We start from the raw sequence: 63,897 nt of genomic DNA, 5'->3' as shown, positions 1-63,897 counted from the left end.
GGTTCTGCTCACACTGCCCTACCCTGTGCTTTGACCTCTTTCTCTCCCCTCTCTCCAGATGAAATCTCGCGTCTTGTGACGGCCGGCCGCCCAACAACCTGCCCGCTTGACCCTATCCCCTCCTCTCTTCTCCAGACCATTTCCGGAGACCTTCTCCCTTACCTCACCTCGCTCATCAACTCATCCCTGACCGCTGGCTACGTCCCTTCCGTCTTCAAGAGAGCGAGAGTTGCACCCCTTCTGAAAAAACCTACACTCGATCCCTCCGATGTCAACAACTACAGACCAGTATCCCTTCTTTCTTTTCTCTCCAAAACTCTTGAACGTGCCGTCCTTGGCCAGCTCTCCTGCTATCTCTCTCAGAATGACCTTCTTGATCCAAATCAGTCAGGTTTCAAGACTAGTCACTCAACTGAGACTGCTCTTCTCTGTATCACGGAGGCGCTCCGCACTGCTAAAGCTAACTCTCTTTCCTCTGCTCTCATCCTTCTAGACCTATCGGCTGCCTTCGATACTGTGAACCATCAGATCCTCCTCTCCACCCTCTCCGAGTTGGGCATCTCCGGCGCGGCCCACGCTTGGATTGCGTCCTACCTGACAGGTCGCTCCTACCAGGTGGCGTGGCGAGAATCTGTCTCCTCACCACGCGCTCTCACCACTGGTGTCCCCCAGGGCTCTGTTCTAGGCCCTCTCCTATTCTCGCTATACACCAAGTCACTTGGCTCTGTCATAACCTCACATGGTCTCTCCTATCATTGCTATGCAGACGACACACAACTAATCTTCTCCTTTCCCCCTTCTGATGACCAGGTGGCGAATCGCATCTCTGCATGTCTGGCAGACATATCAGTGTGGATGACGGATCACCACCTCAAGCTGAACCTCGGCAAGACGGAGTTGCTCTTCCTCCCGGGGAAGGACTGCCCGTTCCATGATCTCGCCATCACGGTTGACAACTCCATTGTGTCCTCCTCCCAGAGCGCTAAGAACCTTGGCGTGATCCTGGACAACACCCTGTCGTTCTCAACTAACATCAAGGCGGTGGCCCGTTCCTGTAGGTTCATGCTCTACAACATCCGCAGAGTACGACCCTGCCTCACACAGGAAGCGGCGCAGGTCCTAATCCAGGCACTTGTCATCTCCCGTCTGGATTACTGCAACTCGCTGTTGGCTGGGCTCCCTGCCTGTGCCATCAAACCCCTACAACTCATCCAGAACGCCGCAGCCCGTCTGGTGTTCAACCTTCCCAAGTTCTCTCACGTCACCCCGCTCCTCCGCTCTCTCCACTGGCTTCCAGTTGAAGCTCGCATCCGCTACAAGACCATGGTGCTTGCCTACGGAGCTGTGAGGGGAACGGCACCTCAGTACCTTCAGGCTCTGATCAGGCCCTACACCCAAACAAGGGCACTGCGTTCATCCACCTCTGGCCTGCTCGCCTCCCTACCACTGAGGAAGTACAGTTCCCGCTCAGCCCAATCAAAACTGTTCGCTGCTCTGGCACCCCAATGGTGGAACAAACTCCCTCACGACGCCAGGACAGCGGAGTCAATCACCACCTTCCGGAGACACCTGAAACCCCACCTCTTCAAGGAATACCTAGGATAGGATAAAGCAATCCTTCTGCCCCCCCCCCCCCCCTTAAAAGATGTAGATGCACTATTGTAAAGTGGCTGTTCCACTGGATGTCATTAGGTGAATGCACCAATTTGTAAGTCGCTCTGGATAAGAGCGTCTGCTAAATGACTTAAATGTAAATGTAAATGTAGGGGATGAGGGGACAATGGGAAAACATTGGAATAGTGGAAAGGAGGATGAGGAGATGGCGTTGGTTGTTATCTCGTATGTCATACAGGGGGCGTACTATTATTGTTAATAATGTTGTTGCCTCTGCACTATGGCATCGGTTGTCATGTTTAGACCTACCATCTGGACTTCTGGCTAAGATACCGGTGATTGTTGTAGATTTCTTTTGGAATAAATATCATTGGGTTCCACAAAGTGTTTTGTATTTGTCAAAAGATGAGAGAGATCAAGGTCTTGTACATCTTGCTAGTAGGGCTGATGCTTTCCGGTTTCAGTTTATTCAAAGGTTGCTTTATGGACTGGAAAATGTGGTTTGGAGAGGGGTGACAGGTCTTGTATTACAGAAGGTCGGGATTAGGTTTAAAGAAGGCTTCGCTTTTGTTTGATAGTAGCCAGATTTCTAGGGAGGGAATACCTCCGTTTTACAGAGGCCTTCTTAGGATTTGGAGCATAATGAAGGTGTCCAGAAGCACTCCAGCGGAGTCAGTGCATTGGCTGCTGGAGGAACCTCTGGTGTATGGGGCAAGACTGGTTTGTACAACTGCAGCTGTTCCACATTTCTCCAAAATTCTGGTGAAAGGGAAAATCATCACCCTAAAACTGTTAATGGTCATGGCTGGGCCCAGCTTAATGGATGGAGGACGGGTGGCTAAACATTTGGGGGTCAGGTCGGAAAGAATTGTCGGGAAGCTGCAGGAAGGCTCTGTCAGTAGAAGAGTGGTTTCTGCTTAATAATCACAAGAAGAAGGTACAAGATGAAAAGTACAATTTCCAAGAATAGGGATTACACCCAATATCCCAGAGTCAGAAAGAAAGGCATTATTACTGAATTTGAGAGGGTTGGAAGAGGTGGGTTTGGATGAGGTGAATAGGAAAGACTTATATAGGGGGTGTGTCAATGTTTTGAATAAAGATAAATTGAAGAATAGAAAAGACACTTCTTGGAGGGGAAAACTGGGTATTGGTGACAAGGTAAAGTCAGCATGGAGAGCACTGTACAAGCCACCGTTACAAAAGGGCACTGGTGACATGTAATGGATGGTTTTGCATGGCATCATTGCAGTTATTGCTTTTGTATCTGTTATTAACTCAGATGTTGGAGATGGATGTCCTTTTTGTAACAAAAGAGAAACAATTGTTCACTGTTTTACGGAGTGTGAGAGGATAAAGCCTCTCTTTGTTTACAGCTGTAGGTATAAGGGCACAGGGCGAGACCCAGATGCAGACACGGGATGCAGATGGTTCGAGTGTCTGATATTTATTATAATCCAAGGGACAGGCAAGAGAATGGTCGTGGACAGGCAAAAGATCATAAACAAGGTCAGAGTCCAGGAAGTACAGAGTGGCAGGCAGGCTTGAGGTCAGGGCAGGTAGTATGGTCAGCCAGGTGGGTTCAGAGTCAAGGTAGGCAAGGGTCAAAATCGGGAGGACTAGCAAAAGAGAGATAAGAAAAAGCAGGCGCACGGAAAAACACGCTGGTTGAGAAGACAAGACGAACTGGCAACAGACAAACAGGGAACACCGGAATAAATACCCAGGTACTAATGGGGAAAACAGGTGACACCTGGAGGTGGGTGGAGACAATCACAAAGACAGGTGAAACAGATCAGGGCGTGACAGTAGGGGAGATTTTAAATAACATTGTTTTTCATTGGGGGTGTCAATATAGTAATAAACAGAAAAGAAAATGTCAACTATTACATTTTATTTTGGGACTAAGATGTCAATTTATCTGAGTAGGAAACATAAAATAGGCACGGGATATGGGCAGGATGTAAGATCTGTTTTTAAAGGATTAGTCAAAGCCAGAATAATAGTGAATTTTGAGTTCTTCTCTGCTGTAAAAGATCTCCCATTGTTGAGGAGAAGTGGGTTTATGAAGGAGCGGTTTGTTTTGTGAAAGAGAGGAAACTATTTTTTGTTGATGAAATTAGTTGTATATATATATATATATATATATATATATATTTATATATATATATATATATTTATATATATTTATATATATATATATATTTATATATTTATGCTTTCTCTCTCTCGCTCTCGCTTGATCTCTCTCGCTCTCTCTCTCTCTGGGAGGCCTTGATCCTTCCAGTGTCTCAACAGCATCTACTTATCCAAGTCAGTATCCAACTACCTAAAACCATTAAACACTACCTCTAATCTCTTACCATTACTACCAAAACAATTATGTTAACTCCCAATTACATAGAGCCACATTTTATTATATGTGTAGTAACATAGTATTTGGCATTGTGTTATATGTTCGCTATTTTGTTATGACATTGCGACAGTGGTTATCATGCTGTAACAATGAAGTGAAGAGTAAATCACTCTCCCTGGAAAGTTGACCTGATTTAACAGTTCTGTCCTATGTGGGTCGAGTGAGAGCTGAATTCAAGACAACCTTCACCTGTACCTCCAACCGCATCCCAGGATACACTACACCTGGTTGTTGAAGGAGCGCACTTTATATGAGAGTGAGTTGACCTGTTGTTTCTACTGCTGGTCATCTGTATGGGACTGCTGTTCCTCCTGGATCTCTAGAGGGGACGCTATAGGACAACAGCAGATTGGAAATACTTAGGAGAACGTTGAATGAGGCCAGGTTCACATTCAGAACGAACAATAAAACAGGAACTAACATTTTGAAATTTAGTCCTGTCCAAAAAGAATGCTCATTACTCATTTCCATAATAATGTTTCCTCTGTTACGGCATAATGATAGTTGAGTAATTGGAAGTTATCCAGTGAATTATGTTTATCATTCACATGCAGTGGATGATGATGGGAAAATAATAAACCAACATATTTATATTTTCTATGTACTATTTTCTGGTTTTCAATAAAGTGGCTTGCCGAAAGTATTCACCCCCCTTGGCATTTTTTCTATTTTGTTGACTTACAACCTGGAATTAAAATTGATTTTTGGGGGGATTGTATCATTTGAGTTACACAACATGCCTACCACTTTGAAGATTAAGAATATGTTTTATTGTGAAACAAATAAGAAATAAGACAAAAAAAACTGAAAACTTGAGTGTGCATAACTTATTCACCCCCCCCCCCCCCAAAGTTAATACTTTGTAGAACCTCCTTTTGCAGCAATTACAGCTGCAAGTCTCTTGGGGTATGTCTCTATAAGCTTGGCACATCTAGCCACTGGGATATTTGCCCGTTCTTCAAGGCAAAACTGCTCCAGCTCCTTCAAGTTGGACGGGTTCCGCTCGTGTACAGCAGTCTTTAAGTCATACCACAGATGCTCAATTGGATTAGGCTTTGGGCTTTGACTAGGCCATTCCAAGACATTTAAATGTTTCCCCTTATACAACTTGAGCGTTGCTTGAGCAGTATGCTTAGGGTCATTGTCCTGCTGGAAGGTGAACCTCTGTCCCAGTCTTAAATCTCTGGAAGACTGAAACAGGTTTCCCTCAAGAATTTCCTTGTATTTAGCGCCCATCCATCATTCCTTCAATTCTGACCAGTTTCCCAGTCCCTGCCGATGAAAAAAGTGGGGATTGTGTTTTCGGCGTGATGAGAGGTGTTAGACATAGCATTTTCCTTGAGGGCCAAAAAGCTCAAATTTAGTCTCATCTGACCAGAGTACCTTCTTCCACATGCCTTTTCTTTAACCTTTTGTCAATAGGGGGTGCTGTTTGCACTTTGTAAAAAATTTGTTCCCCAATTAAACTGCCTCGTACTCAATTCTTGCTCGTACAATATGGATATTATTATTACTATTGGATAGAAAACACTCTAGTTTCTAAAACCGTTTGAATTATATCTGTGAGTAAAACAGAACTCGAGTTGGAGCAATTTTCCTATGAGGAAGTGAGAAATCTGAAATCTGCAAGCTGTTCTGAGGTCAGTTTATTAATTGGCCTGTCTTCTATTGGTTGAGATGCACTGCATACGCCTTCCCCTGGATGTCAGCAAATAGTGAGAATTGGAATGGAGTTGCTAGGCAGATCTGAGGCCTTATAAATAGGCTCGGAACGTGGTGTCCTCCCTTTCCACCATTCGCCATGACGCAAGACAGACCTCAGGATGGCGTTCTAGAAAGCTCCCGTTATAGCCCTTAGATATATCCGGCTCTGATTTTATTCGATATAGGTGTTAAACCTGTTAAGGCTATGGGGTGCTGTTGTCACTATTTATGGAAATCGTGTAATTTTTGAAACGGCTTCCTACAAAATTCTTGATCGTACAATATGCATATTATTATTATTATTGGATAGAAAACAGTCTATAGTTTCTATAGCCGTTGAAATGGTGTCTCTAAGTGGAACAGAACTCATTCTACAGCAATTTCCCTGACATGGAGTCAGATTTCACACATTTTGGCCCCTGTTCTGGAGTCAGTTTTAAGGCCACTGTTATTCCTATGAGTATACGGACACTGCTTACGTCTTCCCCTGGATGCCTTTACGTGATGACGCTTTGAATGGTATCGATTGCCCAATCACAGCCACTATAAATGAAAAAATCCTGTAGGTAGGAACTCTTTTCTAGGTGCGTCAGACGCGCGGAGGACACCGACCTACTGTTTTTCCAAGCATTAGTGTAGCCAGTTATATTTCTCCGGTCATATTTTTACTCGTTATAGGAGTTAAAAACATCATAAGGTACTTAATTTAGAGCGTTTTATAGCAATTTATATCCGTTTAGTGCGATTTTGGGACATTTATTTCTGAGCCACTGTGAATCTCTGGGCACCGTTCCAGTTCATGCCGAACGCAATGTGCATTTCTGCATGGCAAGAGGACAGCTTTCGACCAAAAGACGATTAGACCCAAGAAAGGATTCTTTGACCAAGATTCTGATGGAAGAACAGCTCAAAGTAGGAACAATTTATTATGATAAATCGTGTTTCTGTCGAAAAATGTTAGTGGCTTAGGACGCCATCTTTTTTGACGTAGCTTCGCTTGGCGCAAACTGTATTGAAAAGTAAGGATAATTTAAAAAATGTAATTCCGCGATTGTATTAAGAATTAAATTGTCTATCAATCGCTCCACCCTATATTTTTTAGTCACGTTTATGAGTATTTATGTATACGACTAGATCACTGTCTAATATGGCGCACGACATTTTCTGACCAGCTGGGCTACTTTTCTCATTGTCTAACCATGATTTTGGTGGCTAAATATGCACATTTTCGAACAAACTGTATATGTATGTTGTAATGTGATGTTACAGGAGTGTCATCTGAAGAATTCTGAGAAGGTTAGTGAAAAAATTAATATATTTTGGCGATGTTTACGTTATCGCTCTCTTTGGCTAGAATCAATGCTGGGGTAATGTTTGCACATGTGCTATGCTAATATAACGATGTATTGTGTTTTCGCTTTAAGACACTTAGAAAATCTGAAATATTGTCTGTATTCACAGGATCTGTGTCTTTCGATTAGTGTATTAGTGTGCCCAAGATTCTGATGGGAGCTCATCAAAAAGTAAGAACTATTTATGATGTTAATTCGTTGTTCTGTTGAAAAATGTAAAACTCATATTCCGCTATTCATTTCGGTGCGGTCTCGCTTTAATGCACGCTGTATGTCGTAGTAACATTAATTTTAAAAATCTAACACAGCGGTTGCATTAAGAACTAATGTATCTTTCATTTGCTGTCCAACCTGTATTTTTTAGTCAAGTTTATGATTAGTTACTGATTAGATTAGGTGCCTCTCCCAAGACTTCTCCCGACATATTGTTGGCAGCTTGGCTACTATTCTCATTGTATAACCACGATTTGTGCAGCTAAATATGCACATTTTCGAACAAACTCTATATGTATTGTGTAATATGATGTTATAGGACTGTCATCTGAAGAAGTTTGAGAAGGTTAGTGAAAAAATCCATATCTTTTGCTGGTTTATACGTTATCGCTATTGTTGGCTTGAATCAATGCTGTTGTGTGGTTGGCTATTGTAGAAAGCTAATATAATGCTATATTGTGTTTGCGCTGTAAAACACTTAAAAAATCTGAAATAATGGCTGGACTTACAAAATCTTTGTCTTTCATTTGCTGTACGCTGTGTATTTTTCATAAATGTTTTATGATGAGTATTTAGGTAATTCACGTTGGTCTCTGTAGTTATTCTAGTTGCTTTGGTGAGAGTTGTGATGGTGGCTGCAATGGTAAACTATGATTTATACCTGAAATTTGCACATTTTTCTAACAAAACATATGTTATACAATAAATATGTTATCAGACTGTCATCTGATGAGGTTGTTTCTTGGTTAGTGGCTATTTATATCTTTATTTGGTCGAATTTGTGATAGCTACTGATGCAGTAAGAAAATGGTGGAGTATGGAAGTAGTGTCTTTTGCTAACGTGGTTAGCTAATAGATTTACATATTGTGTCTTCCCTGTGAAACATTTTAAAAATCAGAAATGATGGCTGGATTCACAAGATGTGTATCTTTCATCTGGTGTCTTGGACTTGTGATTTAATGATATTTAGATGCTAGTATTTACTTGTGACGCTATGCTAGGCTATGCTAGTCATCTTTTTTACTGATGGGGGTGCTCCCGGATCCGGGATTGGGATGAAGTAGAAGTTTTAAGCAATGGATTTTTTTCTTACCACTCTTCTGTAAAGCCCAACTCTGTGGAGTGTACGGCTTAAAATGGTCCTATGGACAGATACTCCAATCTCCGCTGTGGAGCTTTGCAGCTCTTTCAGGGTTATCTTTGGTCTCTCTGTTGCCTCTCTGATTAATGTCATCCTTGCCTGGTCCATGAGTTTTGGTGGGCGGCACTCTCTTGACAGGTTTGTTGTGGTGCCATATTCTTTCCATTTTTAAAGAATGGATTTAATGGTGCTCCATGGGATGTTCAAAGTTTGGGATAAGCTTTTATAACCCAACCCTGATCTGTACTTCTCCACAACTTTGTCCCTGACCTGTTTGGAGAGCTCCTTGGTCTTCATGGTGCAGCTTGCTTTGTGGTGCCCCTTGTTTAGTGATGTTGCAGACTCTCAAGCCTTTCAGAACAGGTGAATCAAATCAAATTATATTTGTCACATACATATGGTTAGCAGATGTTAATGCGAGTGTAGCGAAATGCTTGTGCTTCTAGTTCCGAGCATGTAGTAATATCTAACAAGTAATCTAAACTAACAATTTCACAACAACTACCTTATACACACAAGTGTAAAGGAATGACTAAGAATATGTACATAAAAATATATGAATGAGCGATGGCCGAACGGCATAGGCAAGATGCAGTAGATGGTATAGAGTACAGTATATACATATGAGATGAATAATGTAGGATATGTAAACATTATATGAAGTGGCATTGTTTAAAGTGGCTAGTGATACATATTTCATACATTTTTACATTATTGAAGTGGCTGGAGTTGAGTCAGTATGTTGGCAGCAGCCACTCAATGTTAGTGATGGCTGTTTAACGGTCTGATGGCCTTGAAATATAAGCTGTTTTTCGGTCTCTCGGTCCCCGCTTTGATGCACCTGTACTGATTTCGCCTTCTGGATGATATCGGGGTGAACAGGCAGTGGCTCGGGTGGTTGGTGTCCTTGATGATCTTTTTGGCTTTCCTGTGACATCGGGTGGTGTAGGTGTCCTGAAGGGCAGGTAGTTTGCCCCCGGTGATGCATTGTGCAGACCACACTACCCTCTGGAGAGCCTTACGGTTGTGGGCGGAGCAGTTGCCATACCAGGCGGTGATACAGCCCGACAGGGTGCTCTCGATTGTGCATCTGTAAAAGTTTGTGAGTGTTTTTGGTGACGAGCCAAATTTCTTCAGCCTCCTGAGGACGCACTGCTGCGCATTCTTCAACCCCGCTATCTGTGTGGGTGGACCATTTCAGTTTGTCCGTCATGTGTACGCCGAGGAATTTAAAACTTTACACCTTCTCCACTGCTGTCCCGTCGATGTGGATAGGGGGCTGCTCCCTCTGCTGTTTCCTGAAGTCCAGGATCAGGATCATCTCCAGTTGCACAGGGCGGGGTCGAGACCCAGGGTCTCGAGCTTAATGACGAGTTTGGAGGGTACTATGGTGTTAAATGCTGAGCTGTAGTCGATGAACAGCATTCTCACATAGGTATTCCTCTTGTCTAGATGGGTTAGGGCAGTGTGCAGTGTGATTGAGATTGCGTCGTCTGTGGACCTGTTGGGGCGGTAAGCAAATTGGAGTGGGTCTAGGGTGTTAGGTAGGGTGGAGGTGATATGGTCCTTGACTAGTCTCTCAAAGCACTTCATGATGACGGAAGTGAGTGCTACGGGGCGATAGTCATTTAGCTCAGTTACCTTAGCTTTCTTGGGAACAGGAACGATGGTGGCCCTCTTGAATCATGTGGGAACAGCAGACTGGGATAAGGATTGATTGAATATGTCCATAAACACACCAGCCAGCTGGTCTGCGCATGCTCTGAGGACACGGCTGGGGATGCCGTCTGGGCCGGCAGCCTTGCAAAGGTTAACACGTTTAAATGTTTTACTCGCGTTAGCTGCAGTGAAGGAGAGCCCGTAGGTTTTGGTAGCGGGCTGTGTCAGTGGCACTATATTGTCCTCAAAGTGAGAAAAGAAGTTGTTTAGTTTGTCTGGGAGCAAGACATCCTGGTCCACGACGGGGCTGGTTTTCCTTTTGTAGTCCGTGATTGACTGAAGACCCTGCCACATACCTCTCGTGTCTGAGCCGTTGAATTGCGACTCTACTTTGTCTCTATACTGACACTTAGCTTGTTTGATTGCCTTGCGGAGGGAATAGCTACACTGTTTGTATTCGGTCATGTTTCCTGTCACCTTGCCCTGCTTAAAAGCAGTGGTTAGCGCTTTCAGTTTTGCGCGAATGCTGCCATCAATCCACGGTTTCTGGTTGGGGAATGTTTTAATAGACGCTGTGGGTACAACATCACCGATGCACTCGCTAATGAACTCGCTCACCGAATCAGCGTATTAATCTATGTTATTGTCCGACGCTATGCGGAACATATCCCAGTCCACGTGATCGAAGCAATCTTGAAGCGTGGAATTCGATTGGTCGGACCAGCGTTGAACAGACCTGAGCACGAGCGCTTCCTGTTTTAGTTTCTGTCTATAGGCTGGGAGAAACAAAATGGAGTCGTGATCAGATTTTCCGAAAGGAAGGTGGGGGATGGCTTTATATGCATCGCGGAAGTTAGAATAACAATGATCCAAGGTTTTGCCAGCCCAGGTCGCGCATTCGATATGCTGATAAAATTTAGGGAGCCTTGTTTTCAGACTAGCCTTGTTAAAATCCCCAGCTACAATAAATGCAGCCTCAGGATATGTGATTTCCAGTTTACATAGAGTCAAATGAAGTTATTTCAGGGCCGTCGATGTGTCTGCTTGGGGGGATATACACGACTGTGATTATGATCGAAGAGAATTCTCTTGGTAGATAATACGGTCGGCATTTGATTGTAAGGAATTCTAGGTCCGGTGAACAAAAGGACTTGAGTTCCTGTATGTTGTTATGATCACACCACGTCTCGTTAGTCATAAGGCATACACCCCCGCTGTCACGTTCCTGACCTGTTTTCTGTTGTTTCGTATGTGTTTGATGGTCAGGGCGTGAGTTTTGGGTGGGCAGTCTATGTTTTCTGTTTCTATGTTGGTTTTGGGTTGCCTGGTATGGCTCTTAATTAGAGGCAGGTGTTTTGCGTTTTCCTCTAATTGAGAGTCATATTAAGGTAGGTTGTTCTCACTGTTTGTTTGTGGGTGATTGTCGCTGTGTCTGTGTTTATTGCACCACACGGTACTGTCTCGTCTCGTCTCGTTCGTTCGGTCGTTCCTGTTCATGTGTTCTTCGTTTCATGTAAGTTCGTAGTTTAGGTCTGTCTAGTTCGTTTTGTTATTTTGTAAATTAGTCAAGTGTATTTCGTGTCTGTTCTTCGTCTTGCAATAAAGTCATTATGTATTCACAACCCGCTGCGCCTTGGTCTACTAACTCACCGAAAGACAGCCGTTACAGAATCACCCACCAAACCCAAATCAAGCAGCGGGTTAATGGACAGCAACGACAGCGCACGAAGCAGGATTTATGGTCTTGGGAGGAGATCATGGAAGGAAAGGGACCATGGGCTAAAGTGGAGGTGAATCACCGCCCATGGGAACAGCTGGAGGCAGATCGGAGAGCGGAGGAGACCGGAGAGAGGAACCGGCATTATGAGGGGACGCGTCTAGCACGGAAGCCCGAAAAGCCCGTGAGTACTACCCAAAAATTTCTTGGGCGGGGGCTAAGAGGTAGTGGGCCGAGGGCAGGTAGGAGACCTGCGCCCACTTCCCAGGCTAACCGTGGAGAGCGGGAGTACGGGCAGACACCGTGTTACGCAGTAGAGCGCACGGTGTCTCCTGTACATGTGCATAGCCCAGTGCGGGTTATTCCACCTCCCCGCACTGGTAGGGCTAGATTGGGCATTGAGCCAAATGTCATGAAGCCGGCCCTACATATCTGGCCACCAGTACGTCTCATTGGGCCGGCTTACATGGCACCAGCCTTACGCATGGTGTCCCCGGTTCGCCTACATAGCCCGGTGCAGGTTATTCCACCTCCCCGCACTGGTCGGGCAACGGGGAGCATTCAACCAGGTAAGGTTGGGCAGGCTTGGTGCTCAAGGGAGCCAGTACGCCTGCACGGTCCGGTATTTCCGGCGCTACCTCCTCGCCCCAGCCCAGTACCACCAGTTCCGGCACCACGCACTAAGCCACCTGTGCGTCTCCAGAGCCCTGTTCCTCCTCCACGCACTAGCCCTGTGGTGTGTGTCTCCAGCCCAGTGCCTCCAGTTCCGGTACCACGCACCAAGCATCCTGTGCGCCTCCAGAGTCCTGTGCGTCCTGTTGCTGCTCCCCGCACTAGCCTGAAGGTGCGTGTCCTTAGCCCGGTACCTCCAGTTCTGGCACCACGCACCAGGCCTACAGTGCGCCTCAGCCGGCCAGAGCCTGCCGTCTGCCCAGCGGCGCCTGAACTGCCCGTCTGCCCAACGCCGTATGAACTGCCCGTCTGCCAAACGCCGTCTGAGCTATCCGTCTGCCAAGCGCCGCCTGAACTGCCCGTCTGTCCTGAGCCTTCAAAGCCGTCCGTCTGTACTGAGCCTGCAAAGCCGCCCGTCTGTACTGAGCCTTCAAAGCCGCCCGTCTGTCCTGAGCCTTCAGAGCCGTCCGCCAGACAGGAGCCGCTAGAGCCGTCCGCCAGACAGGAGCCGCTAGAGCCGTCCGCCAGACAGGAGCCGCTAGAGCCGTCCGCCAGACAGGAGCCGCTAGAGCCGTCCGCCAGACAGGAGCCGCTAGAGCCGTCCGCCAGACAGGAGCCGCTAGAGCCGTCCGCCAGACAGGAGCCGCTATAGCCGTCCGCCAGACGGGAGCCGCTATAGCCGTCCGCCAGACAGGAGCCGCTAGAGCCGTCCGCCAGACAGGAGCAGCCGGAGCCGTCCGCCAGCCATGACCAGCCGGAGCCGTCCGCCAGCCATGACCAGCCGGAGCCGTCAGCCAGCCATGACCAGCCGGAGCCGTCAGCCAGCCATGACCAGCCAGAGCCGTCAGCCAGCCATGACCAGCCAGAGCCGTCAGCCAGCCATGACCAGCCAGAGGCGTCAGCCAGCCATGACCAGCCAGAGCCGTCAGCCAGCCATGACCAGCCAGAGCCGTCAGCCAGCCATGACCAGCCAGAGCCGTCAGCCAGCCATGACCAGCCAGAGCCGTCAGCCAGCCATGACCAGCCAGAGCCGTCAGCCAGCCATGACCAGCCAGAGCCGTCAGCCAGCCATGACCAGCCAGAGCCGTCAGCCAGCCATGACCAGCCATGACCAGCCGGAGCTGCCGTCCCTCAGTCCGGAGCTGCCGTCCCTCAGTCCGGAGCTGCCGTCCCTCAGTCCGGAGCTGCCGTCCCTCAGTCCGGAGCAGCCGTCCCTCAGTCCGGAGCTGCCGTCCCTCAGTCCGGAGCTGCCGTCCCTCAGTCCGAAGCTGCCGTCCCTCAGTCCGAAGCTGCCGTCCCTCAGTCCGAAGCTGCCGTCCCTCAGTCCGAAGCTGCCGTCCCTCAGTCCGGAGCTGCCCCTTAGTCCGGAGCTTCCCCTTAGTCCGGAGCTTCCCCTCATTCCGGTGCTGCCCCTTAGTCCGGTTCTGCCCCTTAGTCCAGTGGGGTTAATTTGGAGGGTGGTCATTGGGAGGAGGCTACAAAAGCGGGGATTGACTATGGTAGGATGGGGACCACGCCCAGAGCCTGAGCCGCCACCGTGGACAGATGCCCACCCAGACCCTCACCTAGACTTTTGGTGGTGCGCCCGGCGTTCGCACCTTGGGGTGGGGGTTATGTCACTTTCCTGATCTGTTTTCTCTTGTTTTTGTATGTGTTTAGTTGGTCAGGGCATGAGTTGGGGTGGGCATTCTATGTATTGTGTTTCTATGTTGGGTTTAATGTGTTGCCTGATATGGTTCTCAATTAGAGGCAGGTGTTTGACGTTTCCTCTGATTGAGAACCATATTAAGGTAGGCTGTTCTCACTGTTTGTTGGTGGGTGATTGTCTTCCGTGTCTGTATGTATGTTCGTACCACATGGGACTGTAGCGTTTGTTTGTAGTTTGTACCTGTTCGTGCGTTCTTCGTGTATTTGTAAGTTCTCATGTTTTAGGTCAGTCTACGTTGTTTATTTGTTTTGTAGTTTGTTTAAGAGTTTTCATGTTTTGTCGTTCTGTTAATAAATATTCATTATGTCTTCATCACCCGCTGCGCCTTGGTCCGCTCATTCTCCACAAGACGACCGTTACAATTATTATTATTCATATTTCTGTACATTGTTGTTGTTGTTGAGATGACCTTGTAAAATAACCTGTCTAGGATCAGCGTGGCGCTAGCGGCATTCCCCCCCCCCCCCCCACTGAAAAACCAGTGCCGCGAAATTCAAAAAAAATATTTTTTTAAAATATTTAACTTTCACACATTAAAGTCCAATACAGCTAATGAAAGACACAGATCTTGTGAATCCAGTCAACATGTCCGATTTTTAAAATGTTTTACAGGGAAGACACAATATGTAAAGATGTACATCTATTACCTAAAAACACATTAGCATAATCCACCATCTTTTATTTGTCCACCAACACCAGTAGCCATCACCAATTCGGCTAAACTAAGATATTTATAGCCCCTAACCAACAAAAAAACTCATTAGATGACAGTCTGATAACATATTTATGGTATGGGATAGGTTTTGTTAGAAAAAAGTGCATATTTCAGGTAGATGGCATAAGTTACAATTGCACCCACCGTCACAAATGGAATAGAAAAACTACTTAGAGCAACGTGTTTACCTACTTACTAATCATCAAACATTTCGTAAAAATACACAGCATACACGAATCGAAAGACACAGATCCTGTGAATACAGACAATATTTCAGATTTTCTAAGTGTCTTACAGCGAAAACACAATAAATCGTTATATTAGCTTAGCACATAGCAATTAGCAGCCCAGCATTGATTCTAGCCAAAGTGAGCGATAAAAGTCAACATCGCCAAAAGATATTAATTTTTTCACTAACCTTCTCAGAATTCTTCCGATGACACTCCTGTAACATCACATTACAACATGCATATACAGTTTGATCGAAAATGTTTATATTTAGCCACCAAAATCATGGTTAGACAATGTGAAATGTAGACAAGCTGGTAAAGAAAAAGTCCTTGCGCCACTTAGACAGTGATCTACTCTTATACATAAATACTCATAAACGTGACTAAAAAATATAGGGTGGACAGGGATTGATAGACAATTTAATTCTTAATACAATTGCGTTATTACATTTTTTAATTTATCCTTACTTTTCAATACAGTTTGCGCCAAGCGAAGCTACGTCAAAAAACATGGCGTCCTAAGCCACTAAAATGTTTCGACAGAAACACGATTTATCATAATAAAAATGTCCTACCTTGAGCTGTTCTTCCATCAGTATCTTGGGCAAAGGATCCTTTCTTGGGAGAAATCGTCTTTTGGTGGAAAGCTGTCCTCTTGCCATGTGGAAATGTCAACTGCGTTCGGGATGAACTGAAAAGCGTGCCCAACTTTTCACATCGTTGCAAAAATAAATGTCCCAAAATCGCACTAAACGGATATAAATTGCTATAAAACGCTTTAAATTAACTACCTTATGATGTTTTTAACTCCTATAACGAGTGAAAAGATGACCGGAGAAATATAACAGGCTAAACTAACGCTTGGAACAGGAGAGGGTCGGTGTCTTCCACGCGCGTTACGCAGCAAGAAAAGACTTGCTAGCTAAAGGTTTTTTTCATTTGTAGTGCCTGTGAACGCGCAATCGACCCCATTGGAATCGTCATCACGTAAAGGCATCCAGGGGAAGACGTAAGAAGTGTCCGTGTAGTCATAGCAATGACAGTGCCCTTTTAACTGACTTCAGAAGAGTGGCCAACATTTCTCAAATCTGACTCCATGTCAGGGAAATTGCTGTAGAATGGGCTCTGTTCCACTTAGAGACAAAATTTCAACTCCTATAGAAACTATAGACTGTTTTCTATCCAATAATAATAATAATATGCATATTGTACGATCAAGGATTTTGTGGGAAGCCGTTTCAAAAATTAGCCAAATTAGCATAAATAGTCTAAACAGCGCCCCCATCCCCAACAGGATAAACCCCCAAATGACTGGTAATAGATACATGTGTCTGTGTGGAGTTGTCATCTTTGGTCTTTGATTGTGGCAGAGTTAAGTGGCCAACTACTGTACAGTGGCACATTATATTAAAAGAAGGACCCACCATACCTCCAGATCCACTCCCAGACGTACCAGTAGAGTACACTGTACTGTCCCTCCCCTCACTAGGGAGCAGAGACAACCCTGCTGTCTTCAAGGAAAAGTCCTATGAAAATCTGCTGTTATAATCACAACATCTTCACACCATAACATCACTTGATTGTGGGACAGTTGTTACTCTACAATAACACAGACCCCAAAGCAAATAAGGTGGAGGGAAATAGTTGTATTCTTATTCAAAGAGGATGAATCATGCAGGGAGGTAGATGGTAGATGTTCATGCTCCCCTGTTCTCAGTGATTCTCCCTCAGTGATTCTCTCCTGTGATTCGCCCCCTGTGATTCTCTCCTGTGATTCTCTCCTGTGAATTTTGGGACAGGATGTAGTTTATAACCCAGCCCTAGCCTGTGGTTGACCAAGTAGAAATCCTTGCAATATAACAAGTATCATATTTCAGGCTCACTGTACAGACAAATTCTTCCCATTTCTCTGACCCATTGCTCATTAATTCCCTATTACAGAAAAAACACTGTAGACTTGTTGCACCCATGACAACTACTGTGATTATTATTATTTGACCATGCTGGTCATTTATGAACATTTGAACATCTTGGCCATGTTCTGTTCTAATCTCCACCCGGCACAGCCAGAAGAGGACTGGCCACCCCTCATAGCCTGGTTCCTCTTTAGGTTTCTTCCCAGGTTTTGGCCTTTCTAGGGAGTTTTTCCTAGCCACCGTGCTTCTACACCTGCATTGCTTGCTGTTTGGGATTTTAGGCTGGGTTTCTGTACAGCACTTTGAGATATCAGCTGATGTACGAAGGGCTATATAAATAAACTTGATTTGATTTGACAATTAATCATATCTATTGTGTCTGAGACCTGTGTTGTATTAATGTACATTTAAATCAAAACTCCAATCAAAACTCCAAAACTCAGCTGATGTAAGAAGGGCTATATAAATAGATTTGATTTGAATACAACTGGCACAAAGCCATTGGTTATTTATCATTTACAGGGTAACCTATACTGGATGCATCATACTACAGCATCTGTTTAGATATACTCCTTTATCTATAACCACATCATTTGCCTTCTATTGGAAGTCAAAGCATTATTCAAATAGTATCTGGTAGTTAGTGTGCCTATCCCTAACCATGACCCTGACTAACCCTAAACCCTAGCTTCATGTTCACACCCCAGCTCAACCCTAATCCTAAGCACTTGTCTGCCACCATATTCACCCATTAGGGATTCTATCAGGGAATAGCGTTGAGCAGGGCTGTGGACATTAATTTAAGGTAAGTGAAAATTAATTTAAGAGAAGTTAGGATTCACGCCCTATATTTCCTTGAGTATTAGATAATAAGACTGCTGATATGTAAATCAGGCCATTTAAAATATTGTGGGTGTGACCGGTGTAGATTGCCTCTGCATTGTGTTTGATTGACTTACATTTGACCAAAGGATCAGGGTTGGTGTTGATCTTTACTTCTCTGAAAAGGAAAGGAAAAACTTCCTTAAACAAATGCTGTGCTTCGCTTCTACACCAACTCCTCTCTTCCACCTGAGTACAGTAGACAGGGCAGGGCAATATAACAATAATCTCCTTTCACAAAGCAGTGCAATATAATGAAACAATGTACAGTATGAAATGTAAATGTAAAGTAGCATATGGACCTAGGCTATCCAACTTTCCCAATGACAGCCAGGCGTTATGTACAGTACAGTAGTGCCATGCACTTGTGAACATAGCTAGCCTTGGACAGTAAATATATGTTCCACATATCCTAAAGGCCCAGTGCAGTCAAAAACATGTTTTCCCTCTGTTTTATATATATATTGACACTATGAGTTTGGAATAATACTATGAAATTGTGAAAATGATGATAATGTCTGTTTAGTGTAAGAGCTGTTTGAAAGACTTTCTGAAATGTCAGCCTGTTTTGGTGGGATGGAGTTTTTTGCCTTCAATGGTGACATCAACATGCTGTCTTACTTAATAGACCAATAAGAAAGAGAGTTCCAAACCTACCTGCCAATAACAGCAAATCTTCTCTCTGCCAAACCTCTCTGCCAATAACAGCTAACCTCCCCACTCAGACCACACTCAGACAGTATTGGAACAGTTCTTGCTTGAGAAATGTCCTTTTGCTAAGAAGCTATCGCTGTTTCTTTTTGACCATTTTAATTGAAAACAATCACAATAAAGTAATGAATTGTTACTCAGAATTGTTTTGATATTGAGATAAAACGTCTGCTTCGGACCTTTAAAAAGCATAGCACATGACATACCTGATAAGGAAAGGAAAAACATCCATAAACAAATGCTGTGCTGCCCGTATACAGTACACTAATTCCTCTGGAAAGTATAAATGAACAAGGAAAGGGGACATTAATACACATGCTGCAGCTAGTCCAATGACACCATGTACAGTAAAAAGTACAGTAGCTAGCTAACATGTACAGTATTCATAGATTACAAGATTTAAAAAATGCCAAAATAATTGTAGGATGCCATAATAATAATATGTCAGGGACCATATAAATTCATTATTGGAGCTTTTACATATATACTGAGTGTACAAAATGTTAGCAACACCTGCTCCTTCCATGACTGTCACGTTCCTGACCTGTTTTCTGTTTTGTATGTGTTTAGTTGGTCAGGACGTGAGCTGGGTGGGAATTCTATGTTGTGTGTCTAGTTTGTCTGTTTTTATGTCAGCCTAGTGTGGGTTCTCAATCAGAGGCAGATGGTAGTCGTTATCTCTGATTGAGACTCATATATAGGAGGCTTGTTTTGTGTTGGGATTTTGTGGGTGTTTGTTACCTGTCTCTGTGTTTGTGTTCTGCACCAGATAGGTCTGTATCGGTTTTGCACATTTGTTATTTTGTATGTTGTTTGTAGTGTTTCACTTGTTCTTGTATTAAACATGTTTAACACTAGCCGCGCTGCACTTTGGTCCTCTCCTTCACCCCTGGAAGAAAACCTTTACAATGACATAGACTACTAGGTGAATCCAATTGAAAGCTATGAACCCTTAGTGATGTCACTTGTTAAATCCACTTCAATCAGTGTAGATGAAGGAAATGAGACAGGTTAAAGAAGGATTTTTAAGCCTTGAGACAATTAAGACATGGATTATGTATGCGTGTCATTCAGAGGGTGAATTGGCAAAACAAAAAGATTGAAGTGCCTTTGAACGGGGTATGGTTGTAGGTGCCAGGAGTGTGTCATGAACTGCAATGCTGTTTGCTTTTTCACCCTCAACAGTTTCCCGTGTGCATTTTATTGAAATGTTTTATTTCACCTTTATTTAACCAGGTAGGCCAGTTGAGAACAAGTTCTCATTTGCAACTGCGACCTGGCCAAGATAAAGCATAGCAATTCGACACATACAACACAGAGTTACACATGGAATAAACAAAACATACAGTCAGTAATACAGTAGAAAAATAAGTCTATATACAATGTGAGCAAATGAGGTGAGATAAGGAAGGTAAAGGCAAAAAAGGCCATGGCGGCGAGGTAAAAACAGTATAGCAAGTAAAACACTGGAATGGTAGATTTGCAGTGGAAGAATGTGCAAAGTAGAAATAAAAATGATGGGGTGCAAAGGAGCAAAATAAATCAATAAATACAGTAGGGGAAGAGCTAGTTGTTTGGGCTAAATTATAGATGGGCTATGTACAGGTGCATCAAGAATGGTCCACCAACCAAAGGACATCCAACCAACTTGACACAACTGTGGGAAACACTGGAGTCAACATGGGCCAGCATCTCTGTGGAACGTTTTCGACAACTTGTAGAGTCCATGCCCCAACTAATTGAGGCTGTTCTGAGGGCAAAATCAAATCATATGTATTTATGAAGCCCTTTTTACATCAGCAGATGTCACAAAGTGCTTATACAGAAACCCAGCCTAAAACTAAAAACAGCAAGCAATGCAGATGTAGAAGAACAGTGGCTAGGAAAAACTCCCTAGAAAGACAGACAGGAACCTAGGAAGAAAACAAGAGAGGAACCAGGCTCTGAAGGGTGGCCAGTCCTCTTCTGGCTGTGCCGGGTGGTTATTATAAGAGTACATTGCCATTAAGGCCAGATTGTTCTTCAAGATGTTCAAACGTTCATAAATGACCAACAAATTCAAATAATAATCAAAGTGGTTGTAGAGGGTGCAACAGGTCAGTACCTGAGGAGTAAATGTCAGTTGGCTTTTCATAGCTGAGCATTCAGAGGTCGAGGGGGATTAACTCAATATTAAGAAGAATTGATTATGATTTCCATGAGATAATTTCACTGTAACCTACCTCTTCCACAACAGTGTACAGTAGACAGGGTAGACAGGGAAGAGGTAAGGGGGCAGGGGATGTTTATGAGGGGGAACACAGAAGGAGAGTGAAGTGTGCGACAGTAAAAAGGGCACTTACACCACCAAAAGGAATGTACACTAATATCAGGCATGGGAACTGTTCAGATTTTGTGTAATTAAATGACATGAAATACAACACTTGTTACATGAGCAGGCAGAACATTCAGGCTCTGAATAGAGATTAGTACAAAATCCCACTGTTCAACTCAGCTCTCATGTTTTGATGTTATCATTGGGTGCCTGTTCTCTTTCTCAGGGCTTTATGTTGGTTAATATGACCTCTTACCCTCAACCTGAGAGCTTTGTAATACAGCATGTGGGTACTTATGTTGGTTTCATAGAATAGCTGAATGTCTTTCGCATGACCAGTTTGCTCCTCTATTCATGCTCCTTGGTTGGACAGTGAGATAATGACTGGCAGCATACCTTTTCCTCCACTGTTCATAAATCAAACCTGATCTGGCATAGACACACATAGGTGTGCTCAGGTGTTCCCTGATAGGGACCTGTCCCCACAGATTACACAATTCTACAGGTGTTGACCTGGGAGATGTGAAGGGAATGTGTTGTTGCCTTGTTACACAAACACTGCCAGGAATAACAGAGGGAGATTTCTCAATATTTGGGAAAATTGTGAAATGGGAATGTCAATGATATAGGTACTGTATGTTAAAGTTTTATGTTACAATATCACAGACACAATATATGATACTTGATTTACAGTGTGGACTGTTCTATTCTGTAATTGTTGACTACATTATAAACATTTAACACATTTTGTTGTCATGGTGTTTTTGTAAGAGACTAGCCCTTTCCAATCTAGTAAAGCTGTCATCAGAACATATATATATGTATAAAAAATGGTATCACCTTTATTTAACCAGGTAGGCCAGATGAGAACAAGTTCTCATTTACAACTGCGACCTGGTCAAGATAAAGCAAAGCAGTGCGACACAAACAAGATTAGGGAGGTAAGGCATTAAATAGGCCATAGTGGCAAAGTAATTACAATTTAGCAATTAAACACTGGAGTGATAGATGTGCAGAAGATGAATGTGCAAGTAGAGATACTGGGGTGCGAAGGAGTAAAACAATAAAATAAATAACAATATGGGGATGAGGTAGTTGCATGGGCTATTTACAGATGGACTATGTACAGTTACAGTGATCTGTGAGCTGCTCTCACAGCTGATGTTTAAAGTTAGTGAGGGAGATTTGAGTCTCCAGCTTCACCGATTTTGGCAGTTCGTTCCAGTCTTTTGCAGCAGAGAACTGGAAGGAAAGGCGGCCAAAGGAGATATAGGCTTTCAGGGTGAACCAGCGAAATATACCTGCTGGAGCGTGTGCCACGGGTGGGTGCTGCTATGGTGACCAGTGAGCTGAGATAAGGCGGGACTTTACCTAGCAAAGACTTGTAGATGACCTGGAGTCAGTGGGTCTGGGGACGAATATGAAGCGAGGGCCAGCCAACGAGAGCATACAGGTCGCAGTGGTGGGTAGTATATGGGGCTTTGGTGACAAAACGGATGGCACCGTGATAGACTACATCCAATTTACTGAGTAGAGTATTGGAGGCTATTTTATAAATAATTTCACCGAAGTCAAGGATTGGTAGGATAGTCAGTTTTACGAGGGTATGTTTGGCAGCATGATTGGACGCTTTGTTGTAAAATAGGAAGCCGATTCTAGATTCAATTTTGGATTGGAGATGCTTAATGTGGATCTGGAAGGAGAGTTTACAGTCTAGCCAGACAACTAGGTATTTGTAATTGTCCACATATTCTAAGTCAGAACCGTCCAGAGTAGTGATGCTGGACGGGCGGTCAGGTGCAGGCAGCGATCTGTTGTAGAGCATATATTTAGTTTTACTTGCATTTAAGAGCAGTTGGAAGCCATGGAAGGAGAGTTGTATGGCATTGAAGCTCGTCTGGAGGTTAGCTAACACAGTGTCCAAAGAAGGGCCAGAAGTACACAGAATGGTGTCATCTGCCTAGAGGTCGAGGTGAAAATATTTGCAATGATTCTTTACTACAATGCCATTGCCACAATAAGGCTACATACTGTATCAAAGTGTGAAGGAGTCAGACAGGAGGGATGAAGGGGGATAGGCAACTCAGAGATGACACACACTCTCTGTCACCATTTGTCAACCAGATTACCTTAATAGGTCATTCACACCATGCCACCAAGGAAAATGTTTGTAGGCTGAAAAAAACGAATAAATATGAGACCTCTTGTAGTTTGACAAGAACGAGTACTATATGATGGACACTGGCATATAAAGATATTAACGTGTTTCCTGAGGAGTTTGTGTAGGGGGCTGCACCCCAAAATACCAATATAAAAGAGTAGAAGCACTCATAGACCACCAAAACACAATGGGGGAGACAAGAGGAAGGGTCCCACATGTTCTTCTACTGGCTTTGATACAAGGTAACATGTCTTATTTTTCAATAATACAAGTAACTCAGGGAGGTAAGTTTCAGTTTCATTTACTGTGAATTTCCAGTCCAGAAGATGGAGAAATGAAAGTGTAAGATAGAGACATTGGGAAAAAAATGGAATTTAGTCATTACAACTTGTACTAAGGTGTATACAGTTTTAGACTAGATAGTTTGTGAAAACTTTATTTGATTGAATACCTGTTTATTGTATTTGTGTCACGTTCCTGACCTATTTATGTTAGTTTTTGTGTGTTAGTTGGTCAGGACGTGAGGTTGGGTGGGCATTCTATGTTATCTGTTTCTATGTTGGTTTCGGTTTGCCTGGTATGGCTCTTGATTAGAGGCAGGTGGTTTGCGTTTGCCTCTAATTAAGAGTCATATTTAGGTAGGGCATTCTCACTGTTTGTTTGTGGGTGATTGTCTCCTGTGTCAGTATGTTTGTTCGTACCACACTGGACTGTAGCGTTTGTTTGTTTCGTTTTCGTTTCGATGTCGTCTGTTTCCTGTACGTAAGTTTATGTTTAGTTATGTAAGTTTATGTTCAGGTCTCGTCAACGTCGTTTTGTTATTTTGTAGTTTTGAAAGTGTTTGTTTCGTTTCGTGTTTGCCATCATCGTTATTAAATAAAAGATGGCTTATTTCCCAAAGCCTGCGTTTTGGTCTTCAGATCCCTCTCTCCTCACCTCATCCGAGGATGAGGAGAGCGTCACCCGTTACAGAATCACCCACCAACAAGCTAAGACCAAGCGGCAAAGGGAAACTAAACGGAGTAAGGGACAGGAGAGAAAGGATTTCTGGACATGGGAACAGATAATGAATGGAGAAGGTCCCTGGGCTAAGGCAGGAGAAAATCGCCGTTCTCAGGAAGAGAGGGAGGCAGCTAAAGCCCAGGAACGGTGGTTTGAGGAGGCAGCAAGGAGACGTGGCTGGAAGCCCGAAAAGCCATGGGAACAGGTGGAGGCACTGAGGAGAGCAGAGGCTACCGGGGAGAGGAACCGGAGCTATGAGGGAACGCGTCTGGCACGGAAGCCCGAAAAGCCCGTAAGTAATTCCCAAAAATTTCTTGGGGGGGGGCTAGGAGATAGTGGGCCAAGGGCAGGTAGGAGACCTGCGCCCACTTCCCAGGCTTACCGTGGAGAGCGGGAGTACGGGCAGGCGCCGTGTTACGCAGTAGAGCGCACGGTGTCTCCTGTACGAGTGCATAGCCCAGTGCGGGTTATTCCACCTCCCCGCACTGGTAGGGCTAGATTGAGTATTGAGCCAGGTGTCATGAGGCCGGCTCAACGCGTCTGGTCTCCAGTGCGTCTCCTCGGGCCGGCATACATGGCACCGGCCTTACGCATGGTTTCTCCGGTTCGCCTACATAGGCCGGTGCGGGTTATTCCACCTCCCCGCACTGGTCGGGCAACCGGGAGCATTCAACCAGGTAAGGTTGGGCAAGCTCAATGCTCAAGAGTGCCAGTACGCCTCCACGGTCCGGTATTTCCGGCACCACCTCCCCGCCCCAGCCTAGTACCTACAGTGTCTACACTACGCACTAGGCTACCAGTGCGTATCCTGAGCCCTGTTCCTCCTCCACGCACTCTCCCTGTAGTGCGTGTATCTAGCCCGGTGCCTCCAGTTCCGGCCCCACGCACTAAGCTACCAGTGCGTCTCCAGAGCCCTGAACCCACTGTATCTTCTCCCCCTACTAATCCTGATGTGCTTGTCCTCAGCCCGGCGTCACCAGTGCCGGTACCACGCATCAGGGATAGAGTAGGCTTTGAGAATACAGTGTGCCCTGTCCCTGCTCCCCGCACTAGTAGGAAGGTGCTTATCATTAGCACGGTGCCTCCAGTTCCGGCACCACGCACCAGGTCTACAGTGCGCCGTATCCGGCCAGAGCCATCCGTCTCACCAGCGCCATCTGAGCCATCCGTCTCCCCAGCGCCATCTGAGCCATCCGTCTCCCCAGCGCCATCTGAGCCATCCGTCTCCCCAGCGCCATCTGAGCCATCCGTCTCCCCAGCGCCGTCTGAGCCATCCGTCTGCCAGGAGCCTGCAAAGCCGCCCGTCTGCCATGAGCCTGCAAAGCCGCCCGTCTGCCATGAGCCTACAGAGCCGTCAGCCAGACAGGAGCCGCTAGAGCCATCAGCCAGACAGGAGCCGCTAGAGCCGTCAGCCAGACAGGATCTGCCAGAGCCGCCAACCAGACAGGATCTGCCAGAGCCGCCAACCAGACAGGATCTGCCAGAGCCGCCAACCAGACAGGATCTGCCAGAGCCGCCAACCAGACAGGATCTGCCAGAGCCGTCAGAGAGCCATGAGCAGCCAGAGCCGTCAGAGAGCCATGAGCAGCCAGAGCCGTCAGAGCGCCATGAGCAGCCAGAGCCGTCAGAGCGCCATGAGCAGCCAGAGCCGTCAGAGCGCCATGAGCGTCAAGAGCCGTCAGCCTGCCATGAGCGTCGAGAGCCGTCAGCCTGCCATGAGCGTCGAGAGCCGTCAGCCTGCCATGAGCGTCGAGAGCCGTCAGCCTGCCATGAGCGTCGAGAGCCGTCAGCCTGCCATGAGCGTCGAGAGCCGTCAGCCTGCCATGAGCGTCGAGAGCCGTCAGCCAGCCATGAGCATCGAGATTCGTCAGTCAGCCATGAGCTGCCCTTCAGCCTGAAAAGGCTGGATACCCAGAACTGCCCATCAGTCCAGAGCTGTCTCTCTGTCCGGAGCTGCCTTTCAGTCCGGAGTTGCCCCTCTATCCTAATCTCCCTCTCTATCTTCATCTATCTCTATATTCTTATCTATCCATCTTTCTTGATTTATCTCTCTGTCCCGGTGTTGTCCCTATTAGATATGTTGTTAAGGGAATTTTGTGGGGGTCAAAAGAGGGTGGACATTCTTGGAGGGAGGAAGTTAGGATGGATTATGGTGGGGTGGGAACCGCGCCCGGAGCCTGAGCCACCACCGTGGTTAGATGCCCACCCAGACCCTCCCCTAGACTTTGTGCTGGTGCGTCCGGAGTTCGCACCTTGTGGGGGGGGTACTGTCACGTTCCTGACCTATTTATGTTAGTTTTTGTGTGTTAGTTGGTCAGGACGTGAGGTTGGGTGGGCATTCTATGTTATCTGTTTCTATGTTGGTTTCGGTTTGCCTGGTATGGCTCTTGATTAGAGGCAGGTGGTTTGCGTTTGCCTCTAATTAAGAGTCATATTTAGGTAGGGCATTCTCACTGTTTGTTTGTGGGTGATTGTCTCCTGTGTCAGTATGTTTGTTCGTACCACACTGGACTGTAGCGTTTGTTTGTTTCGTTTTCGTTTCGATGTCGTCTGTTTCCTGTACGTAAGTTTATGTTTAGTTATGTAAGTTTATGTTCAGGTCTCGTCAACGTCGTTTTGTTATTTTGTAGTTTTGAAAGTGTTTGTTTCGTTTCGTGTTTGCCATCATCGTTATTAAATAAAAGATGGCTTATTTCCCAAAGCCTGCGTTTTGGTCTTCAGATCCCTCTCTCCTCACCTCATCCGAGGATGAGGAGAGCGTCACCCGTTACAATTTGTATTATATCATTACCTAAGAAATTACAAAGTTGTATTTACCAGGTAGACTACCAAATGTCCCCAAAATATTGCATGTTAAAAACTAGTGACCTTCATATTTGACCATCATGATATCACTTCAAAATAACAAAAATCTGTGAATTCGAATAATGTATGCCTTATTCGGCAACTGATTAGCTGGAAGAGGAACAAAAGTGGGTACATCCTGTTCTGTTCCAGGACCAGGATTGTTGACCACTGAATGCTAAAGATCCATCTTTCCACTCTTCTCCAGGTGTGCTGAGCTCCAGCACTGAGAATGTGCTTCTCTCTGAGAACCCGGTCTGTGGGGGCAACACGGTGACCTTGACGCTGTCTCCGGCCACTCAACTGCAGAGCAGCAGCTCGGCTGTGGGGGACGCTCAGGTCCTGACCTGGTCGGGGGGCCAGCAGGCTGTGTTCCCGAGCCACAATGGCAGTGCCTCGGTGGACGTCAGCACGGGGACTCTGACCCTGACCTCCATCACAGTGGTCGACTCAGGGGTCTATGTGGTCCAGAGCACCAGCCCTCAGCTCACAGCCACCTCCACCCTCACTGTGATAGGTGAATCAGAGACATCAGCCCAGCTCACTATTAGATTAGTTAGATTAGACAAGTAATGTCCTGAAGGCCCTGTGGGTCTTAATTGCCAATATAAAAGCTGTTTTTTGTTGTTATGGAATAAATCAAAATGTTCCTTAAGGGCTTATAGTGCATTCATGATTCATTTGACAAGCAAAAATATAAATGAGACAATTAACAATTTATCCGATTTTTCTGAATTACAGTTCATATAAGGAAATAAATTAATTAGGCCCTGTTAGGTTCTTATTTTTCAGAGTAAATAACTCACGGACACTAGAGAAGCTTTAACTAAGTTTATTCTTCCCAAAGGTTCTGTACAGCTGAAAACAGACAACTAAAGAGTTCAGACTTCACAGTTTATAAGCATCCTACTTAAAACACTACACTTTCTCTCCAATCCTTACATTTTATGGCTCTACAGGAAGCTAATAAAGAGGGTAACAGGATTCCAAACATTTATTACTATATTAAGAGAATCTGTCCTCACCTCCGGACCTCAACCCCTCTTTCATCTAATACACAGATGTCCATCTGTCCCCCCTGTATCAACACATCACTCTCGTCTCCTCCATCAAACACATTCCTGTAGTATCTGGGATCTACATCTGTTTATATTAGTTACTATGCTGTTACTAAGCGGTGATGTGTTACGACAGTGTTGCGTTACTACACCTAATAGGAAATGCACATGCGCACTAGTGTGCCGTGAATCTGTAGAGCACGAGGAGGTTTTGACTAAAGGAAAACTAACTGTACTCCCGTCTCCTGCCTTGTTATTTCTCCACAACACAAATATTACAGTGGCGACGAGGTGGTTAAACTTCTTTAACGGACATTGCTTGAAGGGAAGAATGTTGCGTGAGTAATGAAACTCAAAATAATTACGTAATTCGTCAGTTATTTTTTTATTTCTTTCGCCAGTAAAAAAAGGCTAAGCACTGCTAGCAGGTACAGTGTTCAGGAGCTGCCAAGTAGCAAGACTATTGGAGTCCAGAATAGCGACACTGCCCTCTGGTGGTAAAATAAAAAGAACTGTCATTGAACCCATTGAAATTAGGCGATCTCAGTGGAGAAATATTATCAAGAAAGAAAAAAAAAAAAGGAAGAAGGAATGTAACACGGTGTGTACATTATTACAAATGAGTGCAGTGAACGAAGTAATTGCAGAAACTTCTGAAGTGAAGAATTAGATGAAAATTAAGGAATACAAGGAATAAGGAAACTGAACAATTAACTTTGAAAATGGCAACCATTAGTCGAGTACCGGAGTTTGAGGCTACAAAAGAGGATTTTGATTCCTATTTGGAGCGTTTTGAGCGTTGGCTGGCTGCAAATGAAATCAAAGATGAAAAGAAAGCAGACGTATTTCTCAGTGTTTTGGGTCCAACTGAGTATGGATTGCTGAAAGGTCTCATTGAACCAATAAAAGCAGTGGAGTTGACCTATGCAGAACTGACTGATACTCTTTCAAGGCATTTCAAGCCTAAGCCAATTCTCATTGCAGAACGTTTCAGATTTTACCAACGTCACCAGAGTCAAGGGGAAACCGTGGCAGACTACATCCTTGCTTTGAAAAGGCTGGCAAGTACATGTGAGTTTGCACAATTTCTTGATGATGCTCTTCGAGACAAGTTTGTATGTGGTCTCACAGGTGAAGCATATCAGAGAAGGCTTCTGTCAGAGAAGGACCTGACCTTTCGGAAAGCCTGTGATATCGCACTTGGACTCGAGCTTGCCTACAGGGATACTATTGAGCTATCGGGATATGCAGAACGTCAGAAAGGTGTTCATAAGGTCAGTGATGCACGTGGTGAAAAAGGCTCACAAAAGTCACACTTTTCTCAGTCCCGTCCTCAAGGTTACACAAGAACAAAGCAGCCCACATCTCAAAGGTCTAAGCCAAGTTGCTACAGATGTGGGGGAGATAATCATCAGCACAGTGAATGTCGATTCCAAAATGTAAAGTGCCACAATTGTGGAAAGGTTGGACATTTACAGAAAGTGTGTAAAGCCTCAAAACGCACAGCAAGAGCGCACAAAGTGTCAGACGCAGCACAAGAAGAGGAAGGTACAACTGAAACAGTATTGGAACTGTTCACAGTGTACACAGCTCAACAACAAAAAGATGGAATCTATCTCAACATGGAGTTAGCGGGAAAGCCAGTAAAAATGCAGCTGGACACCGGAGCGTCTGTATCTCTGGTTCCAGAGAGACTCTACAAAGAAAAACTGAAAGAGTGCCCTCTTCAGCCAGCGTCCATCCGCCTTTCTTCATACACTGGTGACACTATTCCTGTGTTAGGGCAGATCCAGGTACCAGTCCGGTATGAGGGGAAGGAGTGGACGCTACCGCTTGTCATTGTTAAAGGAGAAAAATCAGCCTTGCTAGGCAGAAACTGGCTACAAAAGATCAAGTTGAACTGGGGAGAAATCTTCAGTCTGAGAAAGGACAAACCAGTGAGTCAGGCTACACTCACTAACATGCTGGAGAAGCACAAAGAACTTTTCAATGATGGCTACGGCGAAATACAAGACTTCACAGCAAAAGTCAGAGTGCAAGAAGGAACCAAGCCTATCTTTCACAAACCACGTCCAGTTCCCTATGCTCTTAAGGAAGCAGTAGAGAAGGAACTGGACCGCCTACAGAAGAATAACATAATCACGAAAGTAGCGAGGAGCGACTGGGCCGCTCCGATTGTTGTAGTCCCAAAGAAAGACAAGACCGTCAGAATGTGCGGTGACTACAAGGTCACAGTAAATCGCTGCATACTACCAGAGGAATATCCACTACCAAACGCTGAAGATCTGTTTGCCACTCTAGCTGGTGGGAAGGTTTTCAGTAAGCTGGACCTGGCATTCGCTTATCAGCAACTGAAGCTGGATCCGGAGTCAGAACAGTATCTGACCATCAATACACACAAGGGGCTATTCAGATTCAATCGCTTGGCCTACGGAATCTCGACAGCTCCAGCGATATTCCAACACACAATGGATCAGATCTTGGACGGTATAGACAACGTTGTGTGCTTCATGGACGACATCCTCGTGTCAGCACCAACCATTGGAGAGCACCTTGTAGTGCTGGACAAAGTGATGTCAAGACTGGAGAAATACGGAGTGAGAATGAAACGCAGCAAGTGTGAGTTCCTCCAGGACTCAGTGGAGTATCTCGGATACAAGATTGATGCACAAGGCCTGCACCCAACCAACAGCAAGGTGGAAGCAATCGTAAACGCACCAGCACCCACAAATATCTCAGAGCTGAGGTCATTTTTGGGGCTCCTGAACTATTACGGAAAGTTTGTGGCAAACTTGTCCACATTGTTGCATCCGCTTCACCAACTGCTGCAGGCCGATACAAAGTGGAATTGGTCCCCACAATGCGAAGAAGCATTCAAGACTTGCAAACAGCGTCTGCTAAAGAGCAAGTGGCTTGCCCACTACAACACAGAGATGAAGCTGAGACTCGCGTGTGATGCATCTCCATACGGAGTAGGAGCCGTCATCTCACATGTTCTATCGTCAGGTGAAGAACACCCTATTGCATTTGCATCACGGACTCTGTCACCAAGTGAGAGAAATTATGCTCAAATTGAGAAGGAAGCCCTGAGCATAATATTCGGAGTGAAGAAGTTTCACAAATACCTGTACGGAAGGAAGTTCCAACTGCTGACAGATCACAAGCCTCTGTTGGCCATCCTTGGACCAAAATCAGCTATACCAACCCTTGCTGCACTTCGAATGCAACGTTGGGCTCTGATATTGTTAGCCTACGACTACGAGATTGAGTACAGACGATCCAGTGATCACGCAAATGCAGATGCACTATCAAGACTACCATGCAATAGTGACTCCGACAGTGAAGATGATAGAGCAGTCTTCCAGATCTCTCTCATTGACGAACTGCCCATATCTGCTTCAGACATAGCAGAGGAAACAAGGAAAGATCCAGTGCTTTCCAAAGTCTTGGACTTAACATTAGGAGGTTGGCCAAACTTCGTAAATGACGATAACCTTCGTCCATTCATCGACAAGAAAGACCAGTTGTCCACTGATCAAGGATGTGTTCTGTGGGGATCAAGGGTGGTGGTACCTCACAAATTCCAGAGGAGACTGCTATCTGACCTGCATGAGGGACATCCAGGGATCACTCGAATGAAAGCACTCGCTCGCAGTTATCTGTGGTGGCCTGGACTGGATCAGGACATTCAACAGCATGTAGGCCACTGCGCACCTTGTGAAGCTGTTCGCAACAAGCCTGCTGCTGCACCTCTTCATCCATGGTCCTGGGCTGCGACACCTTGGGAACGCATCCATGTGGATTACGCCGAGATTGACAAGCAACATTTCCTTGTTGTCGTCGATGTCCATTCCAAGTGGATGGAAGTGTTCCCTACTCAACTGACCACAGCTGAGAAGACCATCAATCTTCTCAGACACCTGTTCGCATCCTTTGGACTAGTCAAGGAGCTCGTATCGGACAATGGCCCCCCTTTCACGTCAAACGATTTTGAAATGTTTCTCAAGAACAATGGAGTAAGGCACATCCTGTCACCACCTTACCATCCGGCATCAAACGGAGCAGCGGAAAGAGCCGTGCAAACCTTTAAGAAGGCCTGGACTAGACTCGAGGTTCAGTCTGTGCCCACCCACCAAAGGCTTCCCCGGTTCCTGTTTACTTACTGTAACACACCACACACAGTAATGGAATGTACACCAGCTGAACTGTTTTTGAGACGCCAACCACGTACCCGCCTGACATTGTTGAAACCAGACTTGTCAAGCACTGTGGCAAAGCACCAGCTACAGCAGAAGAAAGCTCATGACAGACACTCAAAGACTGTCAGAGAATTCAAAGAGGGAGAGAGGGTGATGGTACGTGATTTCAGACACCCCAAGAGCCTGTGGAACTCAGGTGTAATCTTGCAATGCAAAGGACCTTTGACTTACCAAGTCCAAATTGGTCATCGCCAGGTCAACGTTCATGTGGATCATCTGCTACGGTCCAACGCCCCAGCAGAGACACGCCGAGAGAACAATAACGACCCCCAGGACTATTCTCCTGACTGTGGACGTACGGGAGAGACAGAGCCTGACCTTCAACCCGAACCTGGCCCACCACCGGAAGCCCAGGAGGAGCGGAGATATCCTATTCGACAGCGAAGGGCACCTCAAAAGCTTGACCTGTGAGTTGAGCTGGTTAAGGTAACAGACAGTAAAACAAACAAACACTTTAATATGTCCTAGATAAAAGGAAAGAAAAAGGACATTACCTGGGTTAGTTATTAGGACACAAACTCCATCTTCGGGGCAGAATAATCCCCTGGATTTGTGCTGGGCTCTGAAAAGTCTGCTTCAACCCAGAAGTTGAAAATGTTAAGAATGCATTGTTCAGATATTGCATTAGTAGTTCCCTAACATATTTACCTTGTTCTCTGGGAGTTAAACACTATGGGGGAGGAGTGTAGTATCTGGGATCTACATCTGTTTATATTAGTTACTATGCTGTTACTAAGCAGTGATGTATTACGACAGTGTACGTTACTACACCTAATAGGAAATGCACATGCGCACTAGTGTGCCGTGAATCTGTAGAGCACGAGGAGGTTTTGACTAAAGGAAAACTAACTGTACTCCCGTCTCCTGCCTTGTTATTTCTCCACAACACAAATATTACAATTCCAAAGCCTTCTGTCTTTCTTCTGAGAACCATTAACTTCTAACATAACTCAGTCTCTTTCATTTCCTATCATTCATTTAATATCTCAATGTTCAAAGTTTAGCTGATCCCAACAGCCCTAAATCTATGGATCTCACATGACTGGGCAGAGGCGCAGCCATGGGTGGGCCTGGGAGGGCATAGGCCCACCCACTTGGGAGCGAGGCCCACCCAATGGGGAGCCAGGCCCAGCCAATCAGAATGAGTTTTTCCCCACAAAAGGGCTTCTTAACAGAAATAAATACTTCTCAACATCCCGCCCCTCCTCCCCTCAGTCGATCCCGCAGGTGAAGAAGCCAGATGTGGAGGTGTGGTTACACGTGGTCTGCGGTTATGAGGCCGTTCGGACGTACTGACAAATTCTCTAAATTGACTTGAATAAAGAAAAAATGCACGCTCCCTCAAAACTTGAGACATCTGTGGCATTGGGTTGTGTTACAAAACTGCACATTTTAGAGTGGCCTTTATTTATCCCCAACACAAGGTGCACCTCTGCAATGATAATGCTGTTTAATAATTTTCTTGACATGCCACACCTGTCAGGTAAATGGATTATCTTGACAAAGGCTAAAATGCTCACTAACAGAGATGTAAACAGATGTGTGCACAAATTTTGAAAGAAATACGATTTTTGTATACATGGAACATTTCTGGGATCTTTTATTTCAACTCATGAAACATGGGACCAACACTTTACATGTTGCGTTTATATTTTTGTTCGGTGTAGAAATGAAACGTTGTTTCTAACGGTGTAGAACCGTCAACCTATGTTGAATACACCCTTGTTGGTCTACCTGTGCCAGGTGTTTTTGAGTGGCCTTTTGTATAGAAGCCTTCCTGTTTGTTTCAACCAGGAGATCTGAGAGGACGGCAGGTCTGGTGGTTTAAAGTTAATAGGAATTATTGTGAATGTAGTGCTTTTAGGCAATGGTGCCCATATTCTACCTAGAACTGCTCTCCTTCTCCCTGGGCACTCCCTCCGTGAGTGTACCAACACATTGTCTGTCAATAAAATGTATAAACCTGGTGATATTTGTTAGTGAGAAATCTGACATTGCTGTGTTAAAGTCTGTCTTGTAGGACAACTGTACAGAGCTCATGGAGCTGAAGATGCATTGAAATGATAAAGTCCTATTGAGATTGTACCTTTCTTGTGACGCTGAAACTGAAAATAAATTTGCATCCTAATATTGTTGTCTGATTCCCATGCTCCACTCCTTGATGCAAAGAACCTTTAGTTCAGTCCTGAGGACCCCATCTCACGTATAAAAGCTGCGTAGTATGGTTACAGGAATAGGTTACTGTTAAACCCTAAGTTACATGTTTTAACAGAACAATACCAACAATCACTAATGCTCCTTTTCATTTTGTGCTGACTGAAAACATGTCATAAATTATGATTCATTTGAGATGGCAGAGTTGATGCTAAAACAAGTTCCACTCATCACACTCTTCAAATCCTTGACCATAGATATACAGTGGCTTGCAAAACTATTCACCCCCCTTGGCATTTTTCCTATTTTGTTGCCTTACAACATGAAATTAAAATGGATTTTTGGGGGGTTTGTATCATTTGATTTACACAACATGCCTACCACTTTGAAGATGCAGAATATTTTTTATTGTGAAACAAATATACAGAAAACTTGAGCGTGCATAACTATTCACCCTCCCCCCAAAGTCAATACTTTGTAGAGCCACCTTTTGCAGCAATTACATCTTCAAGTCTCTTGGGGTATGTCTCTATAAGCTTGGCACATCTAGCCACTGGGATTTTTACCTAATCTTCATGGCAATACTGCTCCAGCTCCTTCAAGTTGGATGGGTTCCACTGGTGTACAGCAATCTTTAAGTCATACCACAGATTCTCAATTGGGTTGAGGTCTGGGCTTTGACTAGATCATTCCAAGACATTTAAATGTTTCCCCTTATACCACTCAAGTGTTGCTTTAGCAGTATGCTTAGGGTCATTGTCCTGCTGGAAGGTGAACCTCCGTCCCAGTCTGAAATCTCTGGAAGACTGCAACAGGTTTCCCTCAAGAATTTCCCTGTATTTAGCGCCCATCCATCATTCCTTAAATTCTGACCAGTTTCCCAGTACCTGCCGATGAAAAACATCCCCACAGCATGATGCTGCCATCACCATGCGAGGTGGTGGTGTTGCGCCAGACGTAACGTTTTCCTTGATGGCCAAAAAGCTAAATTTTAGTCCCATCTGACCAGATTACTTTCTTCCATATGTTTGGGGAGTCTCCCACATGCTTTTAGGCAAACACCAAACGTGTTTACTTATTTTTTTCTTTAAGCAATGGCTCTTACATAAAGGCCAGGTCTGTGGAGTGTACGGCTTAAAGTGGTCCTATGGACAGATACTCCAATCTCCGCTGTGGAGCTTTGCAGCTCCTTCAGGGTTATCTTTGGTCTCTTTGTTGCTCTCTGATTAATGCCCTCCTTGCCAGGTCCATGAGTTTGGGTGGGCGGCCCTCTCTTGGCAAGTTTGTTGTGGTGCCCTATTCTTTCAATTGTTTTGTAATGGAATACAATTTCTAATTTATAAGCTCCGTGGGATGTTCAAAGTTAGGGATAATTTTTTATAACCAACCCTGATCTGTACTTCTCCACAACTTTGTCCCCAAACTGTTTGGAGAGCTCCTTGGTCTTCATGGTGCAGCTTGTTTAGTGGTGTTGCAGACTCTGGGGCCTTTCAGAACAGGTGAATATATATACTGAGATCATGTGACAGATCATGTGACACTTAGATTGCACACAAGTGGACTTTATTTAATAACTAATTATGTGACTTCTGAAGGTAATTGGTTGCACCAGATCTTATTTAGGGGCTTCATAGCAAAGGAGGTGACTACATATTGTCACGACTTCAACCGAGGCAGGCTCTCCTTCCCGTTCGGGTGGCGCTCGGCGGTCGTCGTCACCGGCCTACTAGCTGCCACTGACTCTTTTTCCTCACCCTCCTTATGTGTTTATTTGTATCACCTGTGTTCAGTTAATTGTTCATTAGTGTGGCTTGATTAGTCAGCCAGCCCGTACGCTTCTTTGTGCGGGATTGTTTCATTGTGGCTTTTGGATTTCGGGAGTGGATGTTATTATTGTGGACTGGGTTTGTTTATCGTGTCGTTGGACCGTTGTGTGTGACACCCAGTACGTCCGTGTTGGACATTGTGTTTGCAAGTTGAGTATTAAAAGGAGCGCACAGGATTTCGCGCTGGAGTTCCGGACCTTGGCCGCGGGTTCAGGGTGGAACGACAGGGCCCTTATTGACCACTGCCGGTGTAGTCCCCGGGAGGACGTCCGCAGGGAGCTAGCGTGTCGGGACATCGCTCTGTCTTTGGATGAGCTTATCGACATGTCCATCCGACTGGACAATCTGCTGGCTGCCCGCAGGCGTTCGGAGAGGGTCCTGTGCGTTCCACCACCCAGCGCCCCGTCTCCCATCCCGATGGAGTTGGGAGGGGCCGCGCCTAGGGGTATCGGAGGAGGAGGCCTCCCCTGCACCAGCTGTGGTCGGAGACGGCCGATCGGTGCTGGGGGGGTCTGTCTGGGAGTCGAGATGTCAGGCGGAACGCTTCTCGATCACCCCAGGTGAGTCAGCACCAAACTCACTCAGAACCCCCTGTCGGTCACATGTTTGTCTCAATTTTTTTCCTTGATTTTTTCCCCTCTTCCCAGCATAGAGCACTAGTCGATTCAGGTGCAGCTGGGAACTTTATGGATCGCGGAATCGCCCGAGAGTTGGGCGTTCCGCTTGTGCCGATAGATTCTCCCTTTCCCGTGCACTCCCTAGATAGCCGGCCATTAGGGTCAGGGGTGGTCAGGGAGGCCACAGTTCCCCTGGACATGGTGACGCAGGGGAATCATAGGGAACGTATCAGTCTCTTTATTATTGATTCGCCTGCGTTTCCAGTGGTGCTGGGTATTCCCTGGTTGGCCCGGCACAATCCCAGTATTTTGTGGAGACAGGGGGTTCTCCAGGGGTGGTCAGAGAGTGTTCTGGAAGGTGTCTGGGAGTTTCCATTGGTGCCACGTCGGTGGAGAGTCCAGACCAGGGTTCCACGGTGCGCATTCCCCCCGAGTATGCCGATTTGGCAATCGCTTTCTGTAAAAAGAAAGCGACGAAATTACCACCACATCGACCGGGTAGGGATTGTGCGATAGATCTCCAGGTTAACGCTGCGCTTCCCAAGAGTCACGTGTACCCTTTGTCCCAAGAGGAGACGTTGGCTATGGAGACATATGTCGCGGAGTCTCTGGGACAGGGGTACATTCGGCCCTCCATCTCACCCGTCACCTCGAGTTTCTTTTTTGTGAAGAAGAGGGAGGGAGGTTTGCGTCCGTGTATTGATTATAGAGGTCTAAATGCCATCACAGTGGGGTTTAGTTACCCACTACCTCTCATCGCTTCGGCGGTGGAATCATTTCACGGAGCGCAGTTCTTTACAAAACTGGACCTCAGGAGCGAGTACAGTCTGGTGCGTATTCGGAAAGGAGACGAGTGGAAAACCGCATTTAGTACCACATCGGGCCACTATGAGTACTGCGTCATGCCGTATGGGTTAAAGAATGCTCCAGCTGTTTTCCAATCCTTTGTAGACGACATTCTCAGGGACCTGCACGTGCAGGGGGTAGTTGTGTATATCGATGACATTCTGATCTACTCAACTACTCAAGCCGCGCATGTATCTCTGGTGCGCAAAGTGCTTGGCAGACTGCTGGAGCATGACCTATACGTCAAGGCTGAGAAGTGTGTGTTCTCCAAACAAGCCGTCTCCTTCCTGGGTTATCGCATTTCCACCTCGGGGGTGGTGGTGGAGAGTGACCGCATAAAGGCCGTGCGTAATTGGCCGACTCCAACCACGGTGAAAGAGGTGCAGCGGTTTTTGGGTTTTGCCAACTACTACCGGAGATTTATCCGGGGTTTTGGTCAGGTAGCGGCTCCCATTACCTCACTGCTAAAGGGGGGCCCGGTGCGGTTGCGGTGGTCAGCGGCGGCGGACGGAGCTTTCAACAGGTTGAAGGCTCTGTTCACGGATGCTCCCGTGTTGGCGCATCCGGATCCCTCTTTAGCATTCATAGTGGAGGTGGACGCGTCCGAGGCTGGGGTGGGTGCCGTGCTATCACAGCGCTCGGGTACGCCACCAAAACTCCGCCCCTGCGCTTTCTTCTCTAGTAAGCTCAGTGCATCGGAGCGTAACTATGATGTGGGGGATCGGGAGTTGTTAGCGGTGGTCAGGGCTCTGAAGGTGTGGAGACACTGGCTTGAGGGGGCTAAGCACCCTTTTCTCATCTGGACCGACCACCAGAATCTGGAGTATATTCGGGCAGCTCGGAGACTGAACACGTGTCAGGCAAGGTGGGCCATGTTTTTCACCCGGTTTAGGTTCACGTTGTCCTACAGACCCGGTTCTCAAAACGTAAAGGCTGACGCACTGTCTCGCCTTTACGACACGGAGGATAGGACCACCGAGCCCACTCCCATCATCCCCGCCTCGAGGCTGATAGCGCCAGTGGTATGGGAGGTGGACTCGGACATCGAGCGGGCGTTACGGGCGGAACCCGCGCCTCCTCAGTGCCCGGCGGGCCGTAAGTATGTACCGCTTGGTGTTCGGGACCGACTGATTCGGTGGGCTCATGTCCTACCCTCCTCGGGTCACCCTGGGGTGACGAGGACAGTGGGGAGCCTTCGGGGAAGGTATTGGTGGCCTACCTTTGCTCGGGACGTTAGGGTTTATGTCTCCTCCTGTTCGGTATGCGCTCAGAATAAGGCTCCTAGGCACCTTCCTCGAGAGAAGTTGCAACCCCTCCCCGTTCCACAACGGCCATGGTCTCATCTGTCCGTGGACTTCCTGACCGATCTTCCCCCTTCTCAGGGAAACACTACGGTTCTGGTAATTGTGGATCGGTTTTCTAAGTCCTGCCGTCTCCTCCCGTTGCCCGGTATCCCTACTGCCCTACAGACTGCGGAGGCCTTATTCACTCACGTCTTCCGGCACTACGGGGTGCCGGAGGACATCGTTTCTGATCGGGCCCCCAGTTCACGTCCCGAGTATGGAGGGCGTTCATGGAGCGTCCGGGGGTCACGGTCAGCTTGACTTCCGGTTTTCACCCCGAGAGTAATGGGCAGGTGGAGAGAGTGAACCAGGAGGTGGGTAGGTTTCTGCGGCCCTATTGCCAGGACCGGCCAGGGGAGTGGGCGAGATACATTCCCTGGGCCGAGATGGCCCAGAACTCACTACGCCACTCCTCTACTAATGTGTCCCCCTTTCAGTGTGTGTTGGGGTACCAGCCGGTCCTGGCACCATGGCATCCGAGCCAGACCGAGGCTCCTGCGGTGGAGGAGTGGGTACAGCGCTCCAAAGAGACCTGGAGGGCCGTCCAGGAGTCCCTTCAACAAGCCACTAGGAGGCAGAAGAGGAGCGCTGACCGCCACCGCAGTGAGGCTCCCGTGTTTGTACCCGGGGGAAAGGGTCTGGCTCTCGACCCGAAACCTACCCCTCCGCTTGCCCTGCCGGAAGCTGAGGCCGCAGTGTGTAGGGCCCTTCAAAGTCCTGAGGAGAATAAACGAGGTGTGTTATCGATTAAAACTCCCTTCCTATTATCGTATTAACCCCTCGTTTCATGTGTCTCTCCTCAGGCCGGTGGTAGCTGGTCCCCTGCAGGACGGTGAGGTGCCGGAGGTCCCTCCCCCCCCTCTGGACATCGAGGGGTCCCCAGCCTACACGATACGGGCCATTCTGGACTCGAGACGCCGGGTGAGGGGCCTGCAGTACCTCGTGGACTGGGAGGGGTACGGTCCGGAGTTGAGGTGCTGGGTACCGGTGGAGGACATTTTGGATCCATCGATGTTAAGGGATTTCCATCGCCTCCATCCGGATCGCCCAGCGCCTCGTCCTCCGGGTCGACCTCGAGGCCGGTGTCGGCGCGCTGCGGGAGCCGCGCGTCAGAGGGGGGGTACTGTCACGACTTCAACCGAGGCAGGCTCTCCTTCCCGTTCGGGTGGCGCTCGGCGGTCGTCGTCACCGGCCTACTAGCTGCCACTGACTCTTTTTCCTCCCCCTCCTTATGTGTATATTTGTATCACCTGTGTTCAGTTAATTGTTAATTAGTGTGGCTTTATTAGTCAGCCAGCCCGTACGCTTCTTTGTGCGGGATTGTTTCATTGTGGCTTTTGGATTTCGGGAGTGGATGTTATTATTGTGGACTGGGTTTGTTTATCGTGTCGTTGGACCGTTGTGTGTGACACCCAGTACGTCCGTGTTGGACATTGTGTTTGCAAGTTGAGTATTAAAAGACTCAACATATTGAAGCTCTGCTGTTCCTGCGTCTGACTTCGCACCTCCCGACACTCAGAGCGTTGCACATATGCATGCACCACTTTTCCATGTAGAAATCTTTTGACTTTTTTGAAACAAGTTATTTTTCTAATGTCACTTCACCAATTTGGACTATTTTGTGTATGTCCATTACATGAAATCTAAATAAAAATCTATTTAAATTACAGGTTGTAATGCAACAAAATAGGAAAAACACCAAGGGGGGATGAAAACTTTTGCAAGGCACTGTAACTACTGTTAAGATAGCCTGGTTGTACAATGGCTTGCAGTGTAATACAACAATTCTGCCTGTCTGATATGGTGTAGAGATACTGGTTTCGTTTGAGTGTGCACCTGTGCGTGTCCTTGTCTCTGTTTGTACTTTTGTGTGTGTGTGTGTGTGTGTGTGTGTGTGTGTGTGTGTGTGTGTGTGTGTGTGTGTGTGTGTGTGTGTGTGTGTGTGTGTGTGTGTGTGTGTGTGTGTGTGTCTGTGTGTGTGTGTGTGTGTGTGTGTGTGTGTGTGTGTGTGTGTGTGTGTGTGTGTGTGTGTGTGTGTGTGTGTGTGTGTGTGTGTGTGTGTGTGCATAGAAGTGCTGACTTAATTGATGACCATGTCTGTGTTGGCATTTTGTCAGGGCCAGGTGACTGATGACTTGACTGTTGGCCTTTATCATCTACATCAAGCTGTGTGAATTGAGTATGGTTGTTTGAAGGTCAGCCATACTCACGGCATGTATCGGTATAATTCTGCAAGTCACCATTGTTATAGACACGTTTGTAATCAAAACTGGTTGTCTTTGTCCTTTCCCAGAATTGTGTTTCCTCTGGTTTCTGTTAAGTGTTTCCCTCTCTCTCTCTCTCCCTCTCTATCTCACCCAGAGAACCTGTTTCTGCTGTGAGACTGGTGGCCAACAACACAGGAGACTTAGTGGAGTTCAATGGAACCGCTGAGCCTCTTTATCTCAATATCAGCAGTGAGTATGTCGAGCTTTGACTGACTCTTTACAGTGATTTGGGAGTGACACAATAACACAGCTACAATTATATGGCCAATGATGTATGATTTATCATGATCAATTGATTTTGCTCAAGAACACATAGGCTCCCTGAATATCCCTTCAAGCGACTGGTTCCTCTCTACCACCAGGCCTCATTGGGTATCTACTACAATTCCATATTAGAGACATTATATATAGGATGCCACTTTTCCAACAAAGTCAGTTGGATAAATTTCGGTCCTGCTAGAGCTGCCCCGGTCAACTGTAAGGGCTGTTATTGTGAAGTGGAAACATCCAGGGGCAACAACGGCTCAGCCGCGTAGTGGTAGGCCGCACAAGCTCACAGAACGGGACAGCAGGTTTCTGAAGCACATAGCGAAAAAATATTATCTATCCTCGGTTGCAACACTCACTACCGAGTTCCAAACTGCCTCTGGAAGCAACGTCAGCACAAGAACTGTTCGTCGGGAGCTTTATAAAATGGGTTTCCATGGTTGAGCAGCCGCACTCAAGCCTAAGATCATCATGCGCAATGCCAAGCATCGGCTGGAAATTTAGAGGGGTTGGGTTAAATGCAAATGACACATTTCAGTTGAAGGCATTCAATTACACAACTGATTAGGTATCCCCCTTTCCCTATCCCTTCACCTGCTGTGGTGTAAAAGTCAACGAGTCACACTTTGTTTGTTAAGGTGACCTTGTGTGTGTCGAGGTGTGATACTCTCTCTCAGGTGGGTTGTGGGTTCTAGTCCCAGATACAATACAACATATCTGTTGTGTTTGACACCTGTGTTGTATTAATGTACATTTACATCAAAACCACAGGCCAATATGGAAGCCCAGAGATTAGTATTGAAATTACTCTCTATCAAGGGATAGGTGGCATTTTTTGGAAAAACATTTTACCATTTGGCTAATTTCCAACTTCCTTGTATCGCAACCCCATTCATCTCTCCTGTCCAGGATGATATCTGACTTTAGAAGAGTTACAGCTGGACCGTGTAGATACAGTGACTAGAGTGATATGTGTGGAGGCAACACCTGTGGTTAGTGGGTTTGTATAATAAAGGGCAAACAGAGAGACAGAGGGATTAATGTCTCTATTAAATCACAGTCAATATTACCGAGTGCAAACATGCAGTAATAAAAAGACTGCAAAAAGCTTTGATGTAGATGGCATATTCACTCTTAGACAAAATAGTTCCAAAAGGGTCCTTTGCTAAGGGATAGGGTTCTGCCATGAACCGTTTTCATCTGAAGAACCCATTTTTGGTAATTGTTTATTTAATTCCCATTAAGCACAGTCCAGATAGGATGGCGTATAGCTGCAGAATGCTGTGGTAGCCATGCTGGTTAAGTGTGCCTTGAATTCTAAATAAATCACAGACAGTGTCAACAGCAAGCACCCCCACACATCACACCTCCATCTCCATAATTCACAGTGGGAACCATACATGCAGAGATCATCCTTTCACCTACTCTGGGTCTCACAAAGATACAGCGGTTGGTACCAAAAATCTCAAATATGGACTCATCAGACCAAAGGACAGATTTCTACAAGTCTAATGTTCATTGCTGGTGTTTCTTGGCCCAAGCACGTCCCTTCTTATTATTGGTGTCCTTTAGCAGTGTTTTTTTTGCTGCAATTTGACCACGAACGCCTGATTCACGCAGTGTCCTCTGAACAGTTGATGTTGAGATGTGTCTCTTATTTTAACTCTGTTAAGCATTTATATGGGCTGCAATTTCTGAGGCTGTTAACTCTAATGAAATTATCCTGTGCAGCAGAGGTAACTCTGAGTCTTCCTTTCCTGTGGCGGTCCTCATGTAAGCCAGTTCCATCATAGCGCTTGATGGTTTTTGCGACTGCACTTGAAGAAAGTTTTTGACATTTTCTGGAATGACTGACCTTCATGTCTTAAAGTAATGATGGACTGTCGTTTCTCTTTGCTTATATTAACTGTTCTTACCATAATATGGACTTCGTCTTTTATCAAATAGGGCTATCTTCTGTATACCACCTCTATCTTGTCACAACACAACTGATTGGCTCAAACGCATTAAGAAGGAAAGAAATTCTACAAATCAACTTTTAACAAGGCACACCTGTTAATTGAAATGTATTCCTGGTGACTACCTCATGAATCTGGTTGAGAAAATGCCAAGAGTGTACAAAACTGTCATCAAGGCAAAGGGTAGCTACATTGAAGTTACTACATTAATTCCATTTGTGTTTTTTCATAGTTTTGATGTCTTCACTATTATTCTACAATGTATAAAATAGTAAAAATAAAGAAAAACACTGAGTAGGTCTGTCCAAACTTTTGACTGTTACTATTTATATATATATAAAGGTAGGGGTGGAATGCACATCTCATGAAAAAAGAAACGTCGTCTCACTGTCAACTGCGTTTATTTTCAGCAAACTTAACGTATAAATATTTGTATGAACATAAGATTCAACAACTGAGACATAAACTGACCAAGTTCCACAAACATGTGACTAACAGAAATTGAATAATTTGTCCCTGAACAAAGGGGGGGTCAAAATCAAAAGTAATAGTCAGTATCTGGTGTGGTCACCAGCTGCATTAAGTACTGCAGTGCATCTCTTCCTCATGGACTGCACCAGATTTGTCAGTATTTGCTGTGAGATGTTACCACACTCTTCCACCAAGGCACCTGCAAGTTCCCGGACATTTCTGGGGGGAAGGGCCGAGCACACATCCTCTGCTCCAACTGGTCAGAGACGTGCTCAATGGAATTGAGATCTGGGCTCTTCGCTGGCCATGGCAGAACACTGACATTCCTGTCTTGCAGGAAATCACGCACAGAACGAGCAGTATGGCTGGTGGCATTGTCATGCTGGAGGGTCATGGCAGGATGAGCCTGCAGGAAGGGTACCACATGAGGGATGAGGATGTCTTCCCTGTAACGCACAGCGTTGAGATTGCCTACAATGACAACATGCTCAGTCCGATGATGCTGTGACACACCGCCCCAGACCGTGACGGACCCTCCACCTCCAAATCGATCCCGCTCCAGAATACAGGCCTCGGTGTAACACTCATTCCTTCGACGATAAACGTGAATCCAACCATCACCCTTGGTGAGACAAAACAGCGACTCGTCTGTGAAGAGCACTTTTTGCCAGTCCTGTCTGGTCCAGTGACGGTGGGTTTGTGCCCATAGGCGATGTTGTTGCCGGTGATGTCTGGTGAGTACCTGCCTTACAACAGGCCTACAAGCCCTCAGTCCAGCCTCTCTCGGCCTACTGCGGACAGTCTGAGCACTGATTGAGGGATTTTGCATTCCTGGTGTAACCCGGGCAGTTGGTGTTGCCATCCTGTACCTGTCCCGCAGTTGTGATGTTCGGATGTACCGATCCTGTGCAGATGATGTTACACGTGCTCTGCCACTGCGAGGACAAACAGCTGTCCGTCCTGTCACCCTGTAGCCCTGTCTTAGGCATCTCACAGTACGGACATTGCAATTCATTTCCCTGGCCACATCGGCAGTTCTCATGTCTCCTTGCAGCATGCCTAAGGCACGTTCATGCAGGTGAGCAGGGACCCTGGGCATCTTTATTTTGTTGTTTTTCAGAGTCAGTAGAAAGGCATCTTTAGTGTCCTAAGTTTTCATAACTGTGACCTTAATTGCCTACCGTCTGTAAGCTGTTATTGTCTTAACGACCGTTCCACAGGTGCATGTTCATTAATTGTTTATGGTTCATTGAACAAGCATGGGAAACAGTGTTTAAACCCTTTACAATGAAGATCTATGAAGTTATTTGGATTTTTACAAATTATCTTAGAAAGACAGGGTCCTGAAAAAGGGACGCTTCTTTTTTTGCTGAGTTTATATATATACACTACCGTTCAAAAGTTTGGGGTCACTTAGAAATGTCTTTGTTTTTTAAAGAAAAGTACATTTTTTGTCCGTTAGAAATACAGTGTAGACATTGTTCATGTTTTAAATCACTATTGTAGCTGGAAACGGCAGATTTTTGTTATGGAATATCTACATAGGCGTACAGAGGCCCATTATCAGCAACCATCACTCCTGTGTTCCAATGCCACGTTGTGTTAGCTAATCCAAGTTTATCATTTGAAAAGGCTAATTGATCATTAGAAAACCCTTTTGCAATTATGTTAGCACAGCTGAAAACTGTAGTGCTGATTAAAGAAGCAATAAAACTGGCCTTCTTTAGACTAGTTGAGTAGGCTAAAGAAGCATCAGCATTTGTGGGATCTATTACAGGCTCAAAATGACCAGAAATAGGGCACTTTCTTCTAAAACTCATCAGTCTATTCTTGTTCTGAGAAATGAAGGCTATTCCATGCGAGAAATTTCCAATAAACTGGAAATCTGGTGCAACACTGTGTACTACTTCCTTCACAGAACAGCACAAACTGGCTCTAACCAGAATAGAAAGAAGAGTGGGAGGTGCACGACTGAGCAAGAGGACAAGTACATAAGAGTGTCTAGTATGAGAAACAAATGCCTCACAAGTCCTCAACTGCCAGCTTCATTAAATAGTACCCTCAAAACATCAGTCTCAACGTCAACAGTGAAGAGGCGACACCGGGATGCTGGTCTTCTAGGCAGAGTTCCTCTGTCCAATGTCTGTGTTCTGTGCACATCGTAATCTTTTATTTTGATTGGCCAGTCTGAGATATGGCTTTTTCTTTACAACTCTACCTAGAAGGCCAGCATCCCAGAGTCGCCGCTTCACTGTTGATGTTGAGGCTGGTGTTTTGAGGGTACTATTTAATGAACACAGGAGTGATGGTTGCTGATAATGGACCTCTGTACGCCTATGTAGATGTTCCATAACAAAAATCTGCCGTTTCCAGCTACAATAGTCATTTACAACATGAATAATGCATGCAAATCACAATTTGATGTTTTGGTATGGTCTAGTCAAAGTCCAGACCTAATACCAATTGAGATGTTGTGGCAGGATTTGAAACGAGCAGTACATGCTTGAAAACGCCCAAAAGTCTCTGAGTTAAAACAGTTATTTTTGCTAGGTAAAGTCCCGCCTTATCTCAGCTCACTGGTCACCATAGCAGCACCCATCCATAGCAAGCGCTCCATCAGGTATATTTCACTGGTCACCCCCAAAGCCAATTCCTCGTTCGGCCGCCTTTCCTTCTAGTTCTCTGCTGCCAATGACTGGAACAAACTTCAAAAATCACTGAAGCTGGAGACTCATATCTCCCTCACTAGCTTTAAGCACTAGCTGTCTGATCAACTCACAGATCACTGCGCCTGTACATAGCTCATCTGTAAATAGCACGTCCAACTACCTCATCCCCATACTGTTATTTATTTTGTTTATTTTGCTACTTTGCACCCCAGTATCTCTGCTTGCACATTCATCTTCTGCACATCTATCACTCCAGAGTATAATTGCTATATTGTAATTATTTCACCACTATGGCCTATGTATTGCCTTATTGCCTTGTACAGCGAGGGAAAAAAGTATTTGATCCCCTGCTGATTTTGTACGTTTGCCCACTGACAAAGAAATTATCAGTCTATAATTTTAATGGTAGGTTTACTTGAACAGTGAGAGACAGAATAACAACAAAAAAATCCAGAAAAACGCATGTCAAAAATGTTATAGGCTTTTTTTATTGTATTATTGACTGTATGTTTGTTTATTCCATGTGTAACTCGGTGTTGTTGTTTGTGTCGCACTGCTTTGCTTTATCTTGGCCAGGTCACAGTTGTAAATAAGGACTTGTTCTCAACTAGCCTACCTGGTTAAATAAAGGTTAAATAAAAAAAAGTTACGCATGGAAGAGTGGGACAAAATTCCTCCACAACAATGTGAGAGACTGATCAACAACTACAGGAAGCGTTTGGTTGCAGTAATAAGTTGCAGAACTATGGAGTATCCTCTGGTGTGGGTTCTCATCCTGGTGCTGCTCAACTTCACTACAGGTAAAGAGGACAATAAGCTCATTCTGGAAATATATTGATGCCTATTTGTGCTTTATGGTACAAACACTTGATTAAATAAGTAACAGGTTGTTCAAATGTCTCTGTTTGGTTGATGCACTATAGTTTGTTTGCAGTCATTGCAGCTAAAAGTGGCACAACCAGGTATTGGGTGTAAAGGAGCAATTACTTTTTCACACAGAGGAATTGGGTGTTGCATAACTTTTTTGATTAAATAAATAAAATAAGTATCAATTTATTTTACGTTTTTTGTAAACTCAGGTTCCCTTTAACTAAAATTGGGTTTTGGTTGAAGGAAGATCTGATAACATTCGGTATTAAAACTATGCAGAAATACAGAACATCAGAAAGGGGGAAAATACTTTTTCACGGCACTGTAAGTGTTTTCTTGACAGGTTCAATGGGAACAGTGTCTTATGAGCCCACGTTGCCTTAGCAACTGTGGATAGATCATGAGTTTCAACAGGGTCAGAGGACCTATCCCCGGCCTCATTGGTCATGTACCATCCAGCCTTCTCCCAGGTCCCGTATAGTACAGACAGAGTTGATCAGATTTACAGTAAAACATAATCAACATGAAAACACCCCTTTGTGTCAACAAACAACACAGTGGGAAAAAGGTACTTGAGCAAAACAGGGCGTGGGTAGGTGGGTGTGTGTGAGTGTGTTCTGGTGACAGGTAGGGTGGGTTGGTACATTGGCATCACCTGACAATTTGTTGATTGAGAGGAGACTGTGACTGTGCAGTATCAACATGTTTGGATTTACCAAGAAGTCTGGACAGTCATTTGTTTAATAGGAAAGTGTCCCGTTCACTTCTAATCCGTGGTGTTTTGATAAGTGGCAGAACTATGGAGTATCCTCTGGTGTGGGTTCTCATCCTGGTGCTGCTCAACTTCACTACAGGTAAAGAGGACAATAAGCTCATTCTGGAAATACATTGATGCCTATTTGTGCTTTATGGTACAAACACTTGATTAAATAAGTAACAGGTTGTTCAAATGTCTCTGTTTGGTTGATGCACTTCAGTCAAACAGTATCGAGTCAGAAAGATGGAGATTTCTATTTATCTGCCATTGACAACAATGTCTAGAGTAGACATTAGAAATAGATACTAGGTTCATGTTGTAAATTGTGTGTTCAGCTTGAAGGCACTAAATTTAAACAAAAGCTTGTATTTCTGTTAAAGTGCCAGAGTCTAAAGATTTGATTAATCTCAAGTAAAATATTTTAAAGAACTTTAAAGACTTTTGTACTGATTAGTAATATCTAAAAAAAAAACATGAACTAAACTCATCAATCCATACTCTTCTAGGTGTCTCTGGCCAGGTGGTGGTTCCCTCTATGAACCCCTTAGCTGTGGGCAGTAATGTCACACTGAACCTAGTTCCTCAAAGCCCCATCAACGTAGGGACCTGGTCATATGAAACTACAATCCTCGTACTTTTCTATCCTGGTGCCAATAGTGTGAGTACAAGTTATCGAGGCAGAGTCTCATTCAACAGCTCCTCCTCAGAGCTGTCCATAAGCTCTCTCCAACTCAACGACTCAGGACGATATACCGTGCAGGGAATGGAGCCAGTCCTGACAGCTGTGGTGACTTTGTCTGTCCAGAGTAAGGAACTGACCTCTGCCTGTCTGTTTATCTTTCTATGATTGTAGACTCTGTCACAATAATAAAAGTCATTTTCCTGACATGGAAAGCTAACACTTAAATGTGTCAATGTTTTCTGAACCCATAGTGAAGTTGGCCTACATAATACCTTTGAAAAGAATTAACCTGAACAGATCACAGAGTATGAGCAAACTGTTCATTTACATTTCAGATAAGACAAGACGTTTTATGTGTGTGCAAAGAGCTCTACAGTGCTCAATCCTATAACTTGGTCTCTATCATAAGTAAATAAAAAAAAATAGCATATTTAGATTTCCTAAACAAGTTTTACAGTGTGAAACAAATATAAACAATATGGTTGTTATTCTACTCTCTCACCCACAGAGCCTATTTCAAACGTGACTCTAAGGGCCAACGCCACTGATCTAGTGGAATTGAACGACACTGCCATTTTCACCTGCTCTGTCTCCTCTGGCACCTCCCTCTCCTACCGCTGGCTGAATGGCAGCTCAGAGGTCACAGCCAGTGACAGAGTTCGGCTTGGTGTTGGGTACAACACTCTTACCATAGTCAGTGTGACACGATACGATGAAGGGCCGTTAAGATGTGAGGTCATCAATGGAATCAGCAATGGCACCAGCCGGCCCATTGGCCTCAATGTTAGATGTGAGTATCAGAGTATGCAGTATACTGTACATTAATCATACACAACAGACATGGATTGTACCTTGTCATTGAGATCCAGCATTCCATGCAATGATGTAATATGCCTATTTTCATCCCAAACCATTCCTCTGTGATCACATGATCCAGATCATTATTTGGAGAGATCATTAGTAGACTGTATTCAGTAGAACAGGACAGAAACATATTCTAGGTAATGTTTACCCAACACTTCATTGTTATTTGTTCCTCCAATAGATGGCCCAAGTAACCTCACCATGATGGTAGTTCCTGAGATGACCATAGGACATACAGCCTACAAGACGGGCTCTGTCATCACTCTGTCCTGCTCCGCTCAGTCCAAACCCGCTGAGTCCTTCAAGTGGAGCTTTAATGGGACGTTCCTCAACGAGCAAAGCCCACAGCTCAGCCTGCAGAACACCAGAGAGAACCAGACAGGAAGTTACGCCTGCTTAGCCTACAACAATGTCACACTCCGATACGCCACCATGACCACAATGATAAAGATCGTGGGTGAGGCAACATTCATCGTTACGAAATGTCATATAGTTGGTAGTGAATATTTGATTATTGATGGTTATGAATACAATGTTATATCATGGTATTTTTACCACCGATCGAGTGAAGTTCTCCTCTTCTTTTCACCATAGAGCCGATATCAGCGGTTACGTTGAACCGTGATGGGAAGCCACCAATACTGGATCAATCGGTCACTCTGCGGTGTGAGGTGACTGGACCTGTAGACTACATTCACTGGCTGATGAACGGCCAGCTCATCTCCCTAAACAACAGAACATTCTTCTCTACGGACAACAAGACAATGGTTATCAACCCAATCCAGTTGTCTGATAGTGGAGAATATCTATGTGAGGCCTTTAATGCTGTTAGCAACCTGACCAGCATGACATACAAGCTTGTGGTGAACTGTGAGTATTACAAGAGCTGGTAGTCTTTGTCTGATAAAACCAATTCAATGGCCTTGTAGTTAGAGTTTCCGTCCTGAGATATGAAGGTTGGGAGCTTGATCCTTGGACGAGTCATAACAACGACTGTAAAAATGGGACCCAATATGTCTTTACTTGGCACTCAGCATTAAGGAGATAGATTGGGGGGTAAGGGCCTGTGATTGACTAGCGACCTGTCCAGGGGATGTACTTGTAAATCAAGCTGCAACACGCTAAAGAAACAGGAGATACTGAAGGCTCCTGCTCCTAACAGCTCCTTCTCCAACCCTAACCCTAACCCTAACCCTAACCCTAACCCTGACCCAACTCGCACAAGCCGAGGATTGTGGAAGGCTGCTTCAATCAATCAATCAATTTTATTTTATATAGCCCTTCGTACATCAGATAATATCTCGAAGTGCTGTACAGAAACCCAGCCTAAAACCCCAAACAGCTAGAATGCAGGTGTAGAAGCACGGTGGCTAGGAAAAACTCCCTAGAAAGGCCAAAACCTAGGAAGAAACCTAGAGAGGAACCAGGCTATGAGGGGTGGCCAGTCCTCTTCTGGCTGTGCCGGGTGGAGATTATAACAGAACTATGCCAAGATGTTCAAAAATGTTCATAAGTGACAAGCATGGTCAAATAATAATCATGAATAATTTTCAGTTGGCTTTTCATAGCTGATCATTAAGAGTTGAAAAACAACAGGTCTGGGACAGGTGGCGGTTCCATAACCGCAGGCAGAACAGCTGAAACTGGAATAGCAGCAAGGCCAGGCGGACTGGGGACAGCAAGGAGTCACCACGGGCGGCAGTCCCGATGCATGGTCCTAGGGCCCAGGTCCTCCGAGAGAAAGAAAGAGAGAAGGAGAAAATTAGAGAGAGCCAAGATTTTCAAAATGTTCATAAATGACAAGCATGGTCAAATAATAATCAGGAATAAATCTCAGTTGGCTTTTCATAGCCGATCATTAAGAGTTGAAAACAGCAGGTCTGGGACAGGTAGGGGTTCCATAACCGCAGGCAGAAGAGTTGAAACTGGAATAGCAGCAAGGCCAGGCGGACTGGGGGCAGCAAGGAGTCACCACGGCCGGTAGTCCCGACGTATGGTCCTAGGGCTCAGGTCCTCCGAGAGAAAGAGAGGAGAAAATTAGAGAGAGCCAAGATTTTCAAAATGTTCATAAATGACAAGCATGGTCAAATAATAATCAGGAATAAATCTCAGTTGGCTTTTCATAGCCGATCATTAAGAGTTGAAAACAGCAGGTCTGGGACAGGTAGGGGTTTCGTGCTTACTTACTAATCTTTGTTAAAATAGTCAAACCATAAGATTAACCATACTGCCTTGTGTTTAACAGTTGGGCCAGAGAGACCTGGTATATCTAGTCCGGATATAGCAATGACAGGACACAGCGTGACCTTCAACTGCTCAGCCTCCTCTCAGCCTCCCAGCCAGTTCAGTTGGTTCTTCAATGGCTCCCAGGTGGCGACTGGCTCAGAGTATGAGGCTGGCCCACTGACCTTAGCCAGTCATGGGGAATACACCTGTGTGGCCTTCAACAACGTCACTGGCAGAAACAAAACTGTCTCCAAGATGCTCATTGTTGTTGGTGAGTCAGTAACTGCTACATAATATCAAGGGACTATAAGTTTCTTTAATTTGTGTTCTGTTGGTTTTAGACAGTATATGTGCTGTTGAACCTACAGTATAATTAGATGGAAGTTGAGATATAAAGTTATGAAAAACCCTTTCATCTGCTTTCCACAGCACCTGTGTCCATGACCACTGTGAAAGTCATTGGAGTCCAACCAATACTGAATGAGAGATTCTCTCTGACCTGCGACACAGCTGGAACGGTTTACTCCATTCATTGGATGAGGAACGGCTGGCTTCTGTGTGCTGACAACAGAACAGACTTCTCTATGAACAACAATACACTGACCTTCAACTCTGTCCAGCATTCTGACAACGGAGACTATCAGTGTTCTGCCTCCAACCCCTTCAGCAACATGACCAGCCCAGAATACAAACTGATTGTCAACTGTGAGTAGGCATTAACAAGTTCAACTTTGACCCCATGGCCTGAGGTGGAATCTTTTTGAACATCCTTTATAAATATTGTGTTGGAGTCAATGTAATGGTTTGGATCTCACCTCTTAAATCATCTGACATATGTTGATAACCTTTGACCTTCTGGCCAATGACAGACATTGGATTTAACTCAAATGTGTCAAACTCATTCCACAGAAGGTTGAATGTCAGCGGGTTTTTCGATCCTCCCTTGAACTTGCTTGATGTAGTAAGGTCCCTTATTAGTAAGGAAATCCCCAAACCTGGCTGTCGAGGTCTCAATTGAAAGGGAAAACTAAAAACCAGCAGACACTAGGAACTCCGTGGAATTAATTTGATGCACCTAGTCTAACTGATTGTCTATTGTATCATAGATGGACCGGAGATGCCTTTAATAACAGGACCAGTATTAGGAGAAACAGGACACAACGTGACCTTCAACTGCTCAGCCTCCTCTCAGCCTCTCTGCCACTTCAACTGGTTCTTCAATGGGTCCCAGGTGGCGACTGGCTCAGAGTATGAGACTGGCCCACTGACTTTAGCCAGTCATGGGGAATACACCTGTGTGGCCTTCAACAACGTCACTTGCAGAAACAGCACTGTCTCTAAGATACTCAACATTGTTGGTGAGTCAGTAACTGCTACTTAAAATCAAGTGACTAAAAGTGTATTTACTTTGTTTCATTGGGTTTTAGACACAGTATACGTGCTGTTGAACCTACAGAATAATCAAATGGAAGTTGAGATAAAAGTGCTGAAAAAAACATTTGATCTGCTTCCACAGCACCTGTAACCATGACCAACGTGAAAGTCAATGAAGCCCAGCAAATACTGAACCAGAGATTCTCTCTGACCTGTGACACCGCTGGAACGGTTTACTCCATTCACTGGATGAGGAACGGCTGGCCTCTGTATGCTGACAACAGAACAGACTTCTCTATGGACAACAATACACTGACATTCAAATCCCTACAGCATTCTGACAACGGAGACTATCAGTGTTCTGCTTCCAACCCCCTTAGTAACATGACCAGCCCAAACTATAGACTGATCGTGAACCGTGAGTAGTTATTAACAAGTTCAACTTTGACCCCATGGCCTGAGGTGGAATCTTTTTAAACTTCCTTTATAATTATTGTAGTAAAGTCAATGTGATGGTTTGGATCTCAACTCTATTACCATCTGACAAATGTTGATGACCTTTGACCTTCTGGCCAATGAAAGATGTTGCGTTTAACTCACGTGTCAAACTCATTCCACAAAAGGACGACTGTCAGTGGGTTTTTCAAACCTAACTTGAACTTGATATACATTTTATCGTCCCTTATTAGTAAGGTACTCCCCAAACCTGGTTTTCCATGTCTCAATTGAAATGAAAAAACAAAAACCAGCAGACACTAGGAACTCCATGGAAGGAGTTTGACACCCCTGATCTAACTGATTGTCTATTGTATCATAGATGGACCGGAGATGCCTATTATAACAGGACCAGCATTAGGAGAAACAGGACACAGCGTGACCTTCAACTGCTCAGCCTCCTCTCAGCCTCTCTGCCACTTCAGCTGGTTCTTCAATGGGTCCCAGGTGGCGACTGGCTCAGAGTATGAGACTGGCCCACTGACCTTAGCCAGTCATGGGGAGTACACCTGTGTGGCCTTCAACAGCGTCACTTGCAGAAACAGCACTGTCTCCAAGATGCTCAATGTTGTTGGTGAGTCAGTAACTGCTACTTAATATCAAGGGACTATAAGTTTCTTTAATTTGTGTTCTGTTTGTTTTAGACAGTATTTGTGCTGTTGAACCTACGGTATAATTAGATGGAAGTTGAGATATAAAGTTATGAAAAACCCTTTCATCTGCTTTCCACAGCACCTGTGTCCATGACCATTGTGAAAGTCATTGGAGTCCAACCAATACTGAATGAGAGATTCTCTCTGACCTGCGACACAGCTGGAACGGTTTACTCCATTCATTGGATGAGGAACGGCTGGCTTCTGTGTGCTGACAACAGAACAGACTTCTCTATGAACAACAATACACTGACCTTCAACTCTGTCCAGCATTCTGACAACGGAAACTATCAGTGTTCTGCCTCCAACCCCTTCAGCAACATGACCAGCCCAGAATACAAACTGATCGTCAACTGTGAGTAGGCATTAACAAGTTCAACTTTGACCCCATGGCCTGAGGTGGAATCTTTTTGAACATCCTTTATAAATATTGTGTTGGAGTCAATGTGATGGTTTGGATCTCACCTCTTAAATCCTTTGACATATGTTGATAACCTTTGACCTTCTAGCCAATGACAGACGTTGGATTTAACTCAAATGTGTCAAACTCATTCCACAGAAGGTTGAGTGTCAGCGGGTTTTTCGATCCTCCCTTGAACTTGCTTGATGTATTAAGGTCCCTTATTAGTAAGGAAATCCCCAAACCTGGCTGTCTAGGTTTCAATTGAAAGGAAAAACTAAAAACCAGCAGACACTAGGAACTCCATGGAATTAATTTGATGCACCTGGTCTAACTGATTGTCTATTGTATCATAGATGGACCGGAGATGCCTATTATAACAGGACCAGCATTAGGAGAAACAGGACACAGCGTGACCTTCAACTGCTCAGCCTCCTCTCAGCCTCTCTGCCACTTCAACTGGTTCTTCAATGGGTCCCAGGTGGCGACTGGCTCAGAGTATGAGACTGGCCCACTGACTTTAGCCAGTCATGGGGAGTACACCTGTGTGGCCTTCAACAACATCACTTGCAGAAACAGCACTGTCTCTAAGATTCTCAACATTGTTGGTGAGTCAGTAACTGCTACTTAAAATCAAGTGACTAAAAGTGTATTTACTTTGTTTCATTTGATTTTAGACACAGTATACGTGCTGTTGAACCTACAGAATAATCAAATGGAAGTTGAGATAAAAGTGCTGAAAAAAACATTTGATCTGCTTCCACAGCACCTGTAACCATGACCAACGTGAAAGTCAATGAAGCCCAGCAAATACTGAACCAGAGATTCTCTCTGACCTGTGACACCGCTGGAACGGTTTACTCCATTCACTGGATGAGGAACGGCTGGCCTCTGTATGCTGACAACAGAACAGACTTCTCTATGGACAACAATACACTGACATTCAAATCCCTACAGCATTCTGACAACGGAGACTATCAGTGTTCTGCTTCCAACCCCCTTAGTAACATGACCAGCCCAAACTATAGACTGATCGTGAACCGTGAGTAGTTATTAACAAGTTCAACTTTGACCCCATGGCCTGAGGTGGAATCTTTTTAAACTTCCTTTATAATTATTGTAGTAAAGTCAATGTGATGGTTTGGATCTCAACTCTATTACCATCTGACAAATGTTGATGACCTTTGACCTTCTGGCCAATGAAAGATGTTGCGTTTAACTCACGTGTCAAACTCATTCCACAAAAGGACGACTGTCAGTGGGTTTTTCAAACCTAACTTGAACTTGATATACATTTTATCGTCCCTTATTAGTAAGGTACTCCCCAAACCTGGTTTTCCATGTCTCAATTGAAATGAAAAAACAAAAACCAGCAGACACTAGGAACTCCATGGAAGGAGTTTGACACCCCTGATCTAACTGATTGTCTATTGTATCATAGATGGACCGGAGATGCCTATTATAACAGGACCAGCATTAGGAGAAACAGGACACAGCGTGACCTTCAACTGCTCAGCCTCCTCTCAGCCTCTCTGCCACTTCAGCTGGTTCTTCAATGGGTCCCAGGTGGCGACTGGCTCAGAGTATGAGACTGGCCCACTGACCTTAGCCAGTCATGGGGAGTACACCTGTGTGGCCTTCAACAGCGTCACTTGCAGAAACAGCACTGTCTCCAAGATGCTCAATGTTGTTGGTGAGTCAGTAACTGCTACTTAATATCAAGGGACTATAAGTTTCTTTAATTTGTGTTCTGTTTGTTTTAGACAGTATTTGTGCTGTTGAACCTACGGTATAATTAGATGGAAGTTGAGATATAAAGTTATGAAAAACCCTTTCATCTGCTTTCCACAGCACCTGTGTCCATGACCATTGTGAAAGTCATTGGAGTCCAACCAATACTGAATGAGAGATTCTCTCTGACCTGCGACACAGCTGGAACGGTTTACTCCATTCATTGGATGAGGAACGGCTGGCTTCTGTGTGCTGACAACAGAACAGACTTCTCTATGAACAACAATACACTGACCTTCAACTCTGTCCAGCATTCTGACAACGGAAACTATCAGTGTTCTGCCTCCAACCCCTTCAGCAACATGACCAGCCCAGAATACAAACTGATCGTCAACTGTGAGTAGGCATTAACAAGTTCAACTTTGACCCCATGGCCTGAGGTGGAATCTTTTTGAACATCCTTTATAAATATTGTGTTGGAGTCAATGTGATGGTTTGGATCTCACCTCTTAAATCCTTTGACATATGTTGATAACCTTTGACCTTCTAGCCAATGACAGACGTTGGATTTAACTCAAATGTGTCAAACTCATTCCACAGAAGGTTGAGTGTCAGCGGGTTTTTCGATCCTCCCTTGAACTTGCTTGATGTATTAAGGTCCCTTATTAGTAAGGAAATCCCCAAACCTGGCTGTCTAGGTTTCAATTGAAAGGAAAAACTAAAAACCAGCAGACACTAGGAACTCCATGGAATTAATTTGATGCACCTGGTCTAACTGATTGTCTATTGTATCATAGATGGACCGGAGATGCCTATTATAACAGGACCAGCATTAGGAGAAACAGGACACAGCGTGACCTTCAACTGCTCAGCCTCCTCTCAGCCTCTCTGCCACTTCAACTGGTTCTTCAATGGGTCCCAGGTGGCGACTGGCTCAGAGTATGAGACTGGCCCACTGACTTTAGCCAGTCATGGGGAGTACACCTGTGTGGCCTTCAACAACATCACTTGCAGAAACAGCACTGTCTCTAAGATTCTCAACATTGTTGGTGAGTCAGTAACTGCTACTTAAAATCAAGTGACTAAAAGTGTATTTACTTTGTTTCATTTGATTTTAGACACAGTATACGTGCTGTTGAACCTACAGAATAATCAAATGGAAGTTGAGATAAAAGTGCTGAAAAAAACATTTGATCTGCTTCCACAGCACCTGTAACCATGACCAACGTGAAAGTCAATGAAGCCCAGCAAATACTGAACCAGAGATTCTCTCTGACCTGTGACACCGCTGGAACGGTTTACTCCATTCACTGGATGAGGAACGGCTGGCCTCTGTATGCTGACAACAGAACAGACTTCTCTATGAACAACAATACACTGACATTCAACTCCGTCCAGCATTCTGACAACGGAGACTATCAGTGTTCTGCTTCCAACCCCCTCAGCAACATGACCAGCCCAAACTATAGACTGATCGTGAACCGTGAGTAGTTATTAACAAGTTCAACTTTGACCCCATGGCCTGAGGTGGAATCTTTTTAAACTTCCTTTATAATTATTGTAGTAAAGTCAATGTGATGGTTTGGATCTCACCTCTATTACCATCTTTTTATTTTTTTATTTTTTATTTCACCTTTATTTAACCAGGTAGGCTAGTTGAGAACAAGTTCTCATTTGCAACTGCGACCTGGCCAAGATAAAGCATAGCAGTGTGAACAGACAACAACACAGAGTTACACATGGAGTAAACAATAAACAAGTCAATAACATGGTAGAAAAAAGAGAATCTATATACAATGTGTGCAAAAGGCATGAGGTAGGCAATAAATCGAATAATTACAATTTAGCAGATTAACACTGGAGTGATAAATCATCAGATGATCATGTGCAAGAAGAGATACTGGTGTGCAAAAGAGCAGAAAAGTACATAAATAAAGGCAGTATGGGGGTGAGGTAGGTAAATTGGGTGGGTAGTTTACAGATGGACTATGTACAGCTGCAGCGATCGGTTAGCTGCTCGGATAGCAGATTTTTGAAGTTGTTGAGGGAGATAAAAGTCTCCAACTTCAGAGATTTTTGCAATTCGTTCCAGTCGCAGGCAGCAGAGAACTGGAAGGAAAGGCGTCCAAATTAGGTTTTGGCTTTAGGGATGATCAGTGAGATACACCTGCTGGAGCGCGTGCTACGGGTGGGTGTAGCCATCGTGACCAGTGAACTGAGATAAGGCGGCACTTTACCTAGCATAGCCTTGTAGATGACCTGGAGCCAGTGGGTCTGACTACGAACATGTAGCGAGGGCCAGCCGACTAGGGCATACAGGTCGCAGTGGTGGGTCGTATAAGGTGCTTTAGTAACAAAACGGATGGCACTGTGATAAACTGCATCCAGTTTGCTGAGTAGAGTATTGGAAGCTATTTTGTAGATGACATCGCCGAAGTCGAGGATCGGTAGGATAGTCAGTTTTACTAGGGTAAGTTTGGCGGCGTGAGTGAAGGAGGCTTTGTTGCGGAATAGAAAGCCGACTCTAGATTTGATTTTGGATTGGAGATGTTTGATATGAGTCTGGAAGGAGAGTTTGCAGTCTAGCCAGACACCTAGGTACTTATAGATGTCCACATATTCTAGGTCGGAACCGTCTAGGGTGGTGATGCTAGTCGGGCGTGCGGGTGCAGGCAGCGAACGGTTGAAAAGCATGCATTTGGTTTTACTAGCGTTTAAGAGCAGTTGGAGGCCACGGAAGGAGTGTTGTATGGCATTGAAGCTCGTTTGTAACAAATGTTGATGACCTTTGACCTTCTGGCCAATGAAAGATGTTACGTTTAACTCACGTGTCAAACTCATTCCACAAAGGGACGACTGTCAGTGGGTTTTTCAAACCTAACTTGAACTTGATATACATTTTAACGTCCCTTATTAGTAAGGAACTCCCCAAACCTGGTTTTCCATGTCTCAATTGAAAGGAAAAAACAAAAACCAGCAGACACTAGGAACTCCATGGAAGGAATTTGAAACACCTGGTCTAACTGATTGTCTTTTGTATCATAGACGGACCGGAGATGCATTTAATAACAGGACCAGCATTAGGAGAAACAGGACACAGCGTGACCTTCAACTGCTCAGCCTCCTCTCAGCCTCTCTGCCACTTCAGCTGGTTCTTCCGTGGGTCCCAGGTGGCGACTGGCTCAGAGTATGAAACTGGCCCACTGACCTTAGCCAGTCATGGGGAGTACACCTGTGTGGCCTTCAACAACATCACTTGCAGAAACAGCACTGTCTCCAAGATGCTCACTGTTGTTGGTAAGACAGAAGAGACATCCAAACTGTTTAACTTGTACATGTAGATATAGGCCTTCCAACATACATACAGTGATTGTGATTTTAGTCAATATTTTTGTGACACTGATGTTTTCTTCACAGTCCCAGTCACCATGGCCATGGTGAAAGTCATGGGTGCCCAGCCAGTAGCAGACTACATGTTTGTTCTGACCTGTGAGACCACTGGAACCATTTACTCCATTCACTGGATGAAGAACGGCTGGCCTCTGTATGCTGACAACAGAACAGACTTCTCTATGAACAACAATACACTGACCTTCAACTCCGTCCAGCAATCTGACAACGGAGACTATCAGTGTTCTGCTTCCAACCCCTTCAGCAACATGACCAGCCCAGAATACAGACTGATCGTCAACTGTGAGTAGTTGTTATGGCCCAAAACCAAACTTGATATCTGAAAATGTAATTCTAATTTTGAACTATAATGAGGATAATGTGGAATTTATAGAAATGGAGTTGGGGTAAGTTTGTATCCCACTTCTGACACCAATGTAATAAAGCCAAGGGGATGGATGGGTATTAATTGGGTTACACCAAAGCAAGCATAATAATGGCAGTTCTAATAGCTAATCTCATTCAATATCTTCATTATATTGTGTTTCCCAGATGGTCCAGAGATACCTGTTATCATGAGTCTGGATACAGCGATGACAGGACACATCGTGACCTTCAACTGCTCAGCCTCCTCTCAGCCTCCCAGCCAGTTCAGCTGGTTCTTCAATGGCTCCCAGGTGGCGGCTGGCTCAGTATACGAGACTGGCCCACTGACCTTAGCCAGTCATGGGGAATACACCTGTGTGGCCTTTAACAACGTCACTTGCAGAAACAAAACTGTCTCCAAGATGCTCACTGTTGTTGGTGAGTCAGTAACTGCTACTTAAAATCAAGTGACTAAAAGTGTATTTACTTTGTTTCATTTGGTTTTAGACACAGTATACGTGCTGTTGAACCTACAGAATAATAAAATGGAAGTTGAGATAAAAGTGCTGAAAAAAACATTTGATCTGCTTCCACAGCACCTGTAACCATGACCAACGTGAAAGTCAATGAAGCGCAGCAAATACTGAACCAGAGATTCTCTCTGACCTGTGATACCGCTGGAACAGTTTACTCCATTCACTGGATGAGGAACGGCTGGCCTCTGTATGCTGACAACAGAACAGACTTCTCTATGGACAACAATACACTGACATTCAAATCCATCCAGCATTCTGACAACGGAGACTATCAGTGTTCTGCTTCCAACCCCCTCAGCAACATGACCAGCCCAAACTATAGACTGATCGTGAACTGTGAGTAGTTATTAACAAGTTCAACTTTGACCCCATGGCCTGAGGTGGAATCTTTTTAAACTTCCTTTATAATTATTGTAGTAAAGTCAATGTGATGGTTTGGATATCACCTCTACTACCATCTGACAAATGTTGATGACCTTTGACCATCTGGCCAATGAAAGATGTTGCGTTTAACTCATGTGTCAAACTCATTCCACAAAGGGACGACTGTCAGTGGGTTTTTCAAACCTAACGTGAACTTGATATACATTTTAACGTCCCTTATTAGTAAGGTACTCCCCAAACCTGGTTTTCCATGTCTCAATTGAAAGGAAAAAACAAAAACCAGCAGACACTAGGAACTCCATGGAAGGAATTTGACACACCTGGTCTAACTGATTGTCTTTTGTATCATAGATGGACCGGAGATGCCTATTATAACAGGACCAGCATTAGGAGAAACAGGACACAGCGTGACCTTCAACTGCTCAGCCTCCTCTCAGCCTCTCTGCCACTTCAGCTGGTTCTTCAATGGGTCCCAGGTGGCGACTGGCTCAGAGTATGAGACTGGCCCACTGACCTTAGCCAGTCATGGGGAGTACACCTGTGTGGCCTTCAACAACGTCACTGGCAGAAACAAAACTGTCTCCAAGTTGCTCACTGTCGTTGGTGAGTCAGTAACTGCTACTCAATATCAAGGGACTATAAGTTTCTTTAATTTGTGTTCTGTTGGTTTTAGACAGTATTTGTGCTGTTGAACCTACAGTATAATTAGATGGAAGTTGAGATATAAAGTTATGAAAAACCCTTTCATCTGCTTTCCACAGCACCTGTGTCCATGACCATTGTGAAAGTCATTGGAGTCCAACCAATACTGAATGAGAGATTCTCTCTGACCTGCGACACAGCTGGAACGGTTTACTCCATTCATTGGATGAGGAACGGCTGGCTTCTGTGTGCTGACAACAGAACAGACTTCTCTATGAACAACAATACACTGACCTTCAACTCCGTCCAGCATTCTGACAACGGAGACTATCAGTGTTCTGCCTCCAACCCCTTCAGCAACATGACCAGCCCAGAATACAAACTGATCGTCAACTGTGAGTAGGCATTAACAAGTTCAACTTTGACCCCATGGCCTGAGGTGGAATCTTTTTGAACATCCTTTATAAATATTGTGTTGGAGTCAATGTGATGGTTTGGATCTCACCTCTTAAATCATCTGACATATGTTGATAACCTTTGACCTTCTGGCCAATGACAGACGTTGGATTTAACTCAAATGTGTCAAACTCATTCCACAGAAGGTTGAGTGTCAGCGGGTTTTTCGATCCTCCCTTGAACTTGCTTGATGTATTAAGGTCCCTTATTAGTAAGGAAATCCCCAAACCTGGCTGTCTAGGTCTCAATTGAAAGGAAAAACTAAAAACCAGCAGACACTAGGAACTCCATGGAATTAATTTGAAGGACATGGTCTAACTGATTGTCTATTGCATCATAGATGGACCGGAGATGCCTTTAATAACAGGACCAGCTTTAGGAGAAAAAGGACACAGCGTGACCTTCAACTGCTCAGCCTCCTCTCAGCCTCTATGCCACTTCAGCTGGTTCTTCAATGGGTCCCAGGTGGCGACTGGCTCAGAGTATGAAACTGGCCCACTGACCTTAGCCAGTCATGGGGAATACACCTGTGTGGCCTTCAACAACATCACTTGCAGAAACAGCACTGTCTCCAAGATGCTCACTGTTGTTGGTAAGACAGAAGAGACATCCAAACTGTTTAACTTGTACATGTAGATATAGGCCTTCCAACATACATACAGTGATTGTGATTTTAGTCAATATTCTAGTGACACTGATGTTTTCTTCACAGTCCCAGTAACCATGGCCACGGTGAAAGTCATGGGTGCCCAGCCAGTAGCAGACTACATGTTTACTCTGACCTGTGAGACCACTGGAACCATTTACTCCATTCACTGGATGAGGAACGGCTGGCCTCTGTATGCTGACAACAGAACAGACTTCTCTATGAACAACAATACACTGACATTCAACTCCGTCCAGCATTCTGACAACGGAGACTATCAGTGTTCTGCCTCCAACCCCCTCAGCAACATGACCAGCCCAAACTATAGACTGATCGTCAACTGTGAGTAGTTGTTATGGCCCAAAACCAAACTTGATTTCTGAAAATGTAATTCTAATTTTGAACTATAATGAGGATAATGTGGAATTTATAGAAATGGAGTTGGGGTAAGTTTGTATCCCACTTCTGACACCAATGTAATAAAGCCAAGGGGATGGATGGGTATTAATTGGGTTAGACCAAAGCAAGCACAATAATGGCAGTTCTAATAGTTAATCTCATTCAATATCTTCATTATATTGTGTTTCCCAGATGGTCCAGAGAGACCTGTTATCATGAATCTGTATACAGCGATGACAGGACACATCGTGACCTTCAACTGCTCAGCCTCCTCTCAGCCTCCCAGCCAGTTCAGCTGGTTCTTCAATGGCTCCCAGGT

General features: G+C 45.1%; 1 protein-coding gene across 1 annotated transcript; it reads left to right on the top strand.

Moving 5' to 3' along the window:
* The first annotated feature begins 49,248 nt into the window (after nucleotides 1–49,248).
* On the top strand, nucleotides 49,249–50,773 carry LOC129856784 (carcinoembryonic antigen-related cell adhesion molecule 1-like). The gene is made up of 4 exons (XM_055924497.1): nucleotides 49,249–49,321; nucleotides 49,525–49,806; nucleotides 50,062–50,337; nucleotides 50,475–50,773. The coding sequence occupies exons 1-4, from the start codon at nucleotides 49,249–49,251 to the stop codon at nucleotides 50,771–50,773; spliced, it is 930 nt and encodes a 309-aa protein (XP_055780472.1).
* Nucleotides 50,774–63,897: the final 13,124 nt, after the last annotated feature.

Source organism: Salvelinus fontinalis, chromosome 6 (genome assembly GCF_029448725.1).
Source record: "Salvelinus fontinalis isolate EN_2023a chromosome 6, ASM2944872v1, whole genome shotgun sequence".
In the NCBI taxonomy this organism is placed as follows: Eukaryota; Metazoa; Chordata; class Actinopteri; order Salmoniformes; family Salmonidae; genus Salvelinus; species Salvelinus fontinalis.
This window is presented reverse-complemented; position numbering and strand designations above follow the sequence as displayed.

Excerpts from the sequence above, each read along its gene's own strand:
- LOC129856784 (XM_055924497.1), top strand. The coding sequence starts at position 49,249 with ATGTTTTCTGAACCCATAGTGAAGTTGGCCTACATAATACCTTTGAAA. Across the intron at positions 49,807-50,061 it reads CATTGGCCTCAATGTTAGAT|ATGGCCCAAGTAACCTCACC; the intron begins GTGAGTATCAGA and ends TTCCTCCAATAG. Across the intron at positions 50,338-50,474 it reads CACAATGATAAAGATCGTGG|AGCCGATATCAGCGGTTACG; the intron begins GTGAGGCAACAT and ends TTTTCACCATAG.